The 72,089-nt window shown below is 37.0% G+C and overlaps 3 protein-coding genes, 1 non-coding gene and 1 pseudogene across 4 annotated transcripts; 3 read left to right on the forward strand and 2 right to left on the reverse strand.

Annotated features, from left to right (window-relative positions):
• Nucleotides 1-21,032: 21,032 nt before the first annotated feature.
• Nucleotides 21,033-23,530, forward strand: LOC113306864. Its single transcript, XM_026555780.1, is given in 8 exon segments — nt 21,033-21,217; nt 21,324-21,447; nt 21,561-21,597; nt 21,697-21,932; nt 22,206-22,353; nt 22,442-22,677; nt 22,805-23,000; nt 23,002-23,530. Coding segments are annotated over 7 exon segments (1,305 nt in total). The 5' UTR covers nt 21,033-21,217; nt 21,324-21,375; the 3' UTR covers nt 23,382-23,530.
• A 230-nt stretch (nt 23,531-23,760) lies between these two features.
• TRNAG-GCC lies at nt 23,761-23,831 on the reverse strand. The gene has a single exon. It is a non-coding gene; the product is annotated as a tRNA-Gly (tRNA).
• A 151-nt stretch (nt 23,832-23,982) lies between these two features.
• LOC113303147 (beta-glucuronosyltransferase GlcAT14A-like) lies at nt 23,983-26,924 on the reverse strand. The gene is made up of 4 exons (XM_026552147.1): nt 26,194-26,924; nt 26,019-26,094; nt 25,811-25,926; nt 23,983-24,616 (listed from the first exon to the last, which is right to left on the reverse strand). The coding sequence occupies exons 1-4, from the start codon at nt 26,861-26,863 to the stop codon at nt 24,108-24,110; spliced, it is 1,371 nt and encodes a 456-aa protein (XP_026407932.1). The 5' UTR covers nt 26,864-26,924; the 3' UTR covers nt 23,983-24,107.
• A 1,279-nt stretch (nt 26,925-28,203) lies between these two features.
• On the forward strand, nt 28,204-28,381 carry LOC113307385 (annotated as a pseudogene).
• Nucleotides 28,382-43,706: 15,325 nt separating this feature from the next.
• On the forward strand, nt 43,707-47,907 carry LOC113302534 (probable enoyl-CoA hydratase 2, mitochondrial). The gene is made up of 8 exons (XM_026551449.1): nt 43,707-44,002; nt 44,091-44,260; nt 44,931-45,005; nt 45,199-45,289; nt 45,390-45,441; nt 46,190-46,293; nt 46,411-46,487; nt 47,440-47,907. The coding sequence occupies exons 1-8, from the start codon at nt 43,786-43,788 to the stop codon at nt 47,614-47,616; spliced, it is 963 nt and encodes a 320-aa protein (XP_026407234.1). The 5' UTR covers nt 43,707-43,785; the 3' UTR covers nt 47,617-47,907.
• Nucleotides 47,908-72,089: the final 24,182 nt, after the last annotated feature.

The raw sequence follows: 72,089 nt of genomic DNA on the forward strand, positions 1-72,089 counted from the left end.
TTCGTCACCTGGTACCTCTCCAGCATCCTTAGGATCCTCATCCAAAGCATCAATATCAATAACAATCTTCAATTTACCCTTCCTCTGGGAAGACTATAAAAAAACACATGCGTCAGCTAAGAATCAGGGGCAAGGCACTAAGGAACTTACAATCACAAATGTATTATAATGATTCTTACTCCGCAGGTGTTTCAACCAAAGCCTTTCTCTTCCTAGTCCTTGTGGCTACAGAGTTACCAGCAGAGCCTGGAGCAGTCCCAGCAGAAGAAGCAGGGGCAGTCTGCAAAAGAAAACCATCATAAAATCAGACAGAGATATCAAAGCAGACAAAGACACCAAAGCAGACACGAAGGTACCTCATGAGAAGCAACAAGATTAAAAATCCAAGGCCGATACCTATCATACTTCTCGGGCAAAGAACGAGCTGAACGAGGGATAGAAGGATCTGTGGTGGTGAAACCATAGGTCCAAGGACCAACCACACGAAGAGTAGTACGAGCCCAACGGTCATCATGATCAAGACGGATGCGGTCATACTTCGGCAAAGGCACCCTAGCAGAATAAGGGATGGTAGTCAAACCAGTCTTATCAATATCCTCCAGCAAGCGAAGGCTATTACCTTCCCTAATATGCCTAGCAGTAACATGAATTCGACGAGGACCAACACTCCAAGGAAGAAGGTTACTTTTCGGAATAGCATCGACATATGTAGCATTGAAGTTGGCAGGGGTATAATCCTCCTGCTTGGATCTCCCTTCAACAAAGGGGTCATAGGACTTCAAAGTAGTCTTTCCCTTGATACGATACCAACTCTCACGAAGGGCACTCCAGTAATTACCAGTATACTTCATAACTCCTCGGACCCGAGTCTTATTTTCCGGGTCATCCCGGGTAGACAAGACGTCGTAATAGAAAGGATCCTTTCTACTAAACAAAGGGAGGAGCATACCCGCGGCCAATTGGCCAACACTAATCAGAAGATTATTCTCATCGTAAGGAAAATCTCGAATAAGAGACTCGGTGAGAACATTAGGGCCATTGACAAAGGAAATCTCAAACTTATGAAGACGAAAAGACTTAGCAATCTCAGCAACGAACAGATGAGCAAAGCTATCTTTGTCACGCAGCTGAAGCCTCTGAAGCTCATAATGAGGAGGAGGAGGAGGAAGATCTTCAACAACAACTTCTTCAACCTCAGGGTTCGCAGACTCCTCAGGGACCATAGCCATCTCAGTCCCAACAGGTACCTCAGAATCCTCAGGAGGAGGAGATGGCGTAGCATCAGGATGATCCATTCGCGGGGGAGGATCAGCCGACGAAGATACATTCGGGCCCTTACGCGTAGTCTTCTTCGGGGGACTCATAACTCCTAACACCAACATGAAGAACTTCTCCATCAACAATGGCAGAGGAAAATTGCAGTTCATTCAAGAGAAAATTAGGGGCAAAAACTGACGTACTTTGGGCATGGGTTTTACTTAACCAACCAAAGGGGACAGTTTAAACACATCATGGGGAAAAATCAAGGGCCATTAACCGCATGATCAAAATTCCAGACGAAGAACAGTCATGGCAGGATTATTATCAAAATACAAAATGGGAGGAAACCCAAGTTCTCATACAGCGCGATCAAGTAAAAAAGAACAAGAATTCTCACATGCAATTATAACATCAACATCAGTAACCCCCTAGTCAAAGAAGGAGACACTGGGCCAAGCATGAAGAAAATCAAAACTAAAAAACGAGTATCATTTACTTGTACGATCAGTTGTGGAGCCAAAGCACTCGAAGAATCAAAAGGAAGGAGGAGCAGTTAGCAGCAGAATCTCGGTGAAAGATATGGAGAGCGACAGTTCGAAGAAGAAGAAGAAGGGGAATTAATAAAAATTCCTTCTATTTATTCCCTTCTTATAGGCGGCTGCAGAATCCAAAAATTTGGATGTCCCGAAATTCAAGGGGAAGTTGTTGCATGAAAGGACATGTAGGGACCACCCAATCGGTACGTGCAAATATGGAGGCGTAACGGAAGTTTTCTTCCATCGAATATGAAAGAAAAGGGGCAAACTGTGAATACCAATATTCTGTGGAGCACGTGTCACGATCTTAGTGGTCGCATAAAAATCCAACTATGTAGTCTTTGCTAGACAGAAGAACCTGAGTAGCAAAGGATACCTCCGTAAATCTAATTTATCTCTCCCCAAGAAAGGAGACCTCGACGGTTGAGACGAGAAGAGTAAAAGCCTAATCTACAAAGAGGCAGCTGGCGAAGGGACAGAGGTAGATGACGCATCTAATCAGCATTAAATGCACAAATCTCTTATCTACACGCATGAATCAAGGCACGTGGAGAGAGAAGGCGTGGCAGATCCCGATTGGCAAAAGCTGGCGGTGAACGAAGGTATAACCTATACTAAGGTTGGGTAGTTCCCGAAGGAACGTGGGTCAGCTGAGATGGCGGAATGCGACTGGAGAAAGCATGCGGTGGACGAAGGTACCATTGGTACGAAAGGTATATCAGCAAACGATGGACCCAAAGGCAGCAAAGATATACCTGGAGCAGAAGGGGCTATAAATACCAAGCCTCACCAACAAACTAGAGGCATTCAAGATCTAGGAGAGAAGAACTAGTCTTAAGCTTATACCTCTTTAATGTTTAGAACTTAAGTATTTACTTCAACTTGAGTTCTCTCTATTACTTTGGGAAGCATTTAAGATCTTTTGTAACCACCACAACTTAATACAAAACAATCACTCATTACCCCGTGGACGTAGACAAATGTCGAACCACGTAATCTCTTGTATCTCATGATAACTTAGAAGCTTTTACATTTTATTTATGTTCTTCGTTGTTATTGTGATCTTGAATATCCTTTATAACTTAGCATTGTCAGTTCAACAGATGTATCGATATTTCTTAGCATCAGATCCTCTGAGCTGTATACATTACGTAGACTACGGGAAAACGAGTAGTCACATGTATAATCAAAGTCTATATATATAGAATACGACTTCTTGTCTCAAAGAGTAGGAGATAGAGTAGATACACTTTTGAGTGATATATAAGTTCAAGTCTTCACATACCTTTTTGTCGAGAAGTTCCACCAGTTCCTTGAGTAGTTTTTCTACTTGTATGATGAATCGCCATGAAGTCCTTGAGCTCAACTACACTTTCTATCCTAGTCTGAGACTTAGCTATAATAGACTAGAAATCAAGACTTATAGTTTTGATCACTAACATTGACAAACACGCTTGAGATAGCAATGCATGCGAGTTCGACCGAGCAGTGCTCTAACAATCTCCCCCTTTGTCAATTTTAGTGACAAAACTATCAATGCATATGGAATACGAAAAACATAAATAAACTTTAGTAGCTCCTATTCGACATGTCTCAACATTCCTAAAAATCTTCGTCACTTCCAAGTACTCCAATGATCCCAAAGGTTGTAAGTTTAGCATCACCGCTGTTGAAGATCCGTAGCTATAACAATGAGAAAACATAGTTCTCGATCATTGTTATACAGTGTCATAATATTATTACATGGTGTCAAAGTTCAATTGTATCACAACTTCAACAATAATACTATGGTGATATGTATCACTCCCCCTTAGTCAATACTCCATCTCACATGGAAACCACTCCCCCTTACACAATGATTCGAAAACCATATGTATTTGTAGTGTGAACTACATATTAATTCTCCCCCTTTTTGTCAATAAAATTGGCAAAGGTACAAGAACGGGATCATAATGAAATTTCTGAGAGAGACATTTCATGATAAAAGGAAAAAAATAAAATACATACCAACTATTTTGGATGCAATCATAAAGCCGAAGCTAAATGCATTCATCAAGGAGATTAAAGATACAAGATAACCCATGTAAAATTCCACAGCCGCACACCCCTCAAGATATGACCATTAAACACAAGTTCAAAACAACTCTCCCCCATTTGATGTCATTCCCGAAAGAACAACAAGAGCGACCTTAATTTCGAAAGAAAATAAGGATTTTTATTGGACACCAAAAACCATAAGAATGATTTCCTATATCCAAAAACTCAATGATTAATTTAATCGGAATACGCAACCAAATTAAACACAAAAAGTGATTAGTTCAATTGATTGTGCTCAACATAAGAGAACTTATGGAGACACGAAAATACTCAACTAGATTAATTACAAGAGAACCCATAATTAATATAATTGGAATACACAACCAAACTAATTACAAAAGTAATCAATTTAATTATCATTTGTTTTGCTCGACATAAGAATACTTACAAAGCAATAACTAAATAACCAAACAAGATGATTAATTTATTTCAATATGCTCGACATAACATATCTCACGGAACAACAACTAAGCTAAGAAAATCAAATTGGTTGTATAATGCTCAACATAAGATATATTACGGAGCCTCACAATAATACATAAAATATGGATCAGGGATGATCAATACTGCGGAATACACAAGGATTCATTCTATCTTCAATCAATATTTGCATAATGATAATTAATAGACATAATCCTTGAAATTAAAAGATTTTAACCTATCTTCCATCAAATAATTGACAATATAGGCTTAACCTGGTATTTGTCAAAAGCCCATTCGTTCTTTTACCAGTACGTGAATACCGACCACGAACGACTTTACTTTTGACAAAGTATGGGACAAATATAGTTCACGGACGTAAACACCAATCCCATAACAAATTACAATATAACAAATCATAATACTGCAAAACATCATCCTCCAAATATTTTTAGAATTTAAACCAATAAACCTAAAAAATAACAAGAAGATGAAAATAATAGCTATGTGTAGTCACAATCATTGCTATTCAAAGCACTAGTTATTCTTCCAACTAAACCAAAAATAAGACATACTAGGAAACTAATAAAACTCAATTTTTCTTGATGATTTCATACCTCTGGAATGGGCCATCGAAATAGGAGTCACTGATATCCTTGATTTTGTTGACCGTAGAGACACTATGTTCATGAGTCAAAACATTAGTTTTTCGATCAACAATGCGAACAAAGTGTCGAGCCTTAGCGCAGTCAAGAATAACTTTCTTCTGATTCCTGATCAATATGTTCTGAGTACCAAGGATTTTTGCATGTCCATCAATCAGCTGGTTTATCTACAGTTGAAGGTTAGCAAGTTCGTTATTTGCTTCATTCTGAACGAGAATTAAATCCTTGGCATATTCTCCAATCCAAGAGTTATACTCTTTCCTTTCAAGCATCTTCTTCAGAATAAAGTCTTGAATGATATTACTTCCTTTGAAATCATCCTCTACAGTAGGGTTAACTTCTTCTTTCGGAACAGTTTCCATCGAGTTCCTTTCTGAAGATTAATGAACGCATATATGAGATATATATATATATATGTTCAAGTGTACACCCTAGATAGAAACCCTATAGTTCCTTGAGGAGATATGGACATTAGTGGACTAAGCCATACGCCAAAAACTGGACCCAACCAGGAAAACTGCACACTGTGTTGCTTTCAAATTTTCTCCAGCCCTAAAAAGAAAGGTCACAGTGATGAAAGAAAGAAATACTAAAACCTCACATCATAAGATATCAAACATACAAACTGATGAAAATCATCGAACCACTTGAGCATCTCTCAAACATCATCCTTGTATCTCTCAAGTTAGATACAAGAACGGAACTTCCTACTACTAGGTATCAGAGGGAGACATAGTCTCACCATAGGTTTTGAGAGAGTAATTGTGATTTCCACCAGGATATCTGACCTCAGTATTTCTTGTCTTCCCATGATAGTTTCCATTTTTAGGAAAATTTCTCATAGCTCTTACTGAAAGCTCAAGAGAAGGAGCTTTCTGATTACTGAGTCTAGGACCTTTAGAGATCGGTTCAAGAGGATTTTCCGAGATGGATTTCCAAACTGTAGACTTAGATTTACCAAAGTTGTTCTTATAAGCACAGGTCATGCTTTTATCAGTAGCATAAGAATTTAAACCACTAGAATGCACAGAAGTCCTGTAAAGATTCCTATAAAAGAGATCATTTTTATAAGATGTCTGGTTTCTTATGAGCATGAGGTTCACTGCAGTATTCGATTGACTATTTGATTCAACATTCCTCGAAATCTTCGTCACTTCCAAGTACTCCAATGATCCCAAAGGTTGTAAGTTTAATATCACCATTGTTGAAGATCCTTAGCTATAACAATGAGAAAGCATTGGTCTCGATCATTGTTATACAGTGTCATAGTATTATTACACAGTGTCAAAGTCCAATTGTATCACAACTTCAACAATAATACTATGGTGATATGTATCACTCCCCCTTAGTCAATACTCCATCTCACATGGAAACCACTCCTCCTTACACAATGATCCGAAAACCATATGTATTTGTAGTGTGAACTACATATTAATTCTCCCCCTTTTTGTCAATAAAATTGGCAAAGGTACAAGAACGGGATCATAATGAAATTTCCGAAAGAGACATTTCATGACTAAAATAAAAAATACATACCAACTAATTTAGATGCAATCATAAATCCGAAGATAAATGCATTCATCAAGGAGTTTAAAGATACAAGATAACCCTTCTAAAATTCCACAGCCGCACACCCCTCAAGATATGACCATTAAGCACAAGTTCAAAAGAACTCTCCCCCATTTGATTTCATTCCCAAGGGAACAACAAGAGCGACCTTAATTTCAAGAGAAAAGAAGGATTTTTTTTTGGACACCAAAACCATAAGAATGATTTTTATATCCAAAAACACAATCAAATTAATCATAAATAAACCTATGATTAATTTAATCAGAATACGCAATCAAATTAAACACAAAAGTGATCAACTTAATTGATTATGCTCGACATAAGAGAACTTACGGAGCATATGACTAACATAACCATTAGAAAATGATTAGTATAGTCGTTCATATACTCAACATAAGAGGAATCTTACGGAGTATGAAAATACTCAACTAGATTAATTATAAGAGAACCCATAATTAATCTAATTGGAATACACAACCAAACTAATCACAAAAGTAATCAATTTAATTGTCATTTGTTTGGCTCGACATAAAAAGATTTATGGAGCAATAACTAAATAACCAAACAAGATGACTAATTTAGTTCAAAAACGCTCAACATAAAGTACCTTACGGAACAACCAACAAAGCTAATCAAAAAATAATCAACTCGGTTGTATCATGCTCAACATAAGAAACATTACGGAGCCTCACAGTATTACATAAAATATGGATCATGGAAGATCAATACTGTGGAAAACACAAGGATTCATTCTATCTTCAATCACTATTTGCATAACGACAATAATAGACATAATCCTTGAAAACAAAAGATTTTAACCTATCTTCCATCAAACAATTGACAATATAGGCTTAACTTTTGTATTTGTCGAAAGTCCATTCATTCTTTTACCAGTTGGTGAATACCGAACACGAACAACTTTACTTTTGACAAAGTATGGGACAAACAAAGTTCACGGACGTAAGCACCAATATCCCATAACACATTATAATATAACAAATCACAAAGATTAAATACTGCAAAACATCATCCTCCAAATATTTTTAGAATTTAATACCAATAAACCTAAAAAAGAACAAGAAGATGAAAATAATAGCTATGTGTAGTCACAATCATTGCTATTCAAAGCACTAGTTATTCTTCCAACTAAACCAAAAAGAAGATATACTAGGCAACAAATAAAACAAGCTAATGGAAAACAGACTCCAGTCCTATTCCGAACACGAACTAAGATCATATGGACGGTTCAGAATCCTCATGAGACAAAGGGTCTCTGATCTTATGATCAACAACATTCATTGTAACATCGGACAGGTGATTCTCTTTGCGAAGATCATTGATGTAAGACTTTATGAGACCAATGTCAACGGTAACCTTTTCCAACTCAATTTTCAATGCATCAAGATTTTTCAGAGTCACAATGAGCTCTTGTTTTGCTTCCCCAAAGTACTTAAGAAAGTCATGAACAACTTCAGCAGAAATCATATCATCCTTTTCAGCATCCTCATGAACATAGGCAAAATAACATGAAGCATTAGGATGATCTTCATCTACAAGGGTTCTTTTCTTCTTCGACTCAACAACACAACCTTTGTCAAGGAATCCTCTTGCAAAACCACCATAGCAAGATGAAGAAGAAGACATTCTTGACAACCCAGAAGTCAACCTAGAGTATGCGTACGTGACTTTCGTAACTCAATAGGTTGATATTTAAAGGTCTTTTAGGGAAGGGATTCTAGGGTTTTCTTAAACAGTTGAATCGTCCTAGAACACGAATATCCGTTCGAGTACAACATGACCCCCCCCCCCCCCCCCCCCCCCCCCAAAAAAAAAAAAAAAAAAAGAAAAAAAAAACCCAAAAGGGACTTTTGCAACAAAAGACTCGAAAAACTCCATAATTCAGGAAGGAAATTTTTGAGCATAGTTGAAGTAAGAAACAAGATTCGGAAGAAGACTTCCTAATGACACTTTACAAACAATACTTTAAGCACAGTGAGTCTGCAATCAAAAAGCTTAGCGATGGACGATAAGAAGATAGCTCAACTTAACAGACGCAAATGCCAAAAGTATACTTGAATATTAACACATCTTACTCAACAGGGTTTTAATGAGTAAGCTCTTCAACCCTTGTGATTAATTAGCACAAGTATGAGCCACAAGCTCATCAAGAGATTTGTGTTTATGGTCAAGTCTCTTTTTCCTCCTGAATCTAGAGAGGGACTCTTTTTTATATGAGAAATTATCATAAAACTTACTGTCATCAAAATACAAGACATTGTTTGAGTTCTTACCAGAAGAAATTTGGTTTGAGGAGGAGGACAACCTGTTGACAAATTCTTTATACCTTTCAATTATCTTTTTCAGATTATCTCTCATTCCATCAATTTTTCTTCTTTCTTTTGAACTTCCTTCCTCAACGGGAGCAACGTTATTTCCAGAGACCACGACACGATCTTCCTTTAGACGATGTTTATTAAGACGTCAGTTTTGTTCTTGAGTGTTCGAGAAACTCATTGAACTGACTTTCCTGGTAGCATACACAGGTTAGGTACAAAAACCAATTAGTTCATTCATACGAATGTCAGTTACACCTTTAAGAATTAAATCTAAGGTGTGTTGAAGTTGAACCAAGGAGTTTTTCTTCAACCTAGAGGTTCCCTTTCGTTTAACAGAACTCTTTGTCTCACAGACAAGACATACTTTCTGATTATCAGAATGATTATATAGTATAGTCTTAATATCATCGTTAGAAGATTTCTTCCCTCCATTTGATGTGCAACATCCTTGAGTGATGGTGACTTCAGGCATATCCGTTTTACTAAATGGGGCTTCCGTTTTTACTTCTGAGCATGAACCATCTTTAGTTGTGTCAGAAGTACTTGGCATATTAGATTGCTTTGAGCATCCTTGAATAGAGAGCTTACTCAAGCGATGTTCAATTTCCGAGGCATCTCTTCTAAGGCTAGCTTCAAGAGACGTACACGAAGAATGAGCTTCAGTATTACATTTGGGTTTGCAATCTATTATTATACCAAGTAGAACATTGACATGGTGCTTCAACCGATTAAATCTATCAGCTTGGATTCTAACAAGATTTAGAATCAATTCACTCTCTTCAGCTGAATCCCGTTCGTCAATGGAGAGGCTCACATTTGAAGGGTAATCGGAAGTACACATGTCAGTGTTAGTCTGTCTCGTCAGTACAGAAGGTTCATCTATATTCGACATTGTAGAACCCTTATCTTTCATAGAGTCAGACGAGATAGAACTTTTATTCTGGTAAAGCGTTTATCAGAGATAGTACTCTTGTCCATAGAGTCAGATCGCTACAAACACAGACTTGTAAGATCTTAAACGTGTTTTCCTGCACTGATACCAATTGAAAAAGCGGGTGTCTAACAACACCACCCAATATTTCGATTAACATTCTGTATGGACTAACTCCGAAATACTTTCTAGAGAATCAACTAGACAGTCAGATTCAATCTAGGTAAAAGTATCTCAAGAAGTTAATATCTCTCTCTTGTTTTGATTTACTCAAGCTAATAGAAATCAGCGAGTCTTTAATCAAACACAAGGAATAACTTGGATGGTACCAAAGACCAATATCCAAGGATCAATCGATGACAATCAACAACCAAAGGTTGGATTACTCTAATTGATGATCTAATGCATAACCTGTATTATTTCAATTATAAAGATAAAACAATATAATGCGAAAATTGAAATAACACAGACACCAGAAATTTTGTTAACGAGGAAACCGCAAATGCAGAAAAACCCCGGGACCTAGTCCAGATTGAACACACACTGTATTAAGCCGCTAAAGACACTAGCCTACTCCAAGCTAACTTTGGAATAGACTGTAGTTTAACCCCAATCAGTCTTCCATCGATCCAAGGTACAGTTGTACTCCCTACGCCTCTGATCCCAGCAGGATATTGCGCACTTGATTCCCTTAGCTGATCTCACCCACAACTAAGAGTTGCTACGACCCAAAATCGCAGGCTTTGACAACAAACAAATCTGTCTCACACAGACAAGTCTATCAAAGGATCAACCTGTCTCCCACAGATAAACTCTAAAGGTTTTGTTTCGTCTTTTGATAATAATCAAGGTGAACAGGAACCAATTGATAATCCGGTCTTATATTCCCGAAGAACAGCCTAGAGTTATCAATCACCTCACAACAATCTTAATCGTATAGTAGCGAAACAAGATGTTGTGGAATCACAAAAAACGATACGAAGATGTTTGTGACTACTTTTTATATCTTGTATATTGGAGATATCAATCTCAAGCCAATCAATATGATTGTACTCGTACGATAGAAGATGCAAGATCAGATCACACAACTACGATAAAAGTAATATCGGTCTGGCTTCGCAATCCGAATGAAGTCTTTAAGTCGTTACCTGGTTTTAGAAGAAGAAAACCAAAGGTTAAAGGAGAAACGACTCTAGCACGCAAACTAGTATCACACGTAAGGTGTGGGGATTAGTTTTGCACAATACTAGATGTCTCCTTTATATAGTCTTTCAAATCAGGGTTTGCAATTAAGTTACCTTGGTAACAAAGCAATCAATATCCACCGTTAGATGAAAACCTGATTTAGATTCAAGATAATATTTCTCAACCGTTAGATCGAAAACTTAGCTTGTTACACACACTTGACACTGCACACTTCTAGGTTTGTTAACCGTACCCAAACGTATCCACTTGTTGGTTCAATAATGGTTAACCAAAAGGTTAGCCATATGAGCATTTCATATCAACCATGTTCTTCTTCACCATAAGTAGTTCAAATGACTTCAAATGAACTAGTAGTTGTTCAATTGCAAGGAAATCTTATGTACTACACAAGACACAATTGAAGCAAAGATGATTTAATTCACTTGAATCGGTTCATGAACTTTTATAGACACGGTTTCCAAACTGCATTACTTAGTCTTTTTAAGTTTAAGTTCATAAATCATCTTCAGATATATAACCTTCTCAAGTTCGCAGACTAGGTTCACGGACTTAAGTTACCGAGCAGAGTTTACAAACTCCAGCAGAAATTCTCGGGTATGAGAACTTCGCCGGTTCGCGGACTGGGTTCGCGGACTTAGCTTCACTCAAGTAGTTTGTCAACTCCAGAAGAAATTATCGAGTTTGAGAACTTCGGCAGTTCGCGGACTTGGCTCACGCCATTCTTCCAGTTCTCTTGATCAATAAAGTTCGCAAACTTTGGTTCAAGGAATAGGACTTATACATAAATGTTTTTCCACAACAATGCTTATGTCCACCATTGGTTATGTAATCTAAACTTTCATTTCAATCATTGAAACATTCGTAGAGGACGTTATATAATTGTTAGACCATTTCTCGTCAAAGCAATTTTCAAGATGATTGAAACATATCATGACTTTCGTCACTATGTAAAGATCAACTTGATCGAAGCGAAAAGCTTACCAACACATATTTTGAGGTATAGATAGGCGAGGTATACTCGGCTCGAAATACCAAATGTGTATAATCCAAGTCTATATATATATAGCATACGAGTTCTTGTCTCAAAGAGTAGGAGATAGAGTAGATAGACTTTTGAGTGATAGATAAGTTCAAGTCTTCACATACCTTTTTGTCGAGAAGTTCCACCGGTTCCTTGAGTAGTTCTTCTACTTGTATGATGAATCTCCATGAAGTCCTTGAGCTCAACTACACTTTCTATCCTAGTCCGAGACTTAGCTATAATAGACTAGAAATCAAGACTTATAGTTTTGATCACTAACATTGACAAACATGCTTGAGATAGCAACCGCATACGAGTTCGACCAAGCAATACTCTAACAGGGGGTACCAAAATATACCACCATTTTTTTCTTAGGAAATCTGTATGGACAAACTCAATACAACTTTGAAAGTTAAAATCAATCTAGGAATAGTATCTAGAGTTATATATATATATATCTCTCTTGCGATTAGAACGTCTACATAATCAAATCTGTGAACCTAATCACAAAGATATTACTTGGACAGTACCAAAGACCAATATCCAAGAATCAATCAAGTCGTATCCAACAAACTAGGTCGGATGTAGCTACTTTGATTAATCAACGCGCAACCTGTGATATTCCAATTATAAAGATAAACAACATAATGCAGAAAAAAAAATAACACAGACACCAGAAGTTTTGTTAATGAGGAAACCACAAATGCAGAATAACCCCGGGACCTAGTCCAGATTCAACACCAAACTGTATTAAGCCGCTACAGACACTAGCCTACTACCAATTAACTTCGGACTGAAGTGTAGTTGATCCCTAAAAGGTATCCCACTGATAAAGGTACAATCGCGCTCCTTACGCCTCTTGAATCCTAGCAGGACTCCGCGCAATTGATTCCCTTAGATGACGCCACACCAACTAAGAGTTTCTTCAACTCAATTGAAGACTTTGAACCAATCTGCCTCCCACATAGTTTGATTAAATGTGATGGAAATCGATAGCAATATACAAAGTCTAGCTAACCTCAAAATCCGGACTTATGCAACCCGAAGTGCAACCTAGATTATTATTCACCTCATAAGTATAAAACGTGTGAATCAACAAAGTTTGAGACGAAGAGAACTTTGATAATTTCTAACTATCTTGATCGCAGTTCAACAATCGATCAAGATCAGGATACTCAAGTTATCAAGGAAAGATAACTAGACCTGGCTTCACGAATCGCTATGAAGACTTTGTAGTTGCTAAACCCTAAAAGGTTTATGAAAAGGACGACTCTAGATACAACTAGGACACACCAAAAAGTATTGTCGGGATTCAAAGATCCCAGTTGCTTGAAGTTCCTCTTTGATAGACATTCAAAGCATGGGTTGCTTTAGGTTTAAGCTAAGATAACTTTGGAATAAAGCAAACAATATCCACCGTTAGATGAATCTTTGAATCTGATTTACATAAGCAAGATATATACTCTGGTAAGGTGAAACTGTAATCGAACCGTGTACAAAGGCTATGTTCAAGGTGGTTAGCCGAAACTAGCCGATTTGAATTTAAAAGCTTAATACTCGTTTTCATGAACACTTAAGAATTAACTATGAATCACAATCATGTGATCAAATAAGTCTAGTGTTTTCAGAGAATTAATCAAATGCTAATTATTTCGTAGAAATAATTTAAACGCACTTGAGAATAATCGACATGGTTAGTAAATTTACAAAGTACAAATACCATAGTCGTTCGTGACTCAGGTCAGTCAGAGTACTGTACCGGTTTGTAAACATTTAACCAAACCAAGTTTCGGAGTAACAAAACAATTTAGGTATGCGTACCGGTTTGGAAACCTTAAGACTCTGACCGGTTCCGGAGTCCAAAGAACTATTTTGGTTTGCGTACCGGTTTGGGTACTAAACCGAGTTCGGGAACAATAAACTATTTGGGTACGTGTACCAGTTTGTAAACTTACCCGATTCCGTGACCGCAGTTCCTAAATGGTTCGCATACGAGTATGCATACTGATCTGGTTCACGAGTTGAACATATTTTCTTATGAAATACATAAGAATATGTGTACCACAAATCTGTAAGTCGATATTGTATAACTACTCCGCTACGTGTACGGATACATGTAATACGGGTTCAAACTTATAACATCTTTCCCAGTTTGTAAGACTGATAACATTGTCTTGTATCTGAATCTCTAGTAGTTCTATATTTCTCTCTAAATCGATTAGAAACATTCCCGAATGACATAAATGACACACATCAATCTTCCAGACTATTTTCGAATGATAAAACTTGAATCATGATTTTGATTCTGAACAATAAATTGTCCTTAACCGAAGTTCATTAAGCTTAGTCATTATATTTCGAGAACTTATTACCAAGATAAACTTGATTCGAAATTATTGTCTATACATGATAGTATAATTAGTTATGCGACATTGTCTCAATGATAGAAAAGTGAATATAACTTGAGAAATAGGTGGTTCAGTCTCCACTTACCTTTTCTTGATGAATTTTTCCAAAAGCTTAGGTTGACCGTCGCCTTCAAATGGTAAAACGCTATGATGACTGTCGTGATCCTCTGTTTCTCAACTACATTTTTATCCTAGTCCGATACTTAACTAATTGTAGACTAAAAATCAAGATATAGTTTTGACAACTAAATTTGAGAACAAGTTTGAGATAGCAACACTTGTGAGTTTGACCGAGCAATGCCCAAATAGTGAATTCTATGAATCCACAACCACCAGTGCCCCGTTAATGTTTTTTTTTCCCTAACATATATATTCTCAATGACGCTGGTTGTCGTGAATTTCATAAATTCACCACCACTTGAGTCTCTGTGAATTGTTTTTTCCTTATTTATTTTCAGATTGCTAGAGAGTTTATGTGTCCATTACACGAGGAAACGTTCAAGATATCTTCCCATGCTCAGAAAACTTGAGGCAATTTGAGATATCTTGTGAAGTTGTATTGAATATTTCTCCTTTAGTTTATCCCATGATGATTCGGTTGACTGATTTTTCAAAAATATTTGAACATAAAATTCTACGAGTTATTATTAAAGATTTGCTTAACTAGTTTAGAAGATGAAATGGAAAATATTTAGTTTCTGAATAAAACGAGTTATCCTTTTTAGAATTAGATTTAATAACTGAATCAACTCAGTTGAATCAGTTATATGACAACTTAACTTGTCTCTAACTAGCCATGCATTTCTACCAACTCGGTAAACAAGTTTTGGGCTACGATTTGTGCTATGGATAATAAATTGAAAAAAGATTATGAGTTATGGTTAATAAAAGTACGGGCTATAATTAGGAGAAGCCTATTAAAATGTGTCACCAACTCATCAGTTATCACTCCTTATATTAATAGTGCACTGTCGCTAGTCTTCTACTCTCGGTAGTGTTACATTCCTAGTCTATTTTCCCCGGTCCCTTTTGTCAACTTCAAAGTAGTAACTATTTTTACAGCACAATAAGGAGTTATTCTACATTGATGTTGGAAAATCCCTCGAACAAATTGTGAGTGAAACAGTCCTGGGACCCATCACAAGAAAAAATGGTGAGGGATTTTACCCATAGTGGATCCCATCACGGTTGATTACATGGAAATTAAATCCTAATAAATTTAGAATTATTGTACAATAAAAAAAATCCACAAGATTATAGACAGTCGAACAAAAATATCACTTTGCTACGAGCTCGAACCAATTTCAGCGGAGCTGGTAACATAACAGTTTGGAAAAAATAGTGATCCATTAATCTGGACCATTTGCTCGTCCCTTTCAAACTTATTTCTCCCTCTAATCGTATTTTTTATAGGAGATTTTTCTTGATTTTTACATGTTTTTTTTTGATTGGGATTGAGTATATGTGGACTATAGTGTTAACGGGAGACCAAGTAAAGTTTTAAAGAAATTATCATGAAACTCATTTTAAAAAGTAAATAAGTTATGATCATATGCTAAAAAACCTCTTTGCTTTTTAGTTTTATTCGTGTGTTGCAGAATGTATGTGAAAAAAAGAGGCATCAAGTACCCTTCCATTTTTTTTTCGTTTGACCTATATTTTACACACATTGAATGATCTTATGGAGAAAAAAAATATTAACAAGGCATGTAATGCTCATATACTTATATTTTAAATATAAGGGTAAAGCATTATTAAAGCACGGCTCCATAATTTTGCTAATGAGAAAAAATTTTGGAGCCTCGTTCAGTTTTGAACACTCAGCAAATTAAGACGCTACATTGTCGCATATCATGCAACTGAGTCTAGTACAGTTGAGTCGGAATATACCCTCAAAGTTACTCCGCTTCAGCAGTGTCCTTGTTGGCTCTTTTAAATCTATATTATAAATCCCCTAGCAGATATCTTTTACTGGCCTATAAAATGCTCTCCAGTACTTAGTTAAGAGTATCTTTATATGGTATCCAACGGGATGACTAGATTTACTTTTTTATGGAAACAATACAAAATGGGAAGGAATTTTCCTTTGGTGTGACTTAGGGATTTAAAAAGCGGGGGTATAACAACCACACCCAATAATTCGTTCGGCAATCTGTATGGACTAAACTGCAATTTAATTTCGAGAGCACCAACTTAAAAGCGAGACTCAATCAAGAATCATATCAAAGAGTTTTTATCTCTTTCTCAATACAATCATCAAATCAAACAGATAGAAATCTGTGAGCCTGATTGATATGAGAAATAACTTGGATGGTATCAAACACCAATGCCCAAGTGCCAATCAAGTTTTATCCTACAAACAAGGTCGGATTTAACAACTGATTGAACTATGGACAACCTGTGATATTTCAATTATATAAAAAAATATAACGCGGAAAAGAAACAACACAAATACCAGAAATTTTGTTAACGAGGAAATTGCAAATGCAGAAAATCCTCGGGACCTAGTCCGGATTTGAACACCAAATTGTATTAAGCCGCTACAGACTCTATCCTACTACAAGTTAACTTTGGACTGGAATGTAGTTGAGCCCTAACCAAGTCCCACACCGATTAAGGTAGTCGCGTTCCTTACGGCTCTAGAACCACGCCGGATTCTGCGCACTTGATTCCCTTAGTGGATCTCACCCACAACTAAGAGTTGCTACGACCCAAAGTCGAAGACTTATAAACAAATCTGTCTCGCAAAGATATGTTTATTCTTTATTCGGTTTTTGTTCCGTATTTTGATTCGAAAATCAAGGTGAACCAACTAATAATCCGGTCTTATACTCCCGAAGTGCATCCTATAAATAATAGTCACCTTACAATAACCCAACTGATTAACATGAAAATTTATTGCGGAATCACAAGAGTCTGAGTCAAAGAACTGTTGTGATTACTTTTTATATCTTACCTATTGGAGATAAATCTCGATTAATCTTAGAGAAGATAAAACTCAATATGATATAACAAGTAAGATAAGAATACGCAACTACGGAGAAAATAGTTGGATCTGGCTTCACGAATCCCAGATGAAGTCTTCAAGTCGTTAACTTAATAATGGTTTTGGAAAAACCTAGGTTAAAGGAGAATCGACTCTACTTCTCAACTAGGACACAGGAAAGTGCCGTGATTAGGTTTTCCAGTTGCTAGAGTTCTCCCTTATATAGTCTTTCAAATCATGGTTGCTTACAGTCAAAGCTAAGACAACTTCGTAACAAAGCATTCAATATTCACCGTTAGATGAACTTCTGATTTAAGGTTCAAGCTAAGTATGCTTAGAAATTAAGCAATCAATATCCACCGTTAGATGGTCTTAGCTTGTTACACACAAATGAAATATACTTATATTTAGATATGGGTTACCTTACCTAAACGTGTATATTGAGTTGGCTCAATAACCGTTAACTGAAGTTAGCCATATGAACACTTTTGTCTTAACCATATTCATCTAACACTTCTAGATCAAATATAAAGATAAATCATGAAAGATAATCAAATGAATCTAATTGTGTTTCAAATAGAGTTGTTCAATTGTTTAGAAATATATATGAACAAATTGAATCGAAATCGGTTTGATTCATAATCGTACAAAGTACTTATGCAAGAATCAATTCATGAACATTAAGCCACAGTTTGCAAATATTGTATTCCTTAAATCGTAAATGTTTTAGTTCATGAGTATGAGAATCATACATAACCGATTTTAGAACTTAACCACTGTATTTTCCAACTAGGTACGCGAACAACAGCTCCGTACCTTGGCCTAGTCAAGCCGTTCACGAACCCGGTTTGCGAACAACCGTTACGGACCCAACTCAGGTAAACCCGTTCACACACTAGGTATGCAAACAAGAGTTCCAGACCTTCTCAGGTAAATCCGTTCGCGTACTAGGTACGCAAACAAGAGTTCCCGACCTGAATCATTACAATACAGTTCACATACTAGGTATGCATACCGTGTTGTATCCAGACATTGGGTAATCATTTTAAACTCTCATTTCAATCATTAAAACATCCTTAGAAGACGATAGTGGTAGTCTCACACGTACCATTAACTTCAAGTACTTTTGAAGTGATCGAATGATCAATACGAAACTTCCCGAGCAAACATCAAATGACTGTCTCACGCAAATCATATAAGATGTTCAAGGTAATTTTCACACGATCTCATCTTTTGACTTAATATTTAGTTTCCAACAAATATATTATTTCCAACTAAACTCGTCAAGAATATGATGAACATAGCTAAAGCTAAAAGCTTCCAACACATATTTCGAGAAATATATAAGCGAGATAAACTCGGCTCGAAATATCAAATGTTTATAATGTAAAAGTCTATATAGATATACGACCTAGTCTCATTAGAAGATATAATAGAATAAAAATTTTACGTGATAGATAAGTTTTAATCTCCATAAACCTTTTGTTGATGAAGTTTCTCCAAGCTTCTCAGTAGATCTTCGTCTTCAATTGGACTAACACCGTGAAGTCTTGAGATCAACTAAAATTGACAAACAAGATTGAGATAGCAACGCTTGCGAGTTTGACAAAGCAGTGCTCTAACAAGGATGAATAATATAGTTGCAAGATGTCTCTTATTTATTTTATTCAACTAAGGTTTGCATAACTTAGATTCAAAGCTAAGTATTTTAGACTAAGTAATTCCTAAAATTATTGTTTACTTGCTTAACACTTATCTAAATATTCAAGGATTATATCACTACAGATCATTGGACAATGAATTGTTACCATTATAGTCAATCCTAAATTATAAACTCATTCAATGTTTAAGATCTCTATTGGATTTACCACCATATATGGTTATTGACATACAACACGCATTTCCCAAAATAAGGTTACTATTAACTTACCTAAGTTACATTCTTGTAATGCCACGATGAAACATACTCGCACGTATATTTACCAATGTAGGTATTAGGTATTTTCCTAAAGAACTAGTGTTTCGCGTTACAGATATTGTTGATGACGAAACTCTTAATAGAATATTTTCATGTGCTCTTTGGTCATCAAGTTTTCAATCTGCAGGGGTGATTGGAAGTTGATGTGATCCATCCTACACTTTCACAACCTAAATCTAACCAAATTACCAAATTTAACTTTGGAAGTAATTTTTAGGAATAGTTTTGACATCTTAAGTTGACAATTTCGGACTTGATACACCAAAGCGTGTCAGTTCTACTGAGAAATCCTCTAACAATATTTGTACCTGCTGTAATGAAGAATTGACATTGTGAAATCGGATAAGCTACTAAAAATTTGTTTAGTAAAAGAGAGAGGAATAAATGTTTATTCATAAATATCCTTAACATAGTGGGTGTGTAGTATCCAACAAATTTTCAACCGGACACCTGCACCAATTCAAATTTTGTGTATTGGATTCAAAGATCTTGGGTCGGGCATTGACCTTAAAATAAATCAAATAGGCAGGAACGGGTCAGCGGATTTGGTTACAAATGCTCGCCCGGACAAATTGCAACCTAAAAACAGCTATTTAATATTAAAAAAAAAAAAAACTGGCTAGCCGCCTCCTTGGCTTTGATATCAAGAATGAAACCCAATCATTTTGGTAAGCAATATTTGATATAAAGATAGAGAATTTGTACATTTTATTTTTTTAACGGAAAAGATTAAAGATTTATTGAAAAATGATCAACTGATAATGACCGGTGAAAGCTTGTTAATCTAATTGCACCCTATTAACTGAATATCTAAAAATATACAAATCCAAACACCAAAGAATAATGGTCAACCTCAACGAAAAAGATAATTCTGATGTAGTCTTTTATTTTCTTTCAAAAGTTCTTCGATTTTGTTCCCTCCAAATAATCCAACACACTAAATAAGGATCATGTTGTTGCGTGGTGACAACCTAAAGTTCTTCTTTTTTGATAATCAAACCATATTTATTTACAATTAAGAAACATTCACATGATGGTTTAAGAAAAATAACTAATGCATCATAAACATGAAACAAATACACAAAAATAAGATACACGACTCAAATAAATCGTGAAGAGAAAGAGCGATCTACAACGACAACAGTCAGTTCTCATACTTAGAGATTGAAAAAGGAATGATACTCGGAATTATAGTTCGCCCGTCTGGATTCTTTTTTTCTTCTTCGAAAAGAGATGCACCAATGAGAAAAGAGTGATTTGCCCAAACATTCTTCATATTTAAACTGGAAACCCAAGATCTATTTTTCTGTCTAAGAATAACTTAATCTTGACCACATCAGATCGCCAGTGTATATGTATCTAAGATAACTAATCGCGAAAAAATCGAAAAAAAAAAAACACTATAAAAGTGCAGACAAGAATCACCTAAACAAAAAAAAAGAAAAACCTAAAATAGAAAAAAAAATTTTAATTCAAGTTAGATATGAGCAAAGGGGAAAATATACAAAGATTTTTCTCTAGGGTTTAAGCAGGGGAAAAAGCAGTTAGAGCCCGCCCCTCGAATTTGGGAGTGCGCTTAAATTTTGAAATTTTCACTTCACCCGGGAAATTTGAATAGAAATCTCATCTCTTCCCGCGATAAGTATTTTGGAAAAATAAAAATGAAGAGTTATCTCGGAACTATCTAAGATGAGAGAGTCACAACTCACAGCTGGAACTCTTGGAAACCCTAATCAATCTCTAATTCTTAAAACAAAATATAAGGGAAAAGATGGAAATCTGACCGAAGAAGTACTGCCAATCTGTAAGTAAATAATATTTGCATTTCATTTCTTTATTTTTTGTAATTTTATTAATCTCCGTGGTTCTAGTTCTCGAATTCGAATTCTGATGGGAAATTGTAGTTTCAGTTTCGGAGTTTCGTTTAATCACTTCATAAACTAACCAAGCTCATAAATCAAGATGGCTGATAATTCACATGTCGATCCCCAATTTGGCGATGCATCATCCCTTGACAAGACATTCGATTCTGAGGTATATAACATCAAATACATATGTTACATTTAATACAAGAATTTCCTTGTATTCTCTTGTTTGAAGTCTAAGACATTTTAGTTCTCATTTGTATTTTTTTCCATCTATTATAGGTTCCAGGTTTCTCTTGCTCGTTCTCTTTACCTTCTGGTTTGTATCCAACCTCATAGAGCTTGTTTTTGTTCGACTCACTTCAGCAGTTTCTTTCAATAAATAGTGATTGTTTTGTATTTATGTTTGATTCATCAGAACCGATTGATGTTGGAAATTGGTTTTCTAGTTATATCTATGAATCTCCTGTAATTGAAACTAAAGAAGAATCAAACTGTCAAATTTGCGGAGAGAATGAAAGTGAGAAAGTCGAATTAGATTCTAAAATGATTGCTAAGAAAGAAGTGGACTTCGGGGAGCTTCAAAATCCTATAGACAAAGATGGTTCTGGTTTTGGTGTAGAAAGAGAACTGGAAAAGCAGGCAATAGACAAGGTAATGCTTTGTGCCATAAATATACACTAGCTTTTGGTCTTTGATTAGTTTTCATGCAGTTTGAGAACAGTAGGGCTTGCAATCAAGGTTAAACACAAACAAATTTTTTTAGTAGGACTCTTAATAGACACAATGACAGTGATTGTAAAACAAGAGACCTTCGTCAAAAGTTGAAGTTGACATCACAAATTGTTGCTGGTCCAGTGTTAACTGATTTCATTGACATCTATTTTACCAATCCCTTTGACATGTTTCTCCTCTTTGTATTTACAGGGTAAAAGTGATTTTCCGGTTCCTAAAATAGATGAAAATGAGAGCTTTCACGGTAATGTGGTGGAAGAACAAGGCCATAATCTTGTTCCATTTATAGATGACGTAGATTCTCCACAAAATGTTGATGGGAAATTCTCTTGCTCCTCTGGTTAGTATCAAATTCTACAGGGTGTTTGCAGTTTCTTCATGTAAGTTTCTGTTGAAACAATGAAACATAATGTAATCTTCTTGTTTAGATCTCTCTGAGCCTCCGGATATCAGAAATTGGTTCTCAAGTTATGTCTATGAATCTCCTATTCTTGATACTGGAGACGAAGTAAACGGTGCTGTTCTTGGAGATGGTCAAGTTGAGAAAGTTGGTTTAGGCAAAGTTTTTAGTAGGGAAAAAGAGGATGAGCATCAGAACCATTCTGCAGTCGGTTCTGTTTTTGGATGTGGAGATAACGAGCATCGAAACTATTCCGCAGTCAAGGTACTACTTTTGGCCTAGATTCTTTTCTTTTTTGAATGGTTAATTGCCTTATTCTTTACTTTTGCCTTGCAATAAAATAGACTTATCGTTATGATTCATTTTGTTCCTTATGCCGCTGAAATTGCAGGACATATGTATCAGTTGTATTACTAACACAAACGAAAACAGAAGCTTGACTGATGAAGTAGTGTATGAACATAATCTTGTTCCACCAAAGGATGATCCAGCTCCTTTTTTGCGCAATATAAATTCTCCTCAAATTTCAGATTCAAGAAAGAGAACTAAAAGCTCAAGTGCTAACTGTGAAGGAGAAATTTCGTGAGAGTAACATCTGCAAAGAGAACTCACAAGATTTAAGAAACAACAATCGATTTGTTCCAAAGAGACCACTTTCATGTATCAATAGCAAAGAAGAGGAAATACAAAGTGTTACGTCAAACGGTTTTGTTTCTACAAAGAAGAAACACCGTGTAAGTAAAATTGGTGGAAATGTTTTAGAGAGAACCACTAGGAATAATCAAGTTCTTGGTGAAATGCAAACAACAGTAGCAAGAAGGCCTTTTTCTGAAAGAACTAACATTTTTCCGAATGAGGCGGCTGCACAAGAGATTACTTGCAAATGGAAGTGCCCCCAGAAAAACAAGCCAGACCTTGGACATCCGATGAAGCAGCAACGACTTGAACGATGGATTCATCGAGTATAAGGGACAGAAGTGGTGTGACGCATTCACCCGACGTTTTATCATTGTACTTTCCTGAAATTGCTTATGCTGTTTAATATCTTGCCAGTGCATGTGTCGTCCCTTGTGTTACATGGACATGGTGAAATAAGTTCCACGGTGCCTTAAGAACAGCTGTTCATTTGGTATCCTTTTAATACTCTCCTTTCTTCTTCAGCTTTTAGTTATGTCTTTTACTTAACGAAGCAAATTTTCAAGGTTGCAAAGTGCCATATGAAGCGACAAATTTTTTTTGCAAAAAATGACAGAAGGGAACAAAAACTACAATTGCATTGCAGTTTAGTTATGGCATGTAGGCAGACGCTTTAAAGGTTGCAAAGTGCCATATGAAGCGACAAAAATTTGCACCAGCCGGGAATCGAACCCGGGTCTGTACCGTGGCAGGGTACTATTCTACCACTAGACCACTGGTGCTTTATGCTATTGACTGCATGTTGAAACTATTGACCGGGTAATAACTTGGATTGGACACCACCATATGGATTAATGTCCGAGTCCATTGCATTGGACAATCTCGACCAATTTAACTAGATTCCGAAAAGTAAAGTAACCATCACCTAGGTTTAACTTTAGAAGAGAAAATAGCTCATTTCTGTTTCTACAAATTCTAACATTTTACATGAACAAACTGAATACACAGTTAGAGAGAATACAAAATTATGGCAAAGGTGTTATGCAAATGGCAAACACTCATTCAACCATACATTGCCTGGACTGGAATGTCTGACTCGAAAGAAGACGAACAAGGAGCTTCTCAAGCCTGGTTGAACCAGGACCAGGCCTCACAATATCTACACTTCCCTTGACCATACATGGATCGTTGTAACTATGGTAATCCCCCAAACACCACCCACCAGGTAAAATCCTGCCCGGCCGACGCTTTAGTACCTCTTGATCGATGTGGTCGAGAACTGACTCATCTAAGATGAATCCTGTACCAAATACGGCTCCACTGTCAATCATCTCATCCAACTCATTAGCATTATTACTACCATTCAGTGATGAATGCCATTGCCATCGCAGGTTGTGGTTGACAATAGTCTTACTGAACTCCCGAGAATTACATGCAACAGTTTGGAAATAATTAACTTGTGAAGAAGGTGTGTTAGACAAGTACATCAGAACAGTTCTTGGTAAATTTTCAGAACCCACGATGCAATGTTCAACAAGTTTACGACTCAAAATAGTAGAAGCTGAACCTGCAGAAAAGAATATAAAAATATGGATGAGTCAAAAATGCAACCTTCGTTGATATATTCACCCACTGAATCATTGGAATTAGTAGTCATCTGAGTCATGTCAATAGATATCATTTTGTAATCTAATACATCTACAGATGAATATGTTTCCAGAGACAGCAATCCCCTTCCTCAAGGACCTCAATGAAGAGAACCAGCAGGAAGTAAATCCACGAATTTACAAAACTTCTTGCTGGTAGATTAAAGAAAACGGTAAAGATTTTGTTAAAGTACGACGAAGCAGGTTGGAAGAATGGTACAGGAAGGATTTTGTGGTTAGTCAGTTGGATTCAGTATATGCTCAGAGGTTTTAACCTCTGAAATATCAATTTTAACGAAATATGTGCTTTAATATAACTCAAAACAAATGAATACAGTTACTAATCTAAGAGATGTTCTTATTCTGCTGAAGATCATGTGTCATACTCATAGTCTAACTCAGCTGGATACAACAAGCATCAGCTTAAAGTTCCTACAATCAGATGCAACATAAGTTACATAACCCTGTTGCTGCTAACTCATACTAAATTGCTAATACAGGAAGTACATACGTTCTAAAAGAGAAGCAGAAAAACACAAGGTGTCTTGACATCATTGCTCCCTTTATATTCACCTTGATCAATACCCCCGCACCACAAGGGATAACCACGCATCAAGTTTATGGTATAGGGAGCAAAGAGTTGAAAGTCATCTTATCCGCACCACCTTTTAGCTTATTTGGGACACTGATAGCTGGAATATAGGTTGGCGGCAGTTTCCCTCAACATATGCTAGTTAACTTCTGATTCAATGTTGGGCTCCAATAAAGATATGCACCCTTCATTTCGAAGGTATCTACAAGGTTGGATAAGAAGAAAGCATAAACAAATAACTTAGAATAGACTAGACTAGATGACTCTCTCAACCTGGATCAGGGGATGTATCACTTAGGTGAGCTTAATTTGTGCCTAGTGTTCAGTAAGTGCAATAATTGGAGTTATCTGATAGATAATACTACCAGCAACACTTCTCCTAATTTCCTTAGTTTATTTATCACCACTCCCTCAATGTCCCTTGAGCAACATCATCATTTGTGCATATATAATTCGGCAAAAGGATCTTAAAAATCGGAACATTTTACCAATGAATAAAAGATAAAACAGAAAATTTTCTGACCTGTGAACAACCTGTACGCCTTAGGCAGCTCCCTCTTCTGTGTAGCATAGAAAATGTCACTATTCTCAGTAAGAAAGAGACCCTGGTCAACAACAATCTTTTTAATTCTCCGAGCTCTGCAATTGCCAACCAAAAACATTGTTAAGATAATTCATGCCCGTCGTGAGAGTCACTCAATCAGTGTACATTTAATTGTCAAAAGTCTTACTCTTTCCAACCAATGTAGCTGCTATGATTCAGAAAATTCAGATCTTTGGGTACGAAATACAAGATATGTAGAAGATCTGTTTGGTGCAGATTATTAGTTACAACCCATACTACTCATTAACGAGAATGATAACAAAAATAAACAATAAATAGGGTTTGAGAGAATACATACTAACCGTCTTGGGAAATAAGTGGATAATCGGAAGACGAAAGATTAATAAACCAATCCCAATTGGAAGAAAATCTTAGAAGTAGAGAAGCAGTATGGAGTATGGACGAAACTGAAGAAGACCCCTTAGGGTTAGAAAAATCAGGATTGCCAACAACATTAACGTTTTGAAGCGAATTAAAAATAGGGTTTGATTGGACAAAGTTAACAAGTTCTTCCCGTTGAGATTGTGGAGCAGTAAGATCAAGATGAAGTAGATATTGATTCTTTGGGTGATAAATTGATTTAAGAAGTCTAAAGATTCTATCGTTTTCACCATTTGATCCAGTTATTACATATGCAATTGAAGGTAGTGGTGGTGCATTTGGTTTTAATTTAGAAACAAGTGATTGAATCTGAATCTGGGTTTTTTGTTTTCTGTTGAGGATAGAAAAAGATGAAGATGATGAAGGAGAAGAGGAATACGAAAGAATGAAAATTAGAGATACTGATATGATGGATAGTAAGCAGTAAAGGCTCCTTCTTTTGCTGCTTTCATTCTTGGCGGTGGTGGTGGTGGGAGTATTTGCAACTTCATTCCCCATTTGCTTTTGTTTTTCAGTTTTCTGTTTACCTGTTTTAGAGGTTTTTGTAATAATGTGCAGTTGGAACTTGGAATTGGTAGAAAATGAAGTCATATGTTAATGTCATCGACTTTTTTTTTTTCGGTTGTTTAATGGTAATGTTTGGCAAGGCTGTTGATGGAGGTGCCAGAATTAGTGGGGGTGTCCCAAGCCAAGGCAAAATTTATTTTGTTTTATCTTGATTTTGCTACACCCTCACTTAATCTGGTACCCTGTTAACAATGTTGAAGTTTCTAATGCATTTTTACCTCGACAATGTGCATTTCCAAACATCAACATTGCTAATAGGGGTACCAGATTTAGTTGTTGTCTCTTTAGCCGAGTCGCAAACTTATGAACTTCTTGGTCACCAGTAGGAGTAACACCCAGTTACAATATGCTTGCTTAGCACAAATCCCTTGAGCTTTGGAATTTCAATCCCACTGACAGCCCACCAACTTAATTTTTAAATTAGTTTGAGCACTCGTGTGTGATGTGTTGACTGGTAGTTACACGACCAAAATTTATAAAGCATGATCATATCTTGACAGTGCCGTGCAGTGGCATAAATCCAAAGCAGGAATTATAAGCATTGACTATAACTTTAGTTTCTCAGTTGAAAGCTTATTTAGTCATCACTCCCCAACTTTATGAGAAGTGTCAAACTATCTAATCAGCAATCAGGCATTTGGGAACGAGTCTAAAAGTATTGAAATCATATTCTCTTTTTTCCTCACTCTTTAATCCAAGAAAAAACCCAAGCCACCGTCCTTTTTCAGTTTAGATCTAGTTCCATTTGGAGTTGGATTTGAACAGGGTTTTCTTAATTTTTTACTTTCAAATAGGTTAGTAGGATTAGGATTTAGTTTTATCGTTTTTTTTAATGTTTTGTTGTTGTTTCGCTTTTCCCTTCCCCTTCCTAATGATGTTATATGTGTTCTTGTAACATTTTTTCTTGGTCTCCATGTTCTTCTTGATGTTGGAAATGTTATGGTGAAGAGCTTCTTCAAACCACACTGGCAAAAATTGAATCTCGTTTTCAACAAAAGAGATCTTAGAATTCCGTTGGTTTTACAAGTTGTCAAACTTAATATGAGCATCACACTCTATTGTTTTGAGACTCATCTCTTTCTTAAGAAGAATATCTATCAAATTGTGGGATTTTATTCCAACCACCATCCTCTTTTGGATTAATCGAATCTCTACATGCATTTGAAACTTTTTCCGGTATTCCAACTCTCTTCTCAAAGGAATATTTGAATATAGTTTTCATTACTTGTAATCTTGTTCTTGATGTTCTTGACCATGATGTAATTGATTTGAAGCTATGAATAAACATAAAGCATTTAAAAAAAAAAATTAAAAAGAAAAGAAGAAAATAATGAGTCTAATATAACCACTATCTAATTAGGCATTTATCTTTCTCGACCTTTTGGCTGACATCAAATGTAGTATTTTTTTCTTATCATTGTAATATCTGATATGTGGCTCACACGATATTAAATTATTATTTTTTTTTCATGGGAGAGCTCCCATTACAGTTGATTGTTGTTAGGGTTCTTGAAGATACATCAAACTCATACCTTCACGATGTCCTTGATTATGGAACACAATCTCAACTATCACTTCGTTCTTTGATCTCCGATCAGGTTTCTGACGACGTAATGGTTTGGTTTCCTGATTATCTTCTAAGTCGGTTGCGATTAATGGAGGTTTAGAAGAGAATCAGAGAGAGGGGAGAGAGAATTATTGAATTCAATTTTCTATTATCAGAATGAACTTTTTTACATCATCAGCCTCTCCAGCTATTTATGCGTGATATGAACACGACAATTACATGTTAGATGACATAGCACGTTACAACTTGGACTTGATAGTTTCTCGCCTTGTGCTTGTATCTACCCGGGATAGCCTTCTTAGCTTCGCATCTGAACTCAGGTCTTCCGCGTCCAGCTCCTTATTTCTGTCTTGTTTAGTCGTCTATGGCTCGGTTATTGGACATCTTTTCCAGGTCTTCGACGCCTGACCTTGAGTTTTATCTCGTGTCTTAGCTATATGACTCTTGAGCTTTCAGTTCTTGGGTAGATATTGCATTTTTTCATCTACATATTTTTCCTAAGTTTAATTTAAGTAAGTCTGAAGACTTCTTTTATTAAACTCTAGTTATTTTTTGTTTTAATAACTCGTGGCTTTATTTTCTTCAGCTCTTAGCTAGTGTTTTCGGTAGATCATAGCGTTCTGTGCCACATGCATGAGTTGGTTTCTTAGTTGGATGGGGCACCTGGGTGTCTCTTAGTTGGCTTCTTACTCCCCCGTTTTGGGTTGATTCAGGTGGGGTGGCGCACCTGAGCGCTTCTCTAGGTATGTACTTCCTTCAAAAAGTATCTATTCAAAGATACTTCATATCTAATTTTCTGCTCATCGATATTTTGTCTTTTCATGTCAGACTAGGTATCTTGTATAACCATAAAGGCTTTGTTACTTTTTTGCACCATGCTTTTTCTTTGAGCTGTATTTTGCTCAGTAATCGAGCTAATAAATTTCGTGCCGCTCAATTATTCTTTTTCTAAATGTTGTTTCATTCTGCTGTTAATTATTAGCGCAATTTTCAATTTTGGTATATTGCCACCTTCTTAGAATACCAAAAGTTTGGTAATTTATAATGACATTTTTTACCCACTTTCAGTCGTGCACTCTTGTAGTAGTAGGTTACCACTATACGTGTATTTAATGCGTGTAAAATCAATATGGTATCTTTTTAGCATCTTTTAGTAAAAATACCGGTTTATCAGGTTGTGGTCTGAGCGATTTCGTACGCTTTTTCGACCATGTGACATGTGTCAAGTTGTTGACGGGAGATGCTCCTTTTGAGAGAGTATTATTCTTTATTCAACTAAATTGTCTCTTGACCGCGTGCGACTTTCTTGGTCGATTCCTTTTCGGTGACTAATTTTTTTTCCCGTGTAGTGTTCTTTGTAACTGTTTTTTCTGGTTTGTTTTTACATCTGTAATTGAGTCATGGGATTAGGTTATGGGCACGACATGCCGACTTAGCCAATCACATCTTTTCACACTCCTTTTTTTCTATAAATTAATGAAGAAGTTTTTAGTCTTTCTAATTTTATTTTGCAGTTTTGATTCCCCATCACTTTCTTCTTCTTTTTTGTTCTGTTCCTTATTGTTTTTCCATCCTTTCCAGCCTTTTTAGGATGGCAGAGGTATTTTTCCATGGTTTGTTCTGTTTTGGTTTCTTCTGAAACCTCTTTTTCAATCTGTATCCCCCTTTTAAATATTTTGAGATTGAAATCCGGTATTCCATCTTTCTTGTTTATGATTTTTTGTCAACTTAGTGTTATAAAAACATGATCTACCAACTTTTGGGTCACTTTTTTTCTTCAGTTCGATGTTATGTTCCTCATCCTTGTTTTCTTTCATAAATATTTAGTGCTAAGCAATTTTGCTCATGTTGATCCATCTCATAACAATGGTGCTATGTTTTTTTTATGGGAAACGCTTATCAACTTCGTTCAGATTTTTTTAACATAACTTCTTTGAATGTTCTTTGAATTTAATGATTTGTGCCTCCCCTTACAAGTAAAATTTTATATCCTTACTCATTCCCTTTTTTCCCCTTTTCTTTTCATTTCATATTTTCTTTATTTTTTTTTCTCTCGAAATAATTGGGATTTATTTCTTTCATTATTTTGCAGATGGGGGAGAAGTCTCCTCGGATAAGATCGAGACCACGGATCTAGCTGTTCCACTTTTTTCATAGAATGGATTAGCAAGTGTGGCTCTGGATGCTCTGGTCTTGTCCAATACTGTTTTTTTCAGGCATGCTTGTTATTTCGTTTTCAGCAATCGAAACCAGATTTCCTTTGGAGACAGTTGTGGTAAGTGGGATTGGCCTTAGATTTTCATATTTATATGTTTTATTTGGCTGAAACTTACGATATATTATCTTTTATTTTCAGCCGTTGTTCGAGTGTATGCTTCACTTTTCTCGCTTCCAATTGGACATGATATTGTTTTGTCGAGCTCAGAGATTTCGTATTTGGTGTTAACGCCGTTTGAGCTTCCCGCGTCTGGATTATGAGAAAGCTAAAGCGTTTCCCCTTTATTCTGAAGCTTCTCGTTTTTTAGGTTCCAGTTTTTGGGCCCCCATTCTCTTTGTTTTAGACCGTGAAGTTTCTTTTCATCATTTTTTCAGCTGGTCCCATTGTGGGTTCAACCGTTTCAGAACCTATCTTGTAATAACTAAAGTTGGATGTTTATCTTTTACGAAGATTTTTTGTCTAATTGCCATTTCATTTTGTGTAATTCTCTTATATATTTAGGTTTTTGCTTTATTTTGTCACATTTGCACTCTTTTAATCCCTTCCCCTTTTTGAATTCTTATAAGAATTTCAGGGTTTAGATTTATTTTTCTTGCTGAAATTAATCACATTTGATTATTTAGTCCCTGAATTGCCGACCTTTGACTCTAATTGGGATTTTTAGATCCTTAGTATGGATTTCTAACCTGAATTCAGGTTTTAGCTTTTGCGTATTTGGCTTAGTTGTAACATGCGTACTTTCTCATCTATCTCAGACGGGTCTTTGTAGCTCTTTAAATATCCCATATCTATTCAGATGAGTTCATTCTTTCTTCTTTCTGCTAAGGACCTTTTGGGCTTTATCCCATTCCGTTACGGTGGTCGAGTTGGTAATAAGGACTGATGTCGTCCTATTTTCATATGCGACTGCCTGTGTTCAGATGTCTTGATTATTATTTGACTACCTTTCTTCAGGTGTCTTGATTGTGTTTAGGTGCTTACTTAAAGTTTTGGAGTTTTCCCCATTTTGGGTGAGCAACAGCTCCACTTCTCCTTTCTGATCTCAGTTTTCTTTTGGGGTGCCTTTGACACTTTTCTTTTTAAATGTTTTTTCCCTTATCGCTTTATTTTTCTTTACCACATTGGGGATGTTAGTTTTATCGCCTTCAGTAGTGCTGGTGATGGGACTTAGTTCAGAGGTTACTTGGCTAGGGTACCATTTTGTGCCGTCTAGATACTAGTCCAAAGCTTTCATTGTGTTGTCTTAATGACAACATAGATAGCTCTCCACCAAGATAGGTCTTTGTTGTTCTTAATCTATTCCTGGCATGGTCTTAATTATGACATGGTCGACTAATTAGAGGTTTTACCTCGTTGTGCCTTTACTGACAAACTCTTGAAAGATATATATTCAGTATTTACAGAGAAATTTTAGACTTTGTTCAGTCGAGGTGATTTGAGATCATTTTATGGGATCTTCAGCTATCTCCCTGGGTTGTTGTTTTTTTTGGAAAGTTTTTCATTGAACGTTTATGCTCCACTTCTTAAATTTGAGCGTCTCAGCTATATATATATTTATTATTTTGATATGAGCGTTTCAGCTCTGCTTCTATTTTTCTTTATTTTAATGTTCAGAGCATTTCAACTCTGCTTTGTTTGGGCGTTCCAGCTCTGTCCTTTTCTGGTTTACTGAGTATTTCAGTTATGCGTTTATTTTATTTTTTTTATTCTTAGCGTTTCAGCTATGTTTCGTGTCAACATTTCGAGCGTTTCATCTTTTCTTTCTTTTTGATAGTTTGAGCTCTTCAGTTGTTGTCTCTCCTGGTCGTTATAAGCATTTCTGCTCTGCCTTATTTCAGTATTCTGAGCGTTTTCGCTCTGTCCTTTTTAGGTTTTCCGAGCGTTCCAGCTCTACTTAAATTTCGTAGCTTCGGATTTAAGTACTTCAATCTTTTATAAAATAAATATTGGTTTCCAATCTTATCGGTACAACTTTCACCTTTGAATAATAGTTTTTCACTGAGAGTATTTCTTCATATGGTTGATGTTATATGGATAACTGACCAACTCTTCACCCAGTTGGTTTTTCAACCTTTAGGATCCTCTACCCATCTTTTCAGATACAATGTAAGGTCCTCCCCATGATGCCCCGAGCTTTCCCAACTTATACTCTGTGCTGCTGGGTAAAACTTCTCTTAACACCAGCTCATTAATGGTCAGATATCTTGGTCTAACACGCTTCTGTTTTTTTTTTTCATACACCTCTGGTGTTGTACCAGTTGTATTAGTGCTCTTTCTCACTTCAGATCGACTTATTCAATTGCTTTGAGGATAACTTCGTCATTTTTTCCTGAGTTGGCTGACAATGTTCTGGTTGTTGGGAAGTTTAACTCAATGGGTAAGACAACTTTCATACTGAATGCTAAAGAGACTGGGGATTCTGGTGTTGAATATTTATTTGTTGATCTATAAGCCCATAGCACTTCGTGCAGTATGTCTTCCCATCTTCCTTTAGCAGCATCAAGATTTTTCTTTACTTTGGACAATAAAGTTTCTTTGGAAATTTCAGCTTGGTTGTTTCCTTGTGGGAAATATGGCGCGTTAAACCTGTTTCATTCAGTGATTAGATACTATCATTTCCGTTTTTGAGATATATTTAACTTTTTCTTATGTTTTTATTATTTCGTGATTCAGACCTATGTATGGTTCATGAAACATATTTTTGTTGTATATTGTTAAACATAAAGAATTTTGCTAGCTTTTCAGCTTGAAATTGTGTTCCATTGTCAACTACTAGCGTCATATGCAATCTAATTTTATATATGATGTGTTTCCATATGAAATTTCTTACATCATTTATGTGATTTTTACCATCACTTTCGCCTCAACCCGTTTTGAGAAATAATTTGTGGCAACCAATAGGTTTTTTTCGGCCTCCAGGCGCCTGTATTTCAATAGGTGTGTTAGTTCAATTTCGGACTTCAAAGCATGAACTTGTTAGATAACTTCCTCGTATGCTTTTAAAGTAATCTTTGAGTTTGAAATTATTACCGTAGTAAATGGACCAATGTCCAATGGGCACTTCATGAATGGCCAAGAAGTTAAAACGTTATACAGGTTTTCTGCTAGTGCATGTATTTTATTATCGTACCTTCATATTTCAGGCTCTCACAATGTTAATTATCACTATTTCATATTCATGTTCTTTTGAAGAGCATTAATTTCTGTTGGCGCTAAAGGGCCGTTTTCCTCGGTAATTTGTTGACTTGAACAGTCATATTGTATTTTTTGCAATTATTTTGCACATTTCAATGCTTACAGGAATGAGATTAGAATATGATAATTTTTAGCTTGGTATTACTTAGTCATATCTTTTATATTTATTACACTTGTTTTTTATCTCCTCCGTTGCTTCTTTCATGTGTGGCCAGAAATAGCCTTGGGATCTTTTGTTTTTCTGCTAAGGACCTTTTCCCAGCATGGTTACTGCAGTCTCCTTAGTATATTTCAACCAGGATATTTTCTCCTTGCTTTTCTGTTACACATTTGAGTAGCGGGCCCAAGTATGTCTTTTTGTACATGTCACCATCTAGGAATTGGTACCTGAATACTTTGATTTTGATCTTTCTTGTCTCTTGTGGGTCATCTGGTAATGATTTTGACTCGAGGTAGGTGAATATACCTTGCATATAGGTTCCTTGTACTTCATATAGGGTCACGTTCGAGCTCTGCGTCATTGCACCATTTATGTTTGTCTCAAGATTAACTAATCTTTCAAGAATTCTGATCTTGATTGTTCTCTGGCAGGATCCTGGTATGAATAACCCCAAGAAGGCTAATGCATCTGCGTGTTTCATTTTATTCCTTGGTATCTCTCTGATGCTCACTTTCTCGAAGCTTGATATTAGGTTATTGAATTTCCTTTTGTATTTATCCATCAAGACATTTCTTGTTTCAAATTGACCTTCTACCTGGTAGTCAGCCGAGAGTCACTGAATAGTGTGAACTCTTTAAAATGTAGACTCTTTACAACTAGTAGTTCATGTAGCAGTGCTTCATATTTTACTTGATTATTTGTTGGTCTAAAGATTGCATAGGAGAATTCGATGAGGCTGTTTTCTAGTGTCACTATGACTACTCTTGCTCCACATCCTTTCCTGTTTGATGCTCCGTCAACAAAAAATTTCTGCACTCCAGGTGTGTCAACTGATGATTCATCACATCTCGACATATTTTCAGGTTCTTCCTGCACTTCTGGATGATCTTCATTGAACATTAAATCAAATTCTAGATCCTCAAATGGGAAATCATCTACAACTTGTGATTTTATGGCTTTCCTGCTTTTGTACCTGATGCTGAACTGATTCAGGTGGATTCCCACTTTGCGATTCTCCCAATTTTCACCTCTTTAGACAGTACACTTTCAAATGGGTACTCTGTGACCACAACTACCTTCCAACTCAAGAAATATGGTCTTTGTAATACCCCGATATTCGGCAGTGGTTGGCCGAATGAAATATAAGTAATGATTTGTCCTTTCCGAACACCGAGGCCTTTTCAGAACATTGGCTCCAGAGTTGGCAGAAAACTCTGTAGTTAAGCGTCCTCGGGCGGGATCTATCCAGGGATGGGTGACCATCCGGGAAGTTGCTGTCGGGTTATCGCAGCGATGCCCGTTGAAAACCTCACACTGCCGGATAACCGCAGTGGATAAGTGGGGAACGGGTCATTACAAATGGTATCAGAGCCGATACGGTTCACCTGCCGAGGGTGGGAAGGCACGCTGGATGGGGTTGGTCCAGGTGCTTCTCATGAAGGGCGGGGAACGTCGGATATCTGGGCTTGTATATACATTTCGGAGCCGAGGACGTCTCCAATTTAAGGTGGTGGTATTGTAATACCCCGATATTCGATAGTGGTTGGTCGAATGGAATATAAGTAATGGTTTGTCCTTTCCTATCACCGAGGCCTTTTCAGCACAATTGGCTCCAGAGTTGGCAGAAAACTCTGCAGTTAAGCGTGCTCGGGCGGGAGTAATCCAGGGATGGGTGACCATCCGGGGAGTTTCTGCTGGATTACCGCAGCGATGCCCGTTGAAAACCCCATACTGCCGGATGACCGCAGTGGCTAAGTGGGGACAGTATCGGTGGAGGGACGGGTCATTACAAACCAAATTGTAACACCCCGATTTTCGGGCCCGGATCCTGCCCGAAAACCCGAAGTGTTACTTTCATACCGTAGCCGAACCCCGGCTACTAAGCCCAAGCTCATTAAATAATATATCTGGGCTTAATTGATCTATATTCGTTTTATCATTTCTTTCGCAGCGGAACACTTAGAAAATTATTTAATAAAATCTAACCGTTGATTTAACCTAATTTTAAAGCCACCGGAAACAAAATACATTAGGTTTTCATATAAAAATATTAACACCATTCAAGTCTTAAGATTTAATTAATAAGTAACGATTTCAATACTAAATTGTAAAACTGAAAACAGACAAAGGTAGATTCATAGAATTTTATAGGCTTCATACGAGTTCCAAAATGATATTTATAGAGATTGATCTAAACTGCATATACTATTAGGTATAAATTTTCCAGGATTTTTAAGCGAATCTAAATATTATATGACCTCGATCAAACACGAAGTTGACCAACACCTGGACGGGATTAGTCCAGGTGCTTCTCATGAGTTGCAGGGAACGTCGGAGATCTGGGCTTGAGTATATATTAAGGAGCCGAGGACGTCTCCAATTTAAGGTGTTGGTATTGTAATACCCCGATATTCGGCAGTGGTTGGCCGAATGGAATATAAGTAATGATTTGTTCTTTCCTAACACCGATGCCTTTTCAGCACATTGGCTCCAGAGTTTGCAGAAATCTCTGCAGTTAAGCGTGCTCGGGCGGGAGCAATCCAGGAATGGGTGACCATCCGAGAAATTGCTGCCGGATTACCGCAGGGACGCCCATTGAAAAACTCACACTGCCGGATAACCGCAGTTGCTAAGTGGGGCCAATATCGGTGGAGGGACGGGTCATTACAGTCTTAGATTTACTGATGAGAAGTAGATAGCAAAGATTAATTTTTCCAGCTGTGAGTATCTTGACCTTGGTGTTGTTGGTGATTTGCTGATGAAGTTGATTGGATTCTCTTTATTGTCTTTCATTATGAGTAGTAATGCACTTACTGCACTTAGAGTGGTTGCAATATAGAGATAAAGATCTTCATCTTTGACTGTGGTAGATAGTATATGAGGAGAGAATAGGTAGTCTTTGATGTTATCAAGAGCTTCCTGACATTATTCACTCTAATTAAAGTCTTGTTGCTTGATAAGTAAGTTGAACAGTGGTCTGCATTTGTCTGACAATCTTGAAATAAATTTGTTCGGTGCTACCAATTTTCCTGTCAAGTGTTGTATCTCCTTTTTGCAGGTTGGAGACTTCATCTCCAAAATTACTCTGATTTTCAACTGGTCAACTGCTATCCCATTTTTGGTGACCATGAAGCCTGGGAATTTCCCATTCTAGACTCCAAAATCACATTTTGAAGGATTTATCTTCATGCTATACTTTTGAGGACGGTGAAAGTCTTGAGTAGATCTTGTACGTGATCTTATGGTTTTTTGCTTTTCACGACCATGTTATCTACATAGTATTCCATTGTGTTTCCGATTATAAATTTAAACATCATGTTTACCAATCTCTGATAAGTTGATCTTGCATTTCTTCAGACAAAAGGAATTACTCTCAAACAATATAGTCTATTACCTGTGATGAATGCAGTGTGCTCCTCATCCTTTAGATTCATGTGCATCTGATTGTACCATGAATATTTGTGCATAAAGGATATCTTCCATAACCGAAGACAGCCTCAATTGTTTTGTCTATGTCGGGAAGAGGGTAACTGTCATTGGGGCAAGCCTTATTAAAGTTTGCAAAGTTTTTGCAGACACTTACTTTGCCGTTCTTCTTCATTACAACAACAATATTGGATATACGGTCCGAATATTTGCATTCTCTTATAACTTTTGCTTCGAGAATTCTCTGAACATCTGCTTGCACCGCGTCATACAAGTTATATTTAATTTTTCTTTTCTTTTGGTTCAGTGGCTTGGAGTTTGGATTGATGTTCGGTGAGTGGCAGGCGATGCTTGGATCAATTCCCACCGTGTCTGACATTTTCCAAGCAAAGAGGTCTTCATTCTCTTTCGGAAATTAATGTGAACCCTTCTTTCTTCAACTGACAGATCTTTTCCCATATAGGTTATTTTTGGTTTATCTTCTGGAACCAGGTTAACTTCTTCCAGTGGTTTAACTATTTTTTCTTTGAATTCTCTGTCTAGTAAATTAACCAGATCTTTCCGTACTTCAGGCTTTGCAGTAAAGTCTGCTGGTCGTATTGTTGTTTGGCCGCCAGGTAACTAAGTTCTGCTTCAGCTTTCATGAGCTTTGATATTTTTCCTTCCAGCTTTAATTGCTTCACATTGAACCTCCATGTGGGTCTTCCTGCTGAATGAGGGAGAGAACGTCTAACTATTTAAACGCATCTTGGTCATCTTCGATGACATACTCGCATTTGTTGGTCATAAACTTTAACTTCCGATGATGTGTAGAAGGTAAATCTTACATTGCATGGATCTGATCTCTTCCAAGAATCACATTATATGATGATCTGGTTTTGAGAACTAGGAAAGTAATTTTTGTTTTGATTGGGCCGGCTTCAACTGTAAGAGTAACTTCTCTCATAGGATACGTATTTGAGCCGTTAAAACCTATAATAGCCGAGTCGTTACTTTTTAAGACACCATCTCGTGTCAGCTTTATCTGCTCATCTACTTGAAGGTAGATGATGTCACGGGTGGGGCCTTGATCAATCAAGATTTTTCTGCAATCATAGCCGTCTATGATGAGCTCGACCACCAGTGCATCAGATGTGGGAAACTGACCCCATACCATATGTCATCTGGTAGAAAAAGCAATTCTTCTCAGTTGAGATGGAGACTTGTAACATTTACCTTCAGATACTTTCATTTTCTGTCACTAGGGTTCGAGGACAGGTCTACCTAAGCTCGGGGTGCTGAATATATCATGTTAATACACCCTTTGACCTGTGATGCTAGGGACTTTCATGCGTTCCCTTGTTCTTGTAATATGAACTATGTCATACGTCCTTCTTGTGTATGCTTTTTATGAACCTTATCAGGTTCTTACAGTTGTTGGTGAGAAGTGCAATATGACTTTCCTTTCCCATCTGCCTCAACTTTCTTGGTGGTAGAAGAATGACCTGTCCTTTATGTATTGTAGTTTTACCTCAGGTGTGGCGTTCATTTTTAGGAAGTTCTTCGACTCTTTTCTAATTTTTTTTCTTTTTTGACTGTTGGTGTGGTGACTTAGGTGAGAGAGCTCTCTCTTCTCCTAAGGTCTTCCCTGCTGAGTATACTTTATGATCTGAGCTTGGAAAGTTCAAGCTGTCTTGTTCTCTCCCGATGAACTTACCATATCTGGTGTACACTTCGTACAGGGATTCGAGGATATGACCTGTAAAGGAATCCAGAATTTCTCCCTGGACAAGGGCATTTATGAAAAATCTGCAAAGAACTGTCTCATGAGCTTTATCAACTGCGGATGTTGCTGCCTTAAATGTCCTTAGGAAATCAGCGAAGCTTTAGATGTCTCAGATTCGTATTCTGTTGTTGTATAAATGGTGTACTAACGTGTTGAGGTGGAGGAGGTGTCAATTGATTCACTTTCTCAGCTAGGTTATTGATTGACTTCAGCAGGTCTTGGAGCATGTCACCTGAGATTTGTGCTACATGAGTCGTTATAAGAGCTGGTAGTCTTGGAGGCCTACTGTGTTGTCCAGGTGTTACAGTTTCACCTATTAGAACAGCTTGTGGTTGACCACTTTCCATCACTGTTCATGTTGTGATTTTTAGTGGTACAGCAGTTGTTGTTGGTGTATGTGTATTTGTATTCCAAATTGGTATTATTGTGCTTGAGGGTGTTAAGCTCATAGTTCGCACTTCAGGTATGCTTACACTTGGTTGGTCCACCATTATTGTAATTGGTGTTTGTCGCAACGATGAGGTTACACCAGTTCTAAGTGGTAACATTCTTTATTAATGTTCCATTCTATAGTTTCACGATCACAAATAGAGCAAATGAGTATTTGTGAATCGAGCATTTTGAGTCAAGATGAAAATCATTGACTAGATCTGACTATTGAAAGATTAACACTATTCATTTTGGCGGCAAAACTTTTAAGTCGGGTTGTTTCATGATTTGATAACCAGTGATTAAGCAGTGCGCAATATCTACGCAGTTGCTTATTCACACAAATTAACCTTTAAAGTTACGATAAGCATACTAAAAATCAGATCATCTCATTCGCATAAAACTAGCATTTATATTGACTGAAATTGATAGTATTCATGCTTTTCATGCCTATTCTACTTAGAAGAGTTTGTCATCTCTGATAATAGAAAACAGACTTCAGAAAATTCTATCTCAACAATTTGTTAGTGAAAACCTATCAACAATTGATTTACATATATCATCAGCATTTCTGGCTATTTATACATGATATGAACATGACAATTACATGTTAGATGGCATAGCACGTTACAAGTTGGACTTGATAGTTTCTCTCCTTTTGTTTGTACATACCTGGGATAGCTTTTCCAAGTCCCCCCTTGGATCACAACATCGAGAATCTTCTTAGATTCGGATATGGACCCGGGTCTTCTGCACCTAGCTCCGTGTATCCGTCTTGTTTAGTGGCCTATATTTTGGTTCTTTGACATCTGGTTCAGGTCTTCGACGTATGATCTTGAGTCTTATCTCGTGTCTCAGCAGTATTATTCTTCGGTTGTCAGTTCTCAGGTAGATGATATATTTTATCATTTGTAATTATCATGCATTTTGTTTGTGTTGCACTAATGTAAAGACCTGACACACCCTACCCACATAAAGAAACAAACAAATAATATATATATATATATATAAATATAAAATCAGGCATTAACGGATGAGACAGTTATGACCAGACTTTACCTTTGGATACTTTTATCCTTGTATAATGGTTTTCAAAATTAGTAAATCTCATTTACTTCAACATGCTACCAAAATTTGTTATTTTGATTTATGCTAGCTCAAATATGAACACACCTACATTTTGTCACCCAGTGACGGACCCACCTGTCCTCCCTAATTGTTGGGAAATAAAAAATTATAGTTATTTTATGACAAAAAAATAATATTTGTACTCCCTGATTTTCCATTCTATTAAATTATAAATATATTAAATATTGAAAAATGTCAAACTAATTCTTTACTTCTTCAACAAATTAAAATTGAGGTTAGTTTTAACCAAAAACTAGATAGCTTCCCGTGCTTCCCCGCAGGATTATAATTCATTTCAGATGAGACTCAAAATTAGTTGATCGACCCAATGCTCCACAACTCTCAACATAAGTTAAGATCGGTTCTATCAAGACACCCAATATAGTTAGGATCGTTCTACCAAGACTCCCAATATATGTAAGGATCGGTTCTACCAAGTCTCCCAACAAATTCTAGGATTGGTTCTACCATGTATCCTAAAGTAGGTAGGGATTGGTTCTACCATAACTCTTAGCATAAGTTAAGATCGGTTTTACCAAAATTCCCACCTTATGTTTGAATCGGTCATCCAATAGATCTTCATAGAAAATCGAACCAAAACACCTATTTATTTCTTTTTTATTACGAAACAAGTTTAGTAAACGTACTTCCTTTAAACATATGTAATCAAACATAGTTTCCTACTTGTAACAGAACCATATCGAAAAATAGGTAGATAGCCTCGATATGGGTAAAGTAGGTAGATAACTTCCTTTTTGCCTTGGGGTTGTAGTTCAATTGGCTGCCGTACTCGATTGAATTGCATGTTTAAAGACACAAAGCGCATCACCTCTCTGTTAACGATATAAAAACGAGTTGTTAACCCTGTTGCATCACGATTTCTAAGGTTCGTTGTTTCTTCAGTAAATTCTTGAAATATGTTTGACCAAAATGGGTTTCCTTGTTGCTGCGAACAATTGATATTATCCAGTGTAAAAAAAATACATAAGTCCTGCAAATGCATTCATCTCCGGTTACGGTAAATTTTGCACCTAAACTATGTTACTTCGGCCAGATTGAGGTTGATAAACCATATTACAAAAAATAGAAAATGGTGAAGTGTACAGAAGGTGGGAATGAAAATATGAGCGGCAGACTGAGAAGTGTGGCGAAGGTGTGAATTAAAACGAGGTCAAAATTGAATATTTATACATGATGCATTTTGGACCATTGGATAATAAAACGCTTGGTGATATGTATTTCACCGAGCAACCAAGAGTATATCGCTGGCGACATTACGATCGAGCTACTACCGTACGATAAAGGCTCTGCCGATCGGTACAGATTCTGCCTCGCATGACAAACTAGCATATTTACCCTTTCATCGTATGAGTTTGTCATTTAGGCGTACCTATAATACATCCACATCCTTGATTCGCCATACCCGTATGAACATGCCTTAGAACTGATTTGATCTGATATATTGTTATGAAGCCACATTTCTTATTTCGAAATTAGGGTCGGGCTGGGCCAATAGTTATCAACACTTTGTGGATGCTTTGTACGGCTGAGAAACAGATGGGTGGATGCGGATCTGGTACCACCCGCGTCCAATCCATTCAAATGATTGGTTTTAAAAATATACCCGTGCCAATCCATTACCTGACGGGTACAATATCCGCGCTGAACGAATAAACCAGGTGGATGCAGGTGGATTTGCGAATTTTAATACCATAGATGAAAATACATAATTTGAGATTCCATAATAATTGTTGTGTTAATTTTTCTTGTCGACGTCGCAAAATGATGATGTTGACGTAAACCATAAACGGGAGCAAATTTGTGAGATTCCATACTTGGTTTTCAATATAAGTAGCATTTTGTTGGTGGGTTCCATGAAGTTGAAAATCTAGTCATGATAAATAACACTTCCTATAATAACACTCCAAACACGTATGTGTTAAGTGGCGAGATCCAGGATTGTACTTATGTTTTGAGCGAGGCGCAACTGAGCAAATACCATGGCACTTGTTCGTCCATATTCTTTGTTCCACTGAATCACATTTTTCTTCTTCTTTTCTATCACTTCTATTTAGAAGTCCTTTTATCAAAAGTTTTTCGTGCTAGTTCAATAACAAGGCTGACATGTACCAGGGGATTAGTCCACGGGTGAGTTGGGGGAGTTTAATGTATTTTGAATCTCGGGGATTTTTAAGGAGTGTAAGAGAATATAGGGAGTTTGAGAGAGTTTGGTGCCTTCAGTGTAGGGAGTTTGAGAGACTCCCCACAAAATCTCCACTCTTTTGAGAGATTTGTAGTGAGGCAAAAGTACATTATAAACTCCACAGAACTCCCTAAAACAAACCAACTCCCTAACATTCTAGTTTTTACCATTAACAGGGAGTTTAAGAGTTTCTTTCAAACTCCCCACGACTAACAGGGTTTTCTAGGATGTTTGAGAGACTCTTCTAAACTCTCCCACGATTAACGGGGATTCTGAGAAACTCCTTCAAACTCCCTCACGACTAACGGAAAAAAACTGAACTACACTCAACTCCTCCAACTCCCCCGAGGACCCCCCTGTGGTAAATTCTTATTGGTAGGAAAAATAATCACCTGGGGTAATTGCCATTGAGATTGAAATTTTATTATTAATATTTTTATCCACGACAAAAATAGCTATTCCACGGTCCGGATGTCCAATAAATGGGTGATGTTTCACCCGCGTCCAATTCATGAAAATGAACGAGTGTAAAAAATACACCCACATCCAATCCCACTAAAATGTGAGTCGGGTGTCCACTCGCTAGAATGCGGATTGGGCTGGATGAGATCCGCCGGTATGGTTGTTTTGCTAACCCCTAATGCTTCGCCTCCACCTATACGGTTTTCAGCCTAGGATGTATCGAAAGTTAGCAATCACAGAAGCACATTATCATAAGGTTGGACTTGGAACGCAGACGGCAGGTCGATTACCATAAAACAGACGCTAGTGCAAAGTTGCTGGGATCATCACGGAGTAACAATTAACGCACCATCCTCACTCTCTTTGTAAAAATCCTAACCCAAAGCTCCAAAAATGAGCCCTTTACCATACATGGCGAGATCGCTGACTAATCACTGTAGAAGAAATTCTAAACCATACTTATCTCTCTACTCAACTTTGGGGAATTTGTCAAAGCAAGCGGAGAATAAGTTTAATTCTCATCCATGTAGGAAAAATAGTTTTCGGAGTTTAATATTGCAGTCTATATCTCAGTCAGTGAAAATAGAGAGACTTTCTGATTCTGATTTTGGTAATAAGTTTTCTTTTTCTCACCTCTGATGAATTCAAAACTGTGCTTTTTTTTTGTATGTTGCCCTGAATACAATTTGAATGTACAGGAATCATTGAGGTGAAATTGGATAGACCAGAAGCCAAAAATGCGATTGGGAAGGACATGTTAAGTGGCTTACGAAATAGTCTGGAAGCTATAAATGTGGATTCTTCAGCTAATGTTGTAATGATCTCCAGCTCAGTTCCTAGGGTGTTTTGTGCCGGTGCTGATTTGAAGGTAAAACTGTCGACCAATTTTATCTGTTTTCTACAGGGCAAACTTAGGTAGATTTAGTACCTTTTGATTTGTTTTGATTAGTATGCAAGAATTGAGATGCTGAATAGCTTCAAACTTAGGTCGTGTCACCCATGTGTATCAACACCCTAAGTTTACCACTCTACTAGAGAGGCACATTTGGTACGGATACTCTTGGGTGGAAGTGGTAGTTGAGGTATGTATATTAGTAGTTGCTGACTATTTAGGGAGTAAGGGGGACTTTTCTGTCTATAATAATGTAGTGTCTTCGGAAAATGAGTGCGGAGAATAATTAGAACAAGTAGTGTTTGTTGGTGGTACCTTTGCTATTTCATCAATTAGTTTTAAATCTCCGTCCTCTAAACTTATATTTCTCTGCACTAAGAAAAATAGTGAAACAGAAGAAGAAAGAGTTCTTTACCATCTCATTTGGTTTGTTAATAGATTTATTATGTTAGCACGTGATATATGCAATACAAATACACATAGGAGGCGAATTTGTTTCTCAGTTTGGTTGGTACCAGTTAACTGGATGGAATATGTTTGACAAGAAAATGATGCTCGTCTTTTATCTTTTTGTTTCTTGCTGTGTGAAGTTATCTAGAACTATTGTCGAGTTGTATAAGCTTAAGTCTGTAAATTGTCCTGGCAGGAGCGTAGGACAATGAGTCAATCTGACACCCGGGCTTTTGTCAACTCTCTGCGTTCCACATTCACATTCTTAGAGGTACGTTATGTTGATAATTTTCTTTAGTTTCTTATGTTCTTGGTTTATGGTCCTTTTATCACGGCAAACATGCATCATTGGGAAAACTATTTTCTGTCTCCTAGAGGGAGAACAGAGGTTTTCTTCACTTATAGATCGTATTTACTATGTCCTTCTCTTGGTTTTTGGAGTAACTTTGAATTATTTTAACCAGGGACTTCCCATTCCCACAATTGCTGTTATTGAAGGAGACGCACTTGGTGGTGGACTTGAAATGGCTCTTTCATGTGATCTTCGGATTTGTGGTAGATCATCTAATTCTACTTTGTTAGCTATCTGGCATATCTACGTACTTTGAGTTCTGATTTCCTTCTCAGCTGATTCTTCTCATTTTTCTTAATTTAGGTGAGGCTGCAGTATTTGGGTTGCCAGAGACAGGACTCGCCATAATCCCTGGGTTTGTAGTTATTGACATCGGAGGTTCTTAAATAAATGTAAAATAAATAAATAGCAGAAGTTAGGTTTATCTAGTCGTGATGAGTTCGGTATACCTTGATTACATCTTAATGGAAACTTACCAACAGCTTCTTGGTTCCTGTGAACAATCTCAAAGGTGTTCGACTTGATCAAGGAGTTTCGTCTTCTTATCGACTATGGCAAAACTTAGTGACACATGTCATCAACATGATTGCAGTTTATCTATCCCTTCTTCTGCTGCAATGGCCGACTCAGCTGGAAGAGTTACACGTACAACAGATAGTTCGCAAGCCGTTGGATCAGACTCTGGAATACTAAACTCCCATCCTAAGAACATGTGCCACCAAGTTTATGCCGGAAGGCGTGTGGCTAATGTTGTTGGGAGGGTGTCTGCCTTAGGCGAGAAGGAGATTTAATCAAAAAACTTAGAGATTGCTCATAGGAACCAAGATGCTGCTGCAAATTTTCCGCTAAATTATTTTGCTACAAATTTAAACTTCTCAAGAAGCTATCTCAAAGTTTCTGCCAAATTGAATCTTTTTCATTTCCAAAGGTCCTGTTTGAGTCCTCTTCTTGGAAAAAAACAGCTTTTTGAGTTGGAAAATCTGCTTAGAGGTTGAAAATGTTTTGTCGATTCTCTGCAAAGGTTTCTCAATATTTTCTTGTTTAGCGTGAAGAGGTTTCATGGTGCGATTTGCTTTTGTTTGAACATTGCAGTCTATATACAGTGCAGGTGGAACCCAGCGTCTTCCTAGACTAGTTGGAAAATCAGTTGCGAAGGAACTCATTTTCACTGGACGAAAGATCGACGCCAGAAATGCAGCTTCAATGGGTAACAACATTTTTATTTTTACATCGCTAGCTTTTTTGAGTGTTCAATTCTACTATAAACCTGTGCTGTTCCGTAAGTCAAATTTATTTCAACAAGGGGAGATACGTTGTGATGCAGGCCTCATAAACTACTGCGTTCCTTCTGGCGAGGCTCATCTGAAAGCTCTCGAAGTTGCTCGAGATATAAATGAAAAGGTACATATTCCTTAGATGCATTCCTGAATATCCTCCACCATGATGAGTTACTTGTTGTCACGGTATTTGAAAAATTCATTTACTTGTGCAATGGGCAATGCAAATCTAAGACCAATTTCGTGTCACTTAAAATTCATGGGCCTCAAGATTTTGCGTTATCATTGCTCCATCGGAAAGGGGCCAAAGGGCATCGTTAATCGCTGAAGCACCTTTTGTATGGGCCTATTATCACAACTTTGGAAAGTTGTTACTGTTAGCAGTTTGTGTTTTGCGCAACAAATCTCCATATGGTTAAAGCTAATCTTGTTTATATTGTGTTAAGTCGGATTAGTCGTAATCCGCATTACATTTTGTTTATGGCATGTTTATGTTTCAATCATGCATTAAAGATTGGTATGGTGCTCGTTTCATGTGTTGTTGAGTATGCTAATTCTAGGTTCAAGGTCTGTTTTTGGCATAAGGTTGTTTTCTACCATGTTTAAGTCTTGATTATGGAGCTGAAATTCCAACTGTTACTTGTTGCTTGAAGTTGGATTTTTCTTCTCAAGAAAAGTTGGATATTTAGTTGGCTGAGGGAAAATTCCACTAATTTCCTGCTTTAGACTGGATGTCTTAAATTGATACTTTAGTTTTTTCATTTACTTATCTACCTCTGTATTATTCATACTTCGGAAACTAACTTTATTTGAATGATCTTAACTGTCTAATCAATGCAATATTGATTTAGGAACTGGACCACTAGGATTAAGGAGACAGTTGACATAGTATTGAATCTATTTATAGTCTAAAATTTAGTTGCTGTCAGAATTTAATGTATGATTAAATTCTTACTATAATTTTTTTTCCAAAATTTGATTTTTGGATAATATCAAAAATATAATTCATTATGTGTTCGAGCGACCGAATTAAAGTGAATAGAGAAATTGATGTAAACTTATATTCTTTCCTGCAGGGTCCATTGGCGATTCGGATGGCAAAACGCTCTGTTGATGGTGGACTAGACCTTGATTTCCCGTCTGCTTTAGAATTGGAAGAGGATTGTTATGAGCAACTCCTGAATACGAAAGATCGGTTAGAAGGTTTGGCAGCATTTGTAGAGAAGCGAAAGCCTCGATATAAAGGTGAATGAATAGACGAAATATACACCAAAGAGTATCATATTCTGCAGTTGTATGAAAGAAGAGAAGGAAATGTATGAAATTCCGTGTTGGTTTGGGGAATATAGTTGTATCAGTTGCAGTAGAAATTACTTCTCCCCATAAGTTGTTGAAATAAATAGAAGTGAAGGTAAAAAATGTCGGTGGCTGAGATTATGCGAGGCCATATTAGTGTGAGCAATCTAATCTCTTGGTTATTTAAAAAATACTCCTATTAATCAAACAGGTAAAATTTGACTCTGCCTTTTTAAAATTAAGAGAGAGACTGCTGCGTAAACTTGAAATCTAGAAGTTACTTTCCAACCGTTCTAGCTTAAAATACAGTTTATGAGCTTCTTTATTCACATGGAACATGACATAATGATCCTTGCAGACAGTATTTCTCTGAATCAAAATCAACCCCGTTGAATAATATACTCCCTCCTCCTTCCCTATTATAAAGGCGGAGTTGTAAAAATTTGTAGTCCCATTAGATAGACAGATTTTCAGTTCCAATATGAGTTTTTCATATATTGCCCTTATTTATTATAGGTAGTTATCATCAGAATTAAGTTAATGTTTCTAGTGTTGGAAATTGTACAAATGATAAAACAGGAAAGAGGATGGAAATGTAGGAAATCAAAAAAAAAATAATCTGATTATAAGAGAAACTCACTTCTCCATTTATATAAGGGCGCTCCTTTATATACCCCTAGGAAATACTAATGATACCCCCATTAGTTAGTTATGTTAGGTGTAATCTGATTAACATGAAAATGGTTGAATTATTAAAAACTTTTGATACCCATTCCCCATTCATAAATTCGTTACGTAACCATATATATATAAACGGAAAAAAATATCCCTATATATTCGTTAAAAAATCCATACAAATCTTTGTTCCAAATACATAATATAATTTTAATAGTGAGAATATATATTGTGCCTAATATAGAACATAATTTTAATTACAAAATTAATTGCGAGATATAAGAATACATGTCATGGAAGAACATAGAAAAACATATGTAAATTAACTATGGAACGTAAGAATCCCATTTGGAAGATCTGGAAATTGAACCATATCATGAAGAGCTGGGCAAGGTTCACAGGTTACAGAGAGCATGGACGTGGATGAGCCATGAATAAACGCATCAGCTTCACTTATGGGCTTGTAGCAATCACCAGACGACAACGGTTGGTCCAGATTGCAACCTATATTTGGGAACACTTAATCTGGCCGAGATTGCATCCGTTTTCATTCAATGTTCCACCAATGGCCTGTTAACATGGTGTTTTAAATGTCACTTAAATTTGTGATTCAAGATGCACATAATTTGAAAGAAAATCTTCAAGGCATTTTAACAACCAGAAAAGGTGCAATGTACAAGACTGCAATTGTTTCAAATTAGGCTAGATAGACTATAACATAGAATTAATTTCAAGACAAATTCTTGCCTATCTCAAGTGGAGTCTGAGTCAATGTCTAGACTTTCCTTGATCAATCAGACAATCACCACTAATACAGAAGCAAGAAATTAACCAGATGAAAAATTAAATTCCCAAAGAAAAGAATTTAAAAAACGAAAGCAAGGTTTTTACGAGTTAACATTAGCTTTAGACATTCTACTTTTGTGACGAATCCCAGAAAAAATTTAAGAGGAAGAACAAGAACTCTATTCCCGAAGAGACAAAGATACATGAGTTTGGGTTCTATTTCAGATTCGTAGTTTAGGGGTATAAAATTTTTATAATTTTGATGGAGTAGGTAGATAAATATTGGGGATACGTAGATAAAGGGATATCATTAGTATTTCTGAGGATATACACAAAAACACCCTTATGTAATGGGGCCGGAGGGAGTAGCTTCCTACCTGTAAATTCCGAAAATAGTACTGTTTTATTGCAAGATGGGAACTGTCTATAATTGTTTATACATTAGTTGACGCTGGATCCTAGTTAGTAATTCGGGATTCGGCAAACGTACGGAACGGCAAACGTACGAGTATTATACGGTTTTGCAAAATTCAGATTCGGTCCAAAATTCGGTCAATGGGACGTGATTCGTCAGTAATTCGGAACGGCATACGTACGTGTATGATTCGATTTATAAATGTGAGTTCGGCTCTGAAAATTCGGTATCTATATATAACAAATAATTTGTATTTATAAGGTCATAGACCAATTTTTATGCATATGTGTGAGTTATTTAAAGAAAAAATAAACTTAATATGATGATATTAATAATATATACAACATTAGTTATCCAAGAGGACGTCGTATGGTGGTTTAGATGCTTGGTTAGTGAGTTTGAGATCTCTCTCACCTTCACCTTCAAATCTCTTCAGTCGTTTTTGTTTCATAAAAATCACAACACGTCTAATATTCGGTCGTGTATGCTCAGGAGGCAGTAAAGCCCAAAAAATGGAGTCTTTGAAAAGTAAAAGCTAAAGAATTTATGGCGAATTAAACGGACGTATCATTCGGGATACGTAAAATTCGTGAACGGTTCGCGAATAATTCGGAAATGTCACATAATACGCGACTTGGGTTCGGAGTTGCAAACGTACGCGAATAAGACGGTAAAATTCGTGATACGGAAAAATTCGCGAATGATTCGCGAATCATTCGCGAACTTACTAACTAGGCGCTGGATTGTAATTTTACCATTCTGTAGCACAGATACTATTCCAATAACATATAATATAGTACATATTTTGATAGAGTAAATTTTCCAAAAAGGTGTTGCCCATTCTTGTTTCACGATTAAATTTTTGATGGGGGCGTTTTATGACGGGGACATAGGAGACAAATTATATCTTGACATGTGTTCTTCAATTAATTGTTTTAACAAATTCTGTTACCAAAAATATAAAGGATAAAATATCATCAATTAAGATAAACAGTATTTTCACCAAAAATACACTTCTTTTATATATTTGGAAACAAAATTTGATGGAATCAATTTATACCAAAGATACTGTCAAGACATGATTTGTTCCCATGCCCCGTCAAAAAACGACCCATCAAATATTTTTCCTTGTTTCACCATGTACAAATGATGGCCTTTCCTTGGCTGTCTTATGTCTTCACTCAAAATTAGTGGGAAGTCCTAATAAGAGTGAGAGCACTACTCCGAAGACTAGTGGGAAGAGAGAGACTGGGATGGTGCTTGCTCTATTTGATATAATTCCAATAGGACTGAAAATTCAGAAACTTTGTCTTTATATATCTTTCTGAGAAAGAAAGAAAACGAATACAAGACGAGACAAACAAATAGAGTAGCATAGAGTGCCTCTCTCTCAAACGCAAAAGATAGAACTAATCATATTAGCCACCAGCAACGCCTAATTAACTTGGACTTCTTTATTTTCTGGGGCCACATCGGAATTTGATCATCTTTAACAAAAAAAAATTAAAAAGTGTCAGACAATATTCTTGTCATATTAACCTAGATATGCTTGTGGTTTATTTTTATTTATGGAGGCCTTTTTATTTTATTTTTTATTTCTTTTTAAGCAAGTATTTTTTAACATAAGCTGAGATTACATGTGAAAAATGGAGCATCTCATTTATGCTCGCATGTGTATTTGTTTGTGTTAATAGTAAACCAAATACAGTTATGCTTCCTTTACTTCATGTATATTTGTGCAAATTCATATGTTCGTCGTTCCGAACTCAAAACATGTTAAGATTTAGTAATAGATATATTGTCGGCAATCCAAAATACGGTTAACAAAAGGCGAACAAAGTCATATTTAAACTATGACTTTGAATATATGGATTTGTCCCTCTAAATAAAAGTTCAAGCTCCGTCCTTGTTTTTGGTATATTAGTCTCATATTTTTGTGAGAATATCTATTTTTCAAGAAGAAAAAATCCTATCAAGATGGTTGAGTTATAATCCAAAACTCATCTTTCAGTCTTCTGATTGTTTGGCACTCTTGTTGGTATTTCGATGCTTGTCTTCACGAATTACTCTTTGTTAGTACCTTTTAATTGTATTTTTGAAAAGACGAGGATACCCAAATATACCACAATCTTTAATTTATCCATCTATAAGTCCTCTTACTGAAAGTGATTGTCTATGGACAAAGTCGAGACAATACTACAAATCGGTATTCACACTTTGTGTGATTGTCTATGGATACGAGATCGAGACAATACGACTACCAAAGTGTGATTACTTGATAATAGGTTCGTACTTAACCAAACTCTATAGGATCACTATTAAGTAAAGTGGAGTTAACGTTTGTGTATTTCACTTCTAATTATAATAAACAATTATAATTGCGGAAATAGAAAAGTAAAAGACACAGGAAGATTTTCTTAACTAGGAAACCGCAAATATAGAAAAACCCCGGGACCTGGTCCAGAATTGAATACTCTCACAATTAAAGCGCTATACAAAATCTAAACCAACTTCGTATAATTGAGACGAAGCAACTACTCCTAGTTCACTTAGTTTCCTCAGTATCCCTGCGCTTCCGACTTCGATCAATGCACGCAAACAATTCCTTTGGATCGCATTCCAAACAATAAAGGAACAACAAATCTGTTTGGTAACAACTCTATTGATTCTTTAAGATAAAGATATCTCAAGTCATATGCAAAGGCTCTTCCATTTAATCTAATAAACTCTTTTGCCTGGTTAGATCAATCTATCCAATAACTACAAAACTAGTCAATCTTAGATTCACACTCAATCGAAATAAATCTCAAAGAGATATATCGTGAATGCCGATCTCACGCAACTAATCAATCGAATAAATCCGATTCTAGTTGGATCCCACCCGATCAAGGTTTGTGCAACACAAAGATATGAGAAACCAATACAAAATCTTCTTCTTCTTCAAATCTTCTTTAATCTTCAATTAAAACCTGCAGAACACCACTTGAATCTCTTGTGATCAATCACACACGGAACGAAGTCTGTTAACGTTGGATTATCACAAGACGTCTTTAGATCTACAAACAGTCTAAAGATCCCCGTCGAAACTTCGATCTAGTTTGAGTGAATCTTATATCAGAAGAGAAGATTCTCAAGCATAAACAAACTAGATGCAATCAAAGTTCAACAACCGTTAGTCAATCAAATCAATCAAAAACTAATAATAAACTGCAATTATCTAGTTTCTCACCAACGGTACTCGTATAGCTTCCCAATCCCAAAGAAATCTTTAAAACGAGCGGTCGTAAGAGATTTCACCTAATTAGGGTACTTTCCTCTCCGAATAGACGGCTCCACCAGAAACAACAAAAAGACGAAGTTTTCCTGGCTCTTAGGATAGTTTGCTAGAAATGCAAACTTAGGTATTTATAGACCAAGGAAGTTTGGACAACAAGGAATTTCCAAAACGGAAAATATTCTCAAGATATGCAATGAATGGCAAGATTCGGTTTTCATAATTCCAGTAAATGCTTGTCCAATATTTTCTAAAAACTCTCAATAGAAAATCTCCGATTAGTAAATGCACATTACTAATTTTTATTCTCTAGAGATATACATTTAATTGCTGGTAATTAAAAGCATATATAACTAAAAACCTTAATTAAAAGATTCTCAATTAATTTCGGTATAGGATCTCCTTGAGTACTAAGGAATATTTTTGAACAATAAATGATATGAGTTACTGTCCGTGTTCAAAGTATGTTGACATCTTTTTTCTGTAAATCATCTTTCATATTTATAATCTTGGAATCGGTTTTACCACACTTCCAAACAAGTTTAGAATTGATTCACCCGTATTCTAAGACTACTATATGATTGATCAAATATCAAACCACATCTATGGGTTAAATCGGTTATACCAATCACTAGGATCAGTTATACCCTAATATGGAAACACTTGTGATCGGTCATATAAGTTACCAGGACAGGTTACATCAATTACCATGATCGGTTGCATCAATTACCAGGACTGGTTACCATATACTCGTGGTATTGCTTGTGATCGGTCACACCAGTCACTAGGATCGGTTACACCAATTACAAGGATCGATTACACAACACTCTGTGATCGGTCACACCAATTACTAGGATCGGTCATACCAATTACAAATATCGATCATACTATCTCAGGTGATTACTTAGGATCAGTTACACTAATTAATCAAATCTAGTCATACAAATCATAAGTCAGGCATTGTGATTAGTTGTACAAAGATACATAACAAAGTTATGAACGGTTCTACCATCTCACACATATTGATAATCAAAAGATTTGCAATGAACAGCCGAACCAATAAGCCTAGCGATTTCCCTATCGATTCATAAAAAAAGTTCATGAATGTACTTCCTTTAAACAAATGTAAAAAATTGTTTCCTAGGATGAAATCTTCACCATTACCCATTCACATAATCATAACATCATCCATAAGATTATGTCGATGTCATATCTATGAAGCTCAAAAGATAAACATTCTACTTCGTAGTCTAATTCCCTAATACTATGATCATGTGATCATGTATCACTAGTAGAGTAATATATTTAGTACACAGCTTCACAGTTACGTTTTCAATATAACACGACTTGAAAGATACGTTAGGAATGAAACAGTTCATGTCAATATTACTAACCTCAAGAGGAAGGATGATGTCGTCGTTGTAGCTCGTTACTTCTTCACGTTCTTTAGGTCTTCGAGTAATACTTGTATGTCTCAACATTTCTATACTTTCTAGTCTAACGTAAACGAAGTTGTCTCTAGTACATAATCAAACGACTCTTAGATGAGTTTTGACACACTAAAATATGACAACCAAACTTGACATACCAACGCTTGGTGGGTTCAACCGAGCTATGCTCTAACAATTTTGATCTTTGATCTTGATGTTATTGAATTCCATGAAATCTCTATCTTATCATGAATAAAATTTTATGAGATTTAAAAAAAAAAAGTTTGCTTGTGATCAAGACTCATATGTATATGGTAAGAGACATAGACCCATTCCTCAAGTATTATATGTATTCACAATTATGTGACTCATATGTATAGCTTAGCTAATCTATTCGCTAAGGTATTACATTTAATACTTATACAAGTGAAATAAGCACATGCAAAAAAATGACTGAGATATTGGGTAACGTGTAAAAATTGGTGAACCCTCATGTCGATGACAAAAGAGTTATTCTTCGTGGTATTGGTTACACTCTGATTGTCATTGTAGGAGTTAATTGATTGAGCTCCAATTTATCTGGTCCATTCTGTTGTTGCTTGACAAGCTCTTGATTCTGCCTCATCAGATCCGGAGCATCAACCATTCTCTCATGCAAAATCACATATATGACCAAGGTGATTCAGTCTAACAATACCATAAGCAACTCTTTTAAATAAAAATCCAGCATCAAAGAAAATATAAATAATATTCTCATTAGTAATAGGGGTATAAGTGATGCTACATCCCAGTCACCTAGATGCCAACAATCACGTTTAGAAGTACCTGAAGAGGTTACATGTAAAGCTGGAGACAAACAAAGAGGATCTGGTTTAATATTTGAAAAAGTGGGGGTACAACAACCTCACCCAATATTTCTCTTAGCAATCTGTATGGACTAACTCCAATATACTTTCAAGAGAATCAACTAGACTCAATCTTAATAAAGTATATCAAAGAGTTATATCTCTTTTTCTCGATTCAATACTTACTCAAGCAAATAGAAATCTGCGAGTCTAATTGAATACAAGAGAAATCACTTGAACGGTACCAAAGACCAATGTTCAAGTATCAATTAATGTAAATCAACAACCAAAGGTTGGATATTCTAATTGATTGATTCAAACGCACAACCTATGATATTTCAATTATATAACAAAATATAATACGGAAAAGAAATAACACAGACGCTAGAAGTTTTTTTAACGAGGAAACCGCAAATGCAGAAAAACCCCGGGACCTAGTCCAGATTGAACACACATTGTATTAAGCCGCTACAAACACTAGCATATTACAAACTAACTTCGGTCTGGAATGTAGTTGAACCCCAATCAATCTCACACTGATCCAAGGTACAGTTATGCTCTTACGTCTCTGATCCCAACATGATACTACACACTTGATTCCCTTAGATGATCTCACCCACAACTAAGAGTTGTTACGATCCAAAGTCGAAGACTTTAATAAACAAATCTGTATCACACAGAAAAGTCCATGGTAATAGATAAATCTGTCTCCCACAGAAATACCTACGAGTTATGTTTCATCTTTTGATAAATCAAGGTGAACATGAACCAATTGATAAACCATACTTGTATTCCCGAAGAAAAGCTCAGTATTATCAATCACCTCACAATAATCTTAATCGACGCGACGAAAGAAGATATTGTTGAATCACAAACGATGAGACGAAGATGTTTGTGATTACCTTTATATCTTGCATATCAGAGATATTGGTGTATGATCAAACACACACAATATGCTTGCAAGTATACAAGGTCAATATTTGTAATAAAAGAGTGAGTAGGGGTTTGTCCACAGGGAGAGGAGCATATGAGAAGTTTTCCTAGGCTAAAAAGAGTAGCAATGCACTATGGCAGTGAGCTAAAGGCAAACAAAGTTTCAGGCATACAACCAAGAACACAATATAAAGCAATAGAGAAGCAGGCTAAGAAAAACAACAAACAACCAAGGCTTGGCAGCCAAGGGCAGGATGAGGCAGGATTGTGCACTGACTTCAGTGCACAGTACTACAAGATGCAGGAAAATAAAAAGCAAGAAAAGTAACAGGTTAAGAACCACAGCAGGGAAAGATAACAGACAATAACCAAGGCATGGAAGGTAAAGCATCAAAGAAACAGCCAAGAAAAGCAGCAAATAACCAAGGCTTGGCAGCCAAGGGCAGGTTGAGTTCAGTGCACTGACTTCAGTGCACAATAGCTACAAAATGCAAGGAAATGAAAGGCAAGAAAAGTAACTGAAATACAAGCATACAGGACTGAAATTAAAGGTGTCTGAAATTAAGATTGACTGAAAGAGAAGTGGTGGGCAAGCCAAAGCATATGATCCACCTTGTATCCTAATCAAGTGACATGGTCTAGGTTATGTTCAATCCTAAGCATACACTAGAAATGAGAGAACACCAACTTGCTCACTAGTCTACCCCTAGCATTGGCTGTCTTTTGACAGTACAGCCAATCACAGGCTCTATGAGCATTGGCCTCTCTCAAATACACATTCACAACACAGCAGGGAAGAATTATCCTAGCTCAATCACACTTGACAGTGCACAAGGCTTCACTGAGCCTTGGCCTGAAAGTGATTAGCTCATGCTAACCATGTTTAAAACAATCACATTCAACATATGTAAAAATTCAAGCACAAGTAGCATCATTTGAGATAACAAAACACATAAGCAATATTCTACTGATAAGTATTGAAATTTGAAATTCAACAAAATTTTGTTCAATTCTCTACTGGCTAGTCCAGAGAGGTAAATAGTGTCTTCCTAATGCTTCCCCCAACACCAATTTATACCCATTACACAAAATTAGCTTTTCCCCCAATTTTCCCCAAAGTCAGTAAAATTAGGTTTTGCCAATTACCTACTGTTGATGAAATTCTCGCTCCATCTCGTCGACCCATCCTTCTATTTCTCTTCCTGAGTCATCTCCCGCTCCAATTGTTGCTCTAACATCAACTTATATCTTCAATTTCTCACCTAGGGTTTCAGTCGGCAGAGATGAGAAATTGAGGAGATTAGTTGATGTAAAACGTGATAGTGATGATGGGTATAGGTAGAGTGATTTGGGGAGAAAATAGTGGAGTGATTTGGGGGCGTCAGGGAGAGGTGGTGATGATGGTGGTGGTACGGGGCATGGCGGTTCTGCAGAGGGGGTGATGGAGGAGATGGTTCGGAGAGGGAAGGGTGCGTTTGGTTGAGGTGTAGGTGCTCGGTCGCTAGGGTGTGAGGCGAGTGTATCGAGTTTGATGATCTGCGACGCTGAGCCGTGGGATAGGGAGATGAAAGATCAATCGGACGGTGAGATGAAGTGAAGCTTGTAGCGACCGCTGGATTTTTTATACACGAAGTTAACGGCTCTAGATGGGGTTAGGTGTTGTAGTGTAAGGCGGAGATATCAAACGTTGATGAACAGCAAGGGAGCGACCGTTGGATTCAACTACCATCTAATCTGAAGGCTTGGAATTTCAGCGCTGTGGTGCTTGGCAGAGACTTCAGATTTTGATGCTCTATGAAGGAGCGACCATCGGATGCTTCTGAGAACTGATCTGACGGCTGAGAACGGAGGCGCTTTTGTGTGTAGAAAATGAGGTTGTGCGCACCATTCTTCGCGGCTTCCTTGCGTAATTTCTCCCGGCTTTTCAACTTTTTGCTCTTTTCGCTCCGCGACTCATCCGAACTTTATTTATTACCTAAAAATGCAAAATTAATTAATAAAAATATTTATTCTTGAAAACAATGAAAATACAGAATATGGGATAAAATGTAGAATTAATGCATAAAAGATGAGTTAAATGCCAAAAAAAGGGATAAATATATACAATATTTGGCACTCATCAAATACCCCCAAACCTGAATTTTACTTGTCCTCAAGTAAAACAAAACTAAGGAAATCCTAACTATACCACTGTCGCTGGTCTCTCGAATGCATTTAGCGTATGCACTAAGCCTTTTAAACCACTAAGTGTCCCTAGTGGACGAGTTGAAGTCTCGTGAAGGTTTACCAGAGGTGTGCCTACAAACCTAGGTCAAAATATAAGCTCAGATTCCATCAAACGTGACATGTCAAAACAGTTAAGCTCACAGCAAAATGGAGATGTCAATCTAGCTATCGAAGGCACAATCCTAGCACTGATAACAAAAAAAGACATGTGATAAGAGTGTAAAGTGTATCTACACATGTGTAAAGAAAGATCTGAAGTCATGACTACTAATCACCAAGAGATAGTTTCTCAGGCTAAGAACTGAGGTCGAAATCTAGCTAGCTGTCCGGACTTTACGAGAATTGTGAATGAGTTGGAGGTATTTCACAATTCTCGCGTTGTACATCAATGGCATACACCCTCCTTGCTTACAACAAAACACAAAAGATGACTATTTACATGACTCTTATTTACATTGACTATTCTCTTTTATTTTTGGAACAAGAGATGATGGAATTGATAAATACTTGATTTTTTTGTATTTTTTTTTTTTTTTTTTTTTTTTTTTTTTTTTCTGAATATATACATCGTTTTTTTTTTTTTTTTTTTTTTTTTTTTTTTTTTTTTTTTTTTTTTTTAACAGGAAACACTTTTGATACAAAAAAAAACAAAAATTACATGACACTTTGCAAGAGGTAGCCCTTTTTGATGCACCCAGTTAAATTCGATGGTTGTCTTTCTTAATGTAACCTCCACTTCTATCCCAACCAACCAAAGAACAAGCTAGTCAAGTTTCGTTCAGTATTCTAAAGTGATTGGCAATCGTAACTTCCTATCAAACACCTTGAAGATCGAGGCCATACATGTATTGGTAGATCGTGCGCGTGCAAATTTCTTATCACTATGTGAATTGTGCTAGAATCAGGGTGCCTAAATATCTAGACTAAGACTCCTAATAAAAATACATATTTGCACAAGAGTCAACATTTCAAGGTAAATGAGCTCCATTTTTATGATTTTTCATTTTTTAATTTTTTTTTGAATTTTTTTTTTTTTCAATTTTTTTTGGAATTTTTTTTTCAATTTTTTTTTCAATTAATTCATTTTTCAAAGAAGAGTTGTTTTCAATTATGCAATTATCATGGTATCTACTCTATACCCCCAAACCTAAACTAAACATTGTCCTCAATGTTTCAAAATGGAAAGAATTATAAAACAATATATGAAGAGGACATGCTGAGTAGAGTAAAAGGAGAGAGAATACCCGATTGTACGGTGGTAGCTCGATTAAAACTCCGTTATTCAAGGCAAAAATCCATCATATTAGCAGTCACAATGGATGAGCACAAAATATATACAAAAGGAAATTTAACTAACACATTATCTACAAGAAAATTTGGTTTTTAATGGGATTGGACTTTTTGGAAAAAATTTGGTTTTGTTGGGAAAAATTGGTTTTGATGGGAAAACGAAAAATTTTGGTTTTTAGGGAAAATTTGGAAAACTTTTTGGTTATTTAGGGAAAGAGTGGACCAGTTTAGTCCACATAGACTGGGTCCTCCAGGTCGGTTGTTTCAATGTCGGGTGGAAATGGCTCAAGGAATGGCTTTAATCTCTGCCCGTTGACTTTGAAAACGTTCTTGTTGGAGACATCCTCCAGCTCTACAGCTCCATGAGGAAAAACTGTGCGTACTAGGTACGGACCCTTCCATCTGGAACGCAGTTTTCCTGGAAAAAGATGTAATCGGGAGTCATACAGCAAGACTTTCTGACCAGGAGTGAAGGATTTGCGCAGAATACGCTTGTCATGAAATATCTTCATCTTCTGCTTGTACAGCTTGGCACTGTCATAAGCCTCATTTCTCAATCTCTTCCAACTCGTTGAGTTGAAGTTTCCTTTGAATTCCAGCTTCGTCCAGAGAAAAGTTCAGCTCTTTGATTGCCCAGTAGGCACGATGTTCTAATTCCACAGGTAGATGGCACGGCTTTCCATACACTAGACGATAGGGGGACATGCCAATTGGTGTCTTATAAGCTGTTCTATAGGCCCACAAAGCATCATTCAATCTCAATGACCAATCTTTCCTGGACGGGTTGACCGTCTTCTCCAGAATGTGCTTAATTTCCCTATTAGACACTTCCACTTGTCCACTAGTCTGAGGGTGGTACGGAGTAGCAACCTTGTGAGTTATGCCATACTTGCGTACTAAAGACTCAAAGTACTTGTTACGAAAATGTGAACCGCCGTCACTGATGATAGCTCTAGGGGTACCAAAACGTGAAAATATGTTCTCTTTAGAAATGAAAGTACCACCTTGTGGTCATTTGTTCTGGTTGCTATGGCTTCTACCCACTTAGAAACGTAATCAACTGCGACTAGGATGTACAACTTGCTGTCAGACATGGGAAATGGACCCATGAAGTCTATCCCCCAAACATCAAAAATCTCCACAATCAAAATGGGGTTATAACCGGAAAAGCCATCTAGAAAACAGTAGTGACTGTGTCCAGACACACGTTCTAGCATTTGGTCAATGAAAGGGAGCGGGAAGTGATCCTTCCTTGTTACTGTGTTCAACTTCCTGTAGTCGATGCATACTCGCCATCCTGTGATTGTACGAGTAGGGACTAATTCATTCTTGTCGTTCTGAACAACAGTAATGCCTGACTTCTTAGGCACAACTTGAATGGGACTAACCCATTTGCTATCGGGAATTGGGTATATGATACCTGCATCAAGTAGTTTCAGGATTCTCCTTTGACTACATCTCTCATGTTAGGGTTAAGTCTCCTTTGCATTTCCCTCGATGGTTTGGCATTCTCTTCAAGGTTAATGTGGTGCATGCAAATGGTGGGACTAATTCCTTTGAGATCTGAGATGGTCCATCCTAAGGCCTCTTTGTGTTCCTTAAGTACTTCTAAAAGCTTACTTTCCTGTTCCGTGTCTAAACATGATGAAATAATGACAGGTAAAGTATCAGAAGAACCTAGGAATGCGTACTTCAACGTACTAGGCAATGTTTCAATTCAAGCTTGGGTGGCTCAACAATGGATGGAATAAGCTTGGAATCAGAGAATAGGGGTTCCACTTCATATTTCCTTTCAGTGACGTCCATTTGAGGTACAGATTCGAGCAGAGATAGGACGTCACTACAGTATGCATCATCATAGAAATCAGGGTTAAAGTTCTCCATACATGCTTGAAAGGGGTCACGGATAGAATGTTAGTCAACGAATCTTGCATTAATCCTTCAATCATATTAACTTCATGCACATCATCATCATCAAGATTCACAGGTTGTTGACTAATATCGAACACATTCAATTCTACCGTCATGTTACCAAAAGACAGTTTCAACACTCCATTCCGACAGTTGATGATCGCGTTGGACGTAGCCAAGAAAGGACGTCCTAAGATGACAGGAATGTGACAGTCTGGGTTTTGTACAGGTTGAGTGTCTAAGACAATGAAGTCTACGGGAAAATAGAATTTGTCAACCTTGATCAAAACATCTTCCACCACTCCACGAGGAATCTTGACAGATCGGTCTGCCAGTTGTAGAGTGATAGATGTTGGTTTCAACTCCCCAAGACCTAACTGCTCATAAACAGAATATGGCAGTAGGTTAACACTTGCACCTAGGTCTAATAACGCTTTATTGACCGTGTGTTCTCCTATAGTGCAAGAAATTGTTGGACATCCTGGATCCCTAAACTTGGGTGGAGTTTTGTTCAGAATGATGGAACTCACCTGCTCAGCTAAGAAAGCACGTTTTTGCACATTGAGCTTGCGCTTTTGAGTACACAAGTCTTTGAGGAATTTGGCATAAGCAGGGATTTGCTTGATTGCTTCAAGAAAAGGAATGTTGATGTTGACTCTCTTGAACAGATCTAACATCTCATTGTAATGGGTACTTTTCTGTTGATAGATCAATCTTTGAGGAAATGGAGCAACAGGAAGATGAGTTGGCAAAGGGACATTCACAGCAGTAGAATTGTCAGATTTTCCAACTTGCTCAGATTCTTTGGTTTTCTGGGGTTGTGGAGACAGCGTGGAATTTGTATCAGACATTAGGTTCGCCTACGTTGTTCTCGATGACTTTACCACTTCGGAGGGTGGTAATGGCATGGATTTGATCAGGTGAGGTTTCAGTGCAGGATGTTGTGCCTGTTTGAAATATCCTCTTTGGATTTTGTTGGGGTTGGCTCGGAAGTTTACCCTTTTCTCTCTCACATATTTGATCCATCTTTTGATCTAGATTTTTCTGACTTTGCATCAAACTCTGGAACATCTCTAAGGTGGACAATCTCTTGTCGGTATTGTGTTGAGGATATGATTGTTGTTGAGAGTTTGATTGTTGTTGAGGGTTTCTCGGGTGTTGATAACCTTGATTGTTCTGATATCCCTGATTGTTTTGATAGCTCTGATTGGGTTGATAGCTCTGATTGGGTTGAGATGGTCCTCCTTGAGTGGGTCCTTTTGACCATGAAAAGTTAGGGTGGTTTCTCCATCCTGGATTGTAGGTCTGTGAATAAGGGTTATGCTCTGGTTTCTGAAACATGGCATGTGCCTGTTCAAGCCTAGACTCCTGGATTGCAAGCAAATCTGGACAATTTTGGAATTGATGGTTGGGGTCGTTACAAGCAGCACAAACAGATGAAGCGACATGTTCTCGGAGAGTAGTGGTGGAAGGTTTTGAATTTTTATGTAGTTCTAACTCTTCTAATCTCCTAACTATTGATGCCATGTTTGCTCTACCCTCAAAATCCGCTTCAATCCTAAAAGCCTTTGCTTCGGATGTAGTCTTTCTGGTTTCACGGATGGATTCCCACTGTTGCGTCTTTTCAGCTACTTCAATCAAGAAGTCCCAAGACGCGTCAGCAGTTTTATCTACGAATAGACCATTACACATCGACTCAACCGTTGTTCGGGTGGACACATCTAGACCTTCATACAAAATTTGCACAAGTCTCCATTTTTCAAAACCATGATGGGGACATTGGAGCAATAATTCATTGAATCTCTCCAGGTATCTAGCTAAGGTCTCACCTTCTAATTGCACAAAGCTATTCAGACTTTGACGAATTGTCGCAGTCTTGTGGTTCGGGAAAAACTTTTTGAAAAACTCCTTTGTGAGGTCATCCCATGTCATGATGGATTGAGGCTGTAAAGCATAGAGCCAGGCCTTTGCCTTATCTTTCAGGGAAAAAGGAAAAAGCCTTAACTTCAGGGTTTCGTCGGTCATTTGAGTGAAACGCAGAGTTCCACAAATTTCCTCGAATTCTCTCACGTGGTGGTAAGGGTTTTCATTCTCAACACCTCTAAAAATAGGAAGCATCTGTATTGTGCTAGATTTCAGCTCATAATGGCCATTAGCCTCGGGTAGCAAAATACAGACGGTTGACTGGCTCTAGTTGGGTACATATAATCCTTGAGGGTACGTGGTTCTCCCATTGTTTCTGGTTGATCTGGACTGTCTCCCTCAGAACTTAGAATTTCGATAGGTTCGTCTGGGTTAATTCTAACAAGTCTGTTTGTCTGGTCTCTGTAGGTCACAATCATGTCCTAGTAGGTACCTAACATGTTGGTCAGAGCAATCGGAAACAATTTGGCCCAAGGGTTATGAAGATTTGGTTTTTGAATGGGTTTTGGTTTAAAGAAGGGATTTTGTTTTTGGTTTAAAAATTTTGGGTTTTTGAAAATTTTTGAACTAAACCTAGCATAAATTATCACAACTCATAAAAGAAAATAAAAACAATAATAATAATTAAACAAGCCCATAAAAGAAAAAAAAAAGAAAAATAAAAGAAAAATAAAGAAAAAAAAAAAAAAAAAAAAAATATTACAATCCCAAATATAAAAAAAAAAAGAAAAAGAAAATAAAAATTATTACAATCCCAAATAAATAATTAAATTAATTATTACAAGCCCAAATTTGAATTTAAATGAGGCCCAAGTGGGTTAACTCATGGGTTAGGCTTACTTGTTTTTGGAGGGAAGCCCAAAAATAGGCTTTTAGTCCCCTTTTAGTTGCAAGGCCCAGTTGGGCTTTAGGATCGTCCTAGCAGCTCACGTCCAAGCCCAGCAGCAGCAAGTGTAGCAGAGCCCAGCAGCAGCAGCAACGGAGCCCAGCTGAAGTTGCAAGCCCAAGAACAGTTAAGGTTACTGAGCCCAGCTCAGTTGGTTCAAGCCCAGTTCAGAGGAAGTTGCACAGGCCCAGCAGCAGCAGTTGGCAGCAGTTGGCAGCAACTTGGCAACAGCAACAGCTTGGCAGCAACAGCACCAGCAGAGCAGCAGCAGCAGCAAGCTTGGCAGCAGCTCAGCAGTTGGCAGCAGCAGAGCAACACTTGCAGTTGCAGCAGCAGCTAGGCAGCTTCAGTTGGCAGCAAGCAACAGCAACAGCAGCAACTTGGCAGGGCCAACAACAGCAGCAGACTCTGAAAACTTCAAAAATATGGCAGCCAGCTCCCCGGCAGCGGCGCCAAAAACTTGGTGTAAAAATGAAAACACACAAAACTTGCAAGTATACAAGGCCAAGCTTTATAGTATAGGGGTGAGTAGGGGTTTGTCCACAGGGAGAGGAGCATATGAGAAGTTTTCCTAGGCTAAAAAGAGTAGCAATGCACTATGGCAGTGAGCTAAAGGCAAACAAAGTTTCAGGCATACAACCAAGAACACAATATAAAGCAATAGAGAAGCAGGCTAAGAAAAACAACAAACAACCAAGGCTTGGCAGCCAAGGGCAGGATGAGGCAGGATTGTGCACTGACTTCAGTGCACAGTACTACAAGATGCAGGAAAATAAAAAGCAAGAAAAGTAACAGGTTAAGAACCACAGCAGGGAAAGATAACAGACAATAACCAAGGCATGGAAGGTAAAGCATCAAAGAAACAGCCAAGAAAAGCAGCAAATAACCAAGGCTTGGCAGCCAAGGGCAGGTTGAGTTCAGTGCACTGACTTCAGTGCACAATAGCTACAAAATGCAAGGAAATGAAAGGCAAGAAAAGTAACTGAAATACAAGCATACAGGACTGAAATTAAAGGTGTCTGAAATTAAGATTGACTGAAAGAGAAGTGGTGGGCAAGCCAAAGCATATGATCCACCTTGTATCCTAATCAAGTGACATGGTCTAGGTTATGTTCAATCCTAAGCATACACTAGAAATGAGAGAACACCAACTTGCTCACTAGTCTACCCCTAGCATTGGCTGTCTTTTGACAGTACAGCCAATCACAGGCTCTATGAGCATTGGCCTCTCTCAAATACACATTCACAACACAGCAGGGAAGAATTATCCTAGCTCAATCACACTTGACAGTGCACAAGGCTTCACTGAGCCTTGGCCTGAAAGTGATTAGCTCATGCTAACCATGTTTAAAACAATCACATTCAACATATGTAAAAATTCAAGCACAAGTAGCATCATTTGAGATAACAAAACACATAAGCAATATTCTACTGATAAGTATTGAAATTTGAAATTCAACAAAATTTTGTTCAATTCTCTACTGGCTAGTCCAGAGAGGTAAATAGTGTCTTCCTAATGCTTCCCCCAACACCAATTTATACCCATTACACAAAATTAGCTTTTCCCCCAATTTTCCCCAAAGTCAGTAAAATTAGGTTTTGCCAATTACCTACTGTTGATGAAATTCTCGCTCCATCTCGTCGACCCATCCTTCTATTTCTCTTCCTGAGTCATCTCCCGCTCCAATTGTTGCTCTAACATCAACTTATATCTTCAATTTCTCACCTAGGGTTTCAGTCGGCAGAGATGAGAAATTGAGGAGATTAGTTGATGTAAAACGTGATAGTGATGATGGGTATAGGTAGAGTGATTTGGGGAGAAAATAGTGGAGTGATTTGGGGGCGTCAGGGAGAGGGGGTGATGATGGTGGTGGTACGGGGCATGGCGGTTCTGCAGAGGGGGTGATGGAGGAGATGGTTCGATGGAGAAGGGAAGGGTGCGTTTGGTTGAGGTGTAGGTGCTCGGTCGCTAGGGTGTGAGGCGAGTGTATCGAGTTTGATGATCTGCGACGCTGAGCCGTGGGATAGGGAGATGAAAGATCAATCGGACGGTGAGATGAAGTGAAGCTTGTAGCGACCGCTGGATTTTTTTATACGACGAAGTTAACGGCTCTAGATGGGGTTAGGTGTTGTAGTGTAAGGCGGAGATATCAAACGTTGATGAATAGCAAGGGAGCGACCGTTGGATTCAACAACCATCTAATCTGAAGGCTTGGAATTTCAGCGCTGTGGTGCTTGGCAGAGACTTCAGATTTTGATGCTCTATGAAGGAGCGACCATCGGATGCTTCTGAGAACTGATCTGACGGCTGAGAACGGAGGCGCTTTTGTGTGTAGAAAATGAGGTTGTGCGTACCATTCTTCGCGGCTTCCTTGCGTGATTTCTCCCGGCTTTTCACTACTTTTCTGCTCTTTTCGCTCCGCGACTCATCCGAACTTTATTTATTACCTAAAAATACAAAATTAATTAATAAAAATATTTATTCTTGAAAACAATGAAAATACAGAATATGGGATAAAATGTAGAATTAATGCATAAAAGATGAGTTAAAATGCCCACAAAAAGGGATAAACATATACAATATTTGGCACTCATCAGATATCAATTTCAAGCCAATCATTACGATTGTACTCAACACGATAGAATCAGTAAGATCAGATCACACAACTACAAGAAAGTAGTATCGGTCTGGCTTCACAATCCCAATAAAGTCTTCAAGTCGTTAACATACAGGGTCTCGAAGAAACCTAAGGTTAAAGGAGAATCGACTCTAGCTTATACAACTAGTATCACACATGAGGTGTGGGGATTAGGTTTCCCAGTTGCTACAGTTCTCCCTTATATAGTCTTTCAAATCAGGGTTTGCAATCAATGTTATCTTAGTAACAAAGCATTCAATATTCACCGTTAGATGAAAACCTGATTAGATTCAAGATAATATCTTTCAACCATTAGATGAAAAACTTAGCTTGTTACACACAAGTGAAATGCACGATTTTAGGTTTGTAACCGTACCCAAACATGTACATTTGTTGGTTCAATAATAGTTAACCAAATGGTTATCCATATGAGCACTTTCATATCAACCATATTCTTCTTCACCATAACTAGTTCAAATGACTCAAATGAACTAGTTAGAGAGTTTTTCAATTGCTTAGATCTTATTGAAGTATACAAGACACAATCGAAGCAAAAATGATTTGATTCACTCGAATCGATCCATGAACTTTATATCCACGGTTTGCAAACTTGCATTCCTTAGTTTATATAAGTATAAGTTCACGAATAATCGTTTTTAGAAATAACCAACTTAAGTACGCGGACTGAGTTCGCGGACTTAAGTACCCGGAATAAGTTTCTAAAGGTTTACAAACTGCAGCAGATTTTCTCGGGAAGAGAACCTCCGACAGCTCGCGAACTGTGTTCGCAGACTGTGTTCGCGGATTCTGTTTTGGTTTTTCTGATCAGCAAAGTACGCATACTTTGGTTCAAGGAATAAGGACTTATACATATATGTGTTACCACACAATGCTTATATCCAACAATGGTTATATAATCTAAACTCTCATTTCAATCATTGAAATATTCTTAGAGGACGTTATATAGTTGTTATTCACAAACCATTTTTCGTCAAAGCCATTTTCAAGTGATTGAAACTTAACATGACTTTCTTCACTAGGTAAAGATGATCTTGGCCAAAGCGAAAGCTTACCAACACATATTTCGAGAAATAGATAGGCGAGATAAACTCGGCTCGAAATAGCAAATGTATATAATAAAAGTCTATATATCAAAACGACTTTTGTCTCAAGATAGGAGATAGAGTAGATAGACTTTTGAGTGATAGATAAGTTCAAGTCTCCACATACCTTTTAGTCGATGAAGTTCCACCAGTTCCTTGAGTAGTTCTTCGTCTTGTATGATGATCGCCATGGAGTTCTTGAGCTCAACTACACTTTCTATCCTAGTCTGAGACTTAGCTATAGTAGACTAGAAATCAAGACTTATAGTTTTGATCACTAACATTGACAAACATGCTTGAGATAGAAATGCATGCGAGTTCGACCGAGCAGTGGTCTTACAATATTTTGAAAACTACTTGACATCAAACCACGTAACATAAGCAATCATATCTCGATGAATTTAACCATGCAACTATATGAAGTATTCGAAGTACAATTCAACACATAATTTTATGTTTTTTAAGCTTTATTCCCCATCGTTATACCTACGAGTTTGATGATACTTTACTAGTTGTTGCATGCTTGGCACAAGCAAGATTATTTGAATGCATCCAACACATGGTCAAAGCAGTTAAGAGAAACTAGTTCTCACATTAAAATGACGGGGATTGTTTGGTGGATTCGAGGAGGCATGATGAGGATAATAGTCCGACATGAACTAATCCTCTAGCCTAAATATACAATATAATACGAACGACTATCGCATTTATTGCCAATTATTTTGAATTGGAATTCCTGACATCTATTACTGTATCAGAGACCAGAGGTTTGGTCAATGTGGGATAATTAATCCCATCATTCATCTTCACGGGTAGGGCAGTTTTAAGGCTTCATGTAACCCTTAACTTATGGTTGCTCTCCTTTATTTGCGTCTCGCCTGCGTGCGACTTGGTATAATTAATTATTTTTTTAATGTTAAAGCTAAGGTCAGACTCAGTAAATTCGGGTCCAGATCCTAATATTGGACCCATTAGCAACTTAGGACTCAATCGGTACTACCCGATTGGACCCGAAATCATAACGGGCCAAACGAGTATTGGGTACCCGCGAGTATCGAGTACCTGGTTATTCATTCTTTAATTCATTACTTTAGCAAAATTCTAAATATTTTATGAGTTTTGACTTAATTTTTTTTATTTTTCATTTGTTTATTACATTTAATCTTTATTTAGAACATTAATAATGAAATAATATTAAACTTGTATGGGAATAATTTGGATTCAAGCAAAAAAAGAAGAAGATATCAAGATTTTAAGAAAAATATGACGATTTTTCGATACGCAATGGGTACCCCGGAATTTTAACGGGTTCGGTTCTAGGTCCACTGATGTGATTTTTAATCATTGTTGTAGTAATAAAGATTCGAACTCTAAGACTTGTGAAGATTAAATTTAAAGATTTAATGAAAATGATAAATAAAAGCGAGATCCACGGGGACTAGGATTTCACCGAATTCATATCATCAAGTTCAATTGTTTATTCTTCAACAATTCTAGCTCAATAAATAAAAACATGAACTCTTATTTTTGCCAAGATAGATTCTCAAAATATTATTTGTAAATCCTAAGTATGGGACATCAAAACATCTAAGAAAGCATGACCGATCAAATGAAATGACAACCAATTAATCAAAATCATAATTCTATTTTAATTAGTGCAAAAGTCATATAGAGAATAAAATAATTTTACCCATGTATGAAATTCGGCTTCCTCCGTTGTCCCAGTGTTGGGTTTTAGCTACGCATGATGTAGACACTCTCAAAATATTTTTTATATAGCTCAAATGGTGTTTACAATTAAGAAAATGAGAAAAATAACATAAACCGCTAAATAGGCGTTACAAACTCTCCCAGCCCTCGATACCCTTCTATGAAACATCAACACTCTTTATATAGCCAGGAGAACCAAGAAATATCGCTCAATCACTCCAAAAATTCTTCCATTACTCGGCAGTAAAAGAATATATCTTCGAGATATTTTCTTCCCTTTCTTGCCTCCTTCACGCGTCTTTTGTTGGTTGTTAAACTTTCCAAACTTCCCGTGAGAATAAAACCAAGTCTGACAGAATATCTTCTCCCATTAATGCGCAAAATCTTCCAAAGATAAATAACAAAACCCCGTGAATATCTTCCTTGCCCTGTTTTGTTCCAAACGATAAAATATCCTTCCCTTTTTTATTTCAACGCAATTACCACCCCTGTTTAGTGGAAACAGGTCAATCCTAATCAAATCTTGTGAACCAATCTTATAGAATATCTTCCAAATCTTTTCCAGAGATCTCCCAGCCTTGTGAAAAACTCTGTGAACATTTTCTTTCCTGTTTATCTTCTCACGCGTAGGATGGAAACCTGCACACTCCCTTCACGTTTAATATTTGTTTCAGCATAAGTAGAACTCACGTAAGTACCAAAAATATTTCCAACAGAATCCCTAATATTGACTTCCCTGTATTAATCCAAATCCACGTGAATTTCCTTTTTTCTTTGACAGTGAAACTCTTAACGGCCCTGTTTACCCGTAATAGGCCCATAACAATCAAAATAATCAAGAAAGATCCAATCATCACTCTCCGGTATTAATCCAGTGAATAACTCCAAGTTCGTTGTTCATCAAATAATTTTCCCGCCAAAAACAAATTCAAACGGAGAAGAAAAGGCTGCCTCTAACTAAAACGTAGGTGCCTTTAGTAGATGGGGGTGCCCTGGGGCGTGAATAGAAATTAGGGTGCCCCTTAGTAATTGAGTACCCCTTAGCCAATAATGAAAGTCTGGATAGCAACTGTCCTCCGGAGGTGCCTTTAACAGTTTTTCGAGCTGATTCTTGTAAAAACGTTTATCTGCCCAAATACACCTACAACACAAGTTTATTAGTGATAAAATGAGTCCCAGCTAGTGTATTTATGGGTGAAAATGTGTCACACCTGCGTGTTCATCATCCACAAATTTAGGAATCGGACCCGACTTTTATAAGTAGAGTCTGAGTCCAGTGGTACCCGGAAGGATCCAGACCCATTGAAAATCCTAGTTAAAGTACTGATCGTTCGAACTCGCAAGTTTTGCTATCTCAAGCTTGTTGTCAATGTATTTCACAAAACTATATCTTGATTTCTAGTCTATTAATGTCAAGTCTCGGACTAGGATTAAGTATGGTAGTTGATATCAGACATCACTGAATAATTCTCGAAGATTGAAGACTGAAGAACAAACGTAGACATTTGCGAGAACTTCATCAAAAAGAGGTCCGTGAAGACTGACCTATCCTACATACTCACGACATTTACCATTCTATCTTATGAGACTATGTCGTGTGATTTTAGTAGATACAATATTGCAAAGAAGAAATTTCGATTTCAAGATTGTCTTGATAATTCTCTCGAAATATGATTCAAGCAATGGATGTTCTTAGATCCCTAGCAATTTATCCTGTTATGGGTGTTCTCGAAATATGATTTTATCTTGTTAAGAACAATTTATGAAAAACAAGATTTTTTTTTTTGAATAAATGCTAGGTTGTCTTAGTTTCATGCATTAGGCATGAAGAGGATGCTATGCTGCTTGGCAAGGATAGTATAAGGGTCATCATATAAAATCAACTGTTATTTTGGAAGCTTCGGCTACTTATAATACCTGGGTATGACATGCTTATTTTAGAATTCCCAAACCGCAAAACGGCATAATATTATTTTACATAAACCACATATATTTGAAGATCTAAAGCATGAGATCTCTCATAGTGCAAATTACACCATCAACAACAATAATTACACGATGGGTACTATTTGACAAATGTAATCCTATCCATAATAGAAAACTTAGTTCAAGCCTAAGGTTAGACATAACATGCATCATAGAAAGTACTTTAAAGCACAAAAAATAACAATGAGAAAGAATATTGAAGTTAAGTTCACCATCCCATTAGTCCAATATAAACAAAAATAATTCATCTCACAAACATAATTTTATATAATGTGGTTATTGAAAAAATCCGATGTGATCCAGAATGGACGAGTAACACAAATTAAGATTTGAGACTTGGTATAGTATCATTATTTAGATTTAGTGCATATATGCCGCTTTAAGAATTTAAAACCAGG

Source organism: Papaver somniferum, chromosome 8 (assembly GCF_003573695.1).
Source record: "Papaver somniferum cultivar HN1 chromosome 8, ASM357369v1, whole genome shotgun sequence".
NCBI lineage: Eukaryota > Viridiplantae > Streptophyta > Magnoliopsida > Ranunculales > Papaveraceae > Papaver > Papaver somniferum.

What these genes read in the sequence shown, in the direction of transcription:
- LOC113303147 (XM_026552147.1), bottom strand. Translation starts at nt 26,863, where the DNA reads ATGACTTCATTTTCTACCAATTCCAAGTTCCAACTGCACATTATTACA. An exon ending in AGCTACATTGGTTGGAAAGA is followed by an intron (nt 25,927 to 26,018) that starts GTAAGACTTTTG and finishes TGGCAATTGCAG; the next exon opens with AGCTCGGAGAATTAAAAAGA. An exon ending in GGCGTACAGGTTGTTCACAG is followed by an intron (nt 24,617 to 25,810) that starts GTCAGAAAATTT and finishes TCTTTTCTGCAG; the next exon opens with GTTCAGCTTCTACTATTTTG.
- LOC113302534 (XM_026551449.1), top strand. Translation starts at nt 43,786, where the DNA reads ATGAGCCCTTTACCATACATGGCGAGATCGCTGACTAATCACTGTAGA. An exon ending in CCACATTCACATTCTTAGAG is followed by an intron (nt 45,006 to 45,198) that starts GTACGTTATGTT and finishes TATTTTAACCAG; the next exon opens with GGACTTCCCATTCCCACAAT. An exon ending in ATGTGATCTTCGGATTTGTG is followed by an intron (nt 45,290 to 45,389) that starts GTAGATCATCTA and finishes TTCTTAATTTAG; the next exon opens with GTGAGGCTGCAGTATTTGGG.